This window comes from Leptonychotes weddellii, chromosome 5 (assembly GCF_054177405.1).
Source record: "Leptonychotes weddellii isolate Sample4059 chromosome 5, ASM5417740v2, whole genome shotgun sequence".
Taxonomy (NCBI): domain Eukaryota; kingdom Metazoa; phylum Chordata; class Mammalia; order Carnivora; family Phocidae; genus Leptonychotes; species Leptonychotes weddellii.
The window spans coordinates 136853084-136910628 of record NC_138373.1 but is presented as its reverse complement, the minus strand read 5'-3'; the positions used below and the strand labels follow the sequence as shown (position 1 = coordinate 136910628).

At 40.5% G+C, this 57545-nt stretch overlaps 1 protein-coding gene across 1 annotated transcript; it reads left to right on the top strand.

The window, feature by feature from the left end:
- The first annotated feature begins 10163 nt into the window (after positions 1-10163).
- Positions 10164-39114, top strand: NDUFA12 (NADH:ubiquinone oxidoreductase subunit A12). Its single transcript, XM_006741855.3, has 4 exons — positions 10164-10329; positions 11230-11312; positions 13753-13840; positions 38832-39114. The coding sequence occupies exons 1-4, from the start codon at positions 10244-10246 to the stop codon at positions 39010-39012; spliced, it is 438 nt and encodes a 145-aa protein (XP_006741918.1). The 5' UTR covers positions 10164-10243; the 3' UTR covers positions 39013-39114.
- The last annotated feature ends 18431 nt before the right edge of the window (positions 39115-57545 follow it).

Sequence of the window (57545 nt, the reverse complement as noted above, 5' to 3'; positions counted from 1 at the left end):
AAACTGAGGGTTCTAGAGGGGAGGGGGGTGGGAGGATGGGTTAGCCTGGTGATGGGTATTAAAGAGGGCACGTTCTGCACGGAGCACTGGGTGTTATACGCAAATAATGAATCATGGAACACTACATCAAAAACTAATGATGTATGGTGATTAACATAATAAAGTCTCTTATGGTTTGTTTCCCTCTTTTTTTTTCCCCTCCCATATGTTCATATGAGTGAGATCATATGGTATTTATCTTTGACTGACTTACTTTGCTTTAGCATAATACATTAGCTCCATCCACGTCATTACAAATAGATTTCATTCTTTTTGATGATCTTCTTTATCCATTCATCAGTCGATGGACACTTGAACTCTTTCCATAGTTTGGCTATTGATAATGACACTATAAACATTGGGGTGCCTGTACCCCTTCTAATCTGTATTTTTGTATCCTTTGGGTAAATACCTAGTGGCGCAATTGCCAGGTTGTAGGGTAATTTACTTTTTAACTTTATAGGAAACTCCATACTGTTTTCCAGAGTGGCTGTACCAGTTTGCATTCCCACCAACAGTGCAAGAGGGTTTCCCTTTTTCCGCATCCTCGCCAACATCTGTTGTTTCCTGTGTTGTTTATTTTAGCCATTCTGACAGGTGTGAGGTCGTATCTCATCATGGTTTTGATTTGTATTTCCCTGATGATAAAGTAATGTTGAGCATCTTTTCATGTGTCTTAACCATCTGGATGTCTTCTTTGGGAAAATGTCTTTCATGTCTTCTGCCCATTTCTTAACTGGATTATTTGTTTTTAGGTGTTGAGTTTGATAAGTTCTTTATAAACTTTGAATACTAACCCTTCTCTTAGTCCATAGGCTACCTTTTAGTATTGTTGATTGTTTCCTTCGCTGTACAGAAACCTTTTATCTTGATGAAGGTCCAACATTTTTGCTTTTGTTTCTTGCCTCCAGCAACACGTCTAATAAGTTGCTTCAGCACTCTTCTAGGATTTTGATGGTTTCCTGCCTTACATGTAGGTCTTTCATTCATTTTGAATTTATTTTTGTGTATGGTGTAAGAAAGTGGTCAGTTTCATTTTTCTGCATGTTGCTGTTGTCCAGTTTTCCCAACACCATTTGTTGAAAAGAGACTCTTTTTTTCCATTGGATTTTCTTTCCTGCTTTGTCAAAGATTAGTTGACCTTATTGGGTGCTTTGAAAAGGGACATTTGGAGCAAGGAACTGTCCTTGGAAATTAAAAATGATAGCCAAAGCAATTCACTAGAAGGGTTGGAAGATAAAGTTGTTGAGGAACTCACCCTGAAAACATATAACCAAAAGATAAATAAAGAAGAAAAAATAAAATTAGAAAATCAAATCAGGAGGCCTAACATTTTAATAGCTAGAGTTTAAGAAAACAGAAAAGAGGGGCGCCTGGGTGGCTCAGTTGTTAAGCGTCTGCCTTCAGCTCAGGTCATGGTCCAAGGGTCCTGGGATCGAGCCCCACATCGGGCTCCCTGATTAGAGGGAAGCCTGCTCCTCACTCTCCTGCTCCCCCTGCTTGTGCCCTCTCTTGCTCTCTGTCAAAAAAATAAAATATTTAAAAAAAAAAATAGACTTGAGGTAAGGAAATTATTAAATAATACAAGAAAAGTTACATAAAAGGACATGTGTCTGTCTCTAGGTTGAAAGGATCCACCCCTTTTTAAAAATATTTTTTTATTTATTTGAGAGAGAGCTTGCCTAGAGTGGTGGAAGGGGCAGAGGGAGAGAAAGAATCTCAAGCAGACTCCCCGCTGAGTGTGGAGCCCTAATCAGGGCTGGATCCCAGGACTCTAAGACCAAGACCAGAGCTGAAATCAATAGTCGGAGGCTTAACTAACTGAGCCACCCAGGCGCCCCAAGAATCCACCCTTTAAATGAAAAAGATCCATACTGTCTTAAAATCAGAACAGTATAGTCAAAGAGAATATATTATATAGCTGCTTCTAGCAATATAGTGGAATAGGTACTGTGAAGGCCTTTTTTTCTATTATTGGGCTCATAAGTTTGGCGTGAGTTCTCAAAGAAGGGTAAGTTTGGTGCAGGTCATGAGATCCCCCCCCATCTCTGGTCCTGGCAGAAGCAAATATACATCTTCTCTGGAGCAAATATCCATAATTTAGATAAGTTGGCACACACTTTTGTAAAGGGCAGAAAGTAAATACTTTTTACTTTGTGGGCCATCCACGGTCTGTAGCAACTACTCAAATCTGCTATTGTAGTGCAAAGGAGTTACAGACAGTACCTAATGAACGGGCCTGGCTGTGGTCTGGTAGAACATTTACAAAAGCAGGTAATGGACCCAACTGCCCTTGGGGCATAGGTTGCTGGCCCCTGATTTAGAACCTCAAGGCTGTCCCAGATTAAGCTCACCCATATATGAGCTCACAAAATTATTAAATTCACAAGGAAACAAGCCACTTGAACGAGTCCAAAATAAGCAGCACATAAAGACTCCAAAAGACAATATGAGATACAGAAATTGCCACATCCAGATTATAAATGTATATGATAGGTTTTAAGGAAAAAAACGGAATCAAAAAGTAAGCAAGAAACAGGAACAGCAGAAAAGACCAAACTTTAAAAACAAGCCAAAACAACATTTAGAAATAAACTTAATGAATTTTTTTAAAGATTTTATTTTAAAGAGAGAGAAGACAAGCATGGGAAGGGGCAGAGGGAGAGGGGAAGCAGGCTCCCTGCTGAGTGCAGAGCCAAACATGCGACTTGATCCCCAGGACCCCAAGATCATGAGCTCATCTGACACTTAACCAACTGAGCCACCTAGGCACCCCAAAAAATTTACTGAAATTTTAAAAATCTATCCACGGTGGAAGATCATGCTGCTGACACATTTAATTCTAACTCCCTCCTTAAATGTCATTAAAACAGCCAAAGAATTTGTTTAAGGCATATCTCAAAGACAAAAATAATGGGAGAGAAATAAAGCCACAAAATTTTGAAAGTTGGAAAACACATTAGTGGTGGTCATCTTATTAGCAAACCTGAGAAAGTTGACTTAGCCTGCAGTGAGGAAAGCGGGGAAGCAGCCTGATTTGCCCGACAGATCCTCCAGAATGCTTTAGTATTACAACATCTACTTTGGAACAGAATATAAAGGGATTTATTAAAAGTCTATTAAGGAGGCAGATACACACTAGAATGATAATATCTGAAAGTCTGGGGATAAGTGTAGAGTACGTGGAACAGCAGGATGTGTGTTGAAGATGGGAGTGTCCATTGATACAAGCATCTCAAAAGTAATTTAACATTACATAGTAAAGTATAATGTGCACAAATCTGCTATTTCACCCTAGAAAAACTCTTTAACATGTGCCAGGAGGCATACAAAAGTGTTCATGTCAGCATTGTAAGAACAACAACAAAAAAAACCCTCCAAATACCCATTGACAGGAGAATGGATAGGTAAATTGCAGTGTAGTCACCCGATGGGGTATTATGTAACCCCAAAAAAGGAATAAAATACCAACATCAATGAATCCAGAAGTCATGTATGAAAAAGCAAGCCCAAAAGTATCATTTAACCTGTTTACTGAAAACAGGTAAATACAATATATTGTTGAGAGGTCCTTATGTATGTGGTGAAATTAACTTAAAAAGCAAGGAAGGGGTGCCTGGCTGGCTCCATCAGAAGAGCATGGGACTCCTGATCTCAGGGTCATGAGTTCAAGCCTCATGTCAAGTGTAGAGATCACTTAGGTAAAAAACTTTAAAAAAAAAAAAACAAGCAAGGGAATTATAAGTACTTAATACAGAATTCTAGTTACTTCTGGAAGAGTAAGAAGATACAAACAGGGAGGGACATACAAGGGGCTTTCAAAGTATTAATAGCACTCTATTTGTTACAAATTCTATTGCTTAGTAACAAACCACTCAGGCTTAGTGGTTTAAAATAACATTTGTTACTCTCATGAATCTACAGTGAGGACAGAGCTTGGCATAGACAGGTTTTCTGCACCAAGCAGCTCAAGGAGGGGTTGGAATTTTTGGAATCACACACATCTGGAGGTTGATAGCAGCTGTTTGCTGTGCCAAAGTAGCAAACATCTGGAAGAGCATGAAGACCAGAAATATGTCAGCCGTTCTTGGGAAAGGATATATCTCAGCAGCCTCCGGAGAATCTCAATGTAGACAAGAGCTTACCCTGACAAGATTTCCTGATGGGTCTTGGTCTAATGAAGTTGTTTATAAATTGACACAAGAAATTGTAAGAAGTTAAAACAATTGTAGCATTTTGGACTAAAAGATACACAACAGTGCAAAATAAAGAGACTTTTGGCCCTTCAAACTTATATGGGCTGAAAGAAGGCTAAGAAAACTACTCAGCTACAGACATGGGCTCCTTTTGTGAGAAATAAAGGGTAATTTCCATGTGGCTATTGGGATGAGTGTTGAGAGAGACAGACAGACAGAGACAGATAGAAGCCAGATAGTCTTCTAACCTAGCCTCAGTGTCTTTGTCCATTTGGGCTGCTATACAAAACACCACAGACTGGGTGTGAAACCGCTATAGAAACGTGAAGATGGATGGAAATTAAGATGAATACACTAATGCTTCAGCAAACCTTGGCTTAAAACTGAACAAATTTTTCTCTTCCTCCTTCTTGAAGCCTCCTCCTCCCCTTCGCTTATTTTTCTGTAGAATCCTTTGTTCCGAGAACTCAGTATCTATACTGATATCTTTGCTGACCTCAGTGTATACTCAGTAATGAGACTCAGATGGCCAGCACGGGTGCTGGTCATGAGACCACCTTGAAGACATGACTAAACGTGTTTGGCAGCATGTACCAGATTCCTCTGAAAACCGCCCGGGGGGCGCCTGGGCCGCTCAGTTGATCAAGCATCTGCTTTCTGCTCAGGTCTTGATCCCAGAGTCGGGCCTGTTTCTCCCTCTGCCTCTCTCCCCTGCTTGTGCTCTCTCACTCTCTGTCAAATAAATAAAATCTTTAAAAACAAAACCAAAAAACCACCCAGATCCTGTATTTTCCTATAAAACCCCTCAGCCTTTTACCCCGGGCGGGTCTGCAATTTTGAAGGCGATAGCCTGCTGCAGCCTCCTTTGCCCGGCAAAGTAATAAAACTAACGTTCCTCTTCGTCTCCAAATTCTGTCTTTGTGTTGTTCTGGCTCTGGAGCACAGAGGTTGGTTTTTGACAACAGGTCGCTTATAAGGAACATTTATTTCTCACCATTCTGGAGGCTGAAAAGTCAAAGATCAGGGTGCCAGTATGGTCAAGTTCAGGTGACTTCTTGACCGTGGGTTGCAGGCTGCTGACTTCTGCAGTGTCCTCACATGATGGAAAGAGCTAAGGATCTCTCTGGAGCCTCTTTTAGAGGCACTAATCCCACTCATGAGGGTTCCACCCTCATGACTTAAACACCTCCGGAAGCCCCCACCTACTATCACCTTTGAGGGTTAGGATTTCAACATGAATTTGGGGGAGGGAGCACATGTTCAGAGAATAGCACTAAGAAACCAAGCATCATTGGGGCACCTGGGGCCAGTCGGTTAAGCATCCGTCTCTTGATTTCAGCTCAGGTCATGATCTCAGGGTCCTGGGATTGAGCCCTGCATCAGGCTCTGCGCTGCGCTCACTGAGGAGTCTGCTTGAGATTCTCTCTCTCCTTCTCTCATTGTCCATCCCCCCCACTCACATGTGTGCTCTCTCTCTCTCTCAAATTAAGCTTAAAAAAAAAAAAAGCATCATTGCTTCTTCATTGAGACAGACACAAAGGCCTCTCAAATTCAGAGGAAGATAAAGTATACTTATTTTTAAGATTTATTTATTTGAGAGAGAGAGCACATGCGTGTAAGTGGAGGGCAGGGCAGAGGGAGGGAATCTTCAAGCAGACTCCTGGCGGAACACAGAACCCAATTTGGGGCTCAGTCCCCCAACCCATGAGATCATGACCTGAGTGGAAACCAAGAGCCAGAGGCTTCACCCACCCAGCCACCCAGGTGCCCCTAAACTGTACTTCTTGATGGGAGAGTGGCAAAATTCTGGAACAGTGTAGCGAACCAGAATTTTTTTGTGGCCATTTTTGGAAAACAATCTGTCACAGATAGTATTCGCTTAGGCTCAGTTGTAGACTCTTAAGATTAAATACATATATATATTTCACAATATTTGATATAAAATGATCCTTAAATAGAAAAAATTAGGTGGTCTTAGACCCTCAGAATGCCACAATTTCCTGTATCTAGAAGAAGGGGATAAGTTCTTCAGAGGTTGTAAGCACAAATTGGCCTTTAAATAGATATGTACCAAAAAATTCAGTGAACTTGTATTAGGAGAATGGAACATGAATGTGTGTGTGTGTGTGTTGTCAAAGAGCGAAATCCTCATCTTCTAGGTTGGGAAGTCAGATAATACCTAAAATTTTAAAAATCTAGAAATAAGAATGTAATCTAGCATTATGTTAGTGAATACCAAAATAAGTAGTTAAAGGGTTGAAACAATTCATACTGATCTTGGGAGTTGGAAATCGGATCAGGAAGCAGACCTATATTTCTTTCGACCAGGTCTGTATACTAAATGTATTAAATTTTTAAAAAGAAAAAAATGGAAGAGCTAAACAGCAAATTAGATTGCAAAAGACAGAATTAAGATTTCTGGCAATATTTTTGTTCACATGAGGACAGTATTATCTGGATTCTGCGTGTGCCTTTAGGTTTCTTTGGCTCTGTAATAATAATACTAATATCAAGTTAATGACAAAAATCAGAACCGGGTACTATGACAAAAGAGCAACCAGGGATCAAGAAATCAAATAGAATAATGTTGAAGTTGAAAAAAAATCTATCAAGACTGTATGGACCATACCTACATAAGGAACAAATGAGTGAACTGGTACATAAAGGTGAAGAAGTGGCTCAGAATGCAAAATGCAAAGGTAGAAAAGGAAAATATGCAGGTAAAATTAAAAAATACAGAAGATGAATCCAGAAGGACAAATGTTCACCTAATATCCAGATTTCAGAAATGGAGAGGGGGAAATTATCAAAAGAACAGTTTCTACAACTAACAACGACACATCTCCAAATTTAAAGATGGTGTTGAATTCCAACAAGGATCAATCAGAAAAAGCCCAAGATAAGTCCACATGAAATTTCAGAACTTTAAAAACAAACAGAAAAATCTGAGAAACAAGTTTCTTGCAAAGGAATAAATCTAGTTGACCCTTGAGCAACACAGGTTTGAACTACATGGGTCCATTTAAATGCCGATTTTTTTTTTTAAAGATTTTATTTATTTATTTGAGAGAGCACATGAGAAGGGGGAGGGTCAGAGGGAGGAGCAGACTCCCCGCCGAGCAGGAAGCCCGATGCGGGACTCGATCCCGGAACTCCAGGATCATGACCTGAGCCGAAGGCAGTCGCTTAACCAACTGAGCCACCCAGGCGCCCCTTAAATGCCAATTTTTTACAATACAGTACTGTAAATTTATTTTCCTTAAGATTTTCTTAACATTCTTTTCTCTAGCCTACTTCATTGTAAGAATAAAGTATATAATACTTGTAACATACAAAACTTGTGTTAACTGGCTGTTTATGTTATCAGTAAGGCTTCTGGTCAACAGGTTATTAGTAGTTAAGTTTTGGGGGAGTCAAAATTTATACATGGATTTTCAACTGTGTGGGGGTTGGTCAGTGCCTCTAATCCCTGTGTTGGTCAAGGGTCAACTGCATTAGATTGGCAGAAAGATTTCTACCAATGATATTAGATATTAGAGGGTAATGGAGCAATATTTTCAAAGTTATATGAGAATTCCATGCCCTAGAATTCGTTTTGAGCCTAGAATTCTATGTCCCTGCAAATGATCAGTCAAGAGGGAAGTTAAAAAAAAAAAAAAGGAAATTTTATTTCCTACACACATTAAAAAAAAAAAAAGGTACCTACCAAAACAAACACAAACAAAACAGAAACAAGCAAACAAATGACAGAATTCTAAGAAAGAAAAATATGCAGGATCCAAGACTCATTCATATAGAAGCATGAATAATAATAGCTGTTCATCAGGCCTAAAGACAATTGATCAAAATTGGAACAGGAAATCAAAGTAGTCTGAAAAATTTATTCAAGAAGACATATGCCTCTTCTATTATTAAGAAGTAATTTATCCAACTCATGTTTGTTGTGTACTTATAATAATAACCAGGCAGTGGGTTAAGGATTTTATGTACCTTTTCTTATTTAATCCTCACAATGTCCCATAATGTAGGTAATATTATTTTTTTTAAAAGATTTATTTATTTATTTATTTGAGAGAGCGAGAATGAGAGAGAAAGAGAGTACATGAGAGGGGGGAGGGTTAGAGGGAGAAGCAGGCTCCTCGCCGAGCAGGGAGCCCGATGCGGGACTCGATCCAGGGACTCCAGGATCATTGACCTGAGCCAAAGGCAGTCGCTTAACCAACTGAGCCACCCAGGCGCCCTAGGTAATATCATTAACCCCATTTTACAAATGAGTAAAATGAGGCTAAGCACCTTGCCAAGTATAGCTAGTAAGTGACAGAGCTGAGATTTGAACAGACAAAAAATCCTAGGGAAGGGATCCTTAGAGAAATAGCTGCTGATAGCATGTCTAGAGCAGAACACAGAAGATATGCTGGGGATCCATCCAAAAGATTGGAAAACAGAATCTGGAAGAGATATTCGTACTCCCCTGTTTATTGCAGCATTATTTACATTAGCCAAGAGGTAGAAGCAACCTAAAATGTCCAATATGTCCATCAAAAGATGAATGGAGGAAGAAAATGTGACATATACATGCAATAGAATATTATTCAGCCTTTAAAAAGAAGGAAATCTTGTCATAGCTACAACCTGGATGAAACTTAAGGACATCTTGCTAAGTAAAATAAGCTAGTTGCAAAAAGACAAGTACTGCATGGTTCCACTTATAGCAACTATCTGAAGTGAAATGTTATGGTGGTTCAGTGCATATAGGGTTTCAGTTTTGCAAGATGAAAAGGCTCTAGAGATCTGGTGTACAACAATGTGCATATAGTTAACACTACTATACACTTAAGAATGGTTAGAATAGTACATTTTATGTTGTGTTTTTTGCCACAAAAGAAAAAAAAAGATGCTAGGGAACCAACTTGTAATTTTGAATACTTAAATAAAAGAGAGAATCAAGCACCCATCCTGCCTTTTCTATATGAACTGTGTATCAGGAACCAGATAGTTGAAAGGAAGTGTCTCTTTAACAATTGTGACTAATGAAGAAGAAAATGAAATTATTTAGGCAATGCTCACCAATGTCTGCTAAAAATCACAAAAAGTGAAACACACCATGTATGCTTCCTGATGGAAAGATATCATCACCTATAAAATATACCTAAAACATAAAAAAAAAAACACAAATCTGGGCAAGCACCTAGGTGTAATTACAAATACACAGGAAATACAGGGGATAGAGGAACACAGGAACATGATCAACAAAATCCAGACTGTGGAACACTCTACTGGAGAAACTGCCAGTTTTTTCGTCAAATAAATTGGAAGGACACACACACACAAACAAAACGAAACAAAAACACGCATACTACGTAAAATAAAATAGACACTGGAAAATTGAAATATTCATTTAATATCCTTTATTATTTAAAAATTTTAAGTAACACGCACGATTTAGTTTTCTAATAAATTTTTAAGCTTTTAAATTTTGAATTTTAACTTTGCAACTAAATCTTTGAGAGCAGATATTAAACTTATACTTTTCTATACATCCTCCTCGCTCTCCTACTTACACTAGTATATGTACTCATATCGAATGTATTCAATATCGAATTTGTTAACGGTATCTTGTTTCTAGGACAAGAAAGGATTTTTTGAAGTAGTCTGAGCCAATCATTTTAGAGGAGGACACTGAGGTCCCTCGAGGAGGAACCTCCACCTACGGAAGCCTAGTCTGGGTGAATTCTCTACCACATGCCCCGCACTTTAAACAGAGCCTCTAAAAACTTAGTAATTACCGTGCCTTCGCTTCCCAGGGAAACTAGCGGAGCATTTGCCGGCAAACCGTAAAGTGGTCGCGCAGAGAAGCTCTAGCTCCGCGCATGCGTAGAGCCATCCCCGCCTTTCTTGCGCGCGTGCGCGAGCGGGAACTTTTCGTGGTGGGTACCGTCCTGCCGAGTGTTCGCTTCCTCCGGTGTGTTTTGAGCGTCGTACCCGGGAGGCTGGGCCTACGGGACAAGATGGAGCTCTTGCAGGTCCTGAAACGCGGGCTGCAGCAGGTCAGCGGCCACGGCGGCCTCCGTGGCTATCTACGGGTTTTCTTCAGGTAGGCGGCCAGAGCCATGCTCTTGGCCTCTGGGATTATACTTGAGTTAGCTGGTTTCTTGGAAGGAGTCCCGGGCTTGGATCCCCTTGGCGAATTCGCAGCTCTTGTCAAGGACAATCTGCCCAATCTCTGCCCTGCGTCCCCAGGCCGAAGTGTGTGTCCAGGAGTCTCCTTGAGACAGGATCAGAGCCAGCTGTAGAGACAGTAAGAGTCGAGGGCGTGTGGGCTGCACCCCTGCCCGGCTTTCTGGAGAGTAGTGAGCTTTGCCCTACGCTCTGACCTTGGGAAAGTTTTTACCTTCACTGGCCTTCAGTTTCCTCCTCTGTACTAGTAAGGCATTGGCGGAGATGATCATAACGGCCCCTACTAGTCCTGACATTGGTTCATTTGGAGGCGCAGCATCGTCCGCGGGAACCGAATCGGAGACCCAGAATCAAATGAGAGCCTTGGAGACATTCGAATCATTTTAAGATGAAATACTTTGGCTTTCAGATTTCCTGAGGTTTTTTGCTAACTGCAGTGCTTCATGGCCTTGGAGTAATAGATAAAAGTAGTCTTGTAATTTGAAGATATTGCATCTATATATTTAGTGTAATTTTAAGCATATCCGCTGAGTCGATCTGTCTTTTCTGTGTGTCTACATGGTACTGGGGGCGACTTGAGCAGGGATTCTAGAGTTCTTACCTGAAGCTGATTCTTCAGCAGTGGCTGGCTTGATCCTGAAGATGGAGGCTAGAAGTGTACAACTAGTGACCATCCCCACATCTCATTTTACTAGTCGATGCAGCAGACTTTGTTTCTGAAAGTTGTTATACTCACTGTATTTTGTGCTTTGAACAAAGAATCATTGTAAAATGTTTCTCTCTCTCTCTCTCTTTTTTTTTTTTTGGATATTCACAGGGCAAATGATGTGAGGGTTGGTACCTTAGTGGGGGAAGACAAATATGGAAACAAATACTATGAAGACAACAAGCAGTTTTTTGGTGAGTACAGTATTTTTTGGTATAAATAATGAGAGTGAGATTGAGACTTGATTTTTTTTTTTAAGATTTTTTATTTTATTTATTTGAGAGAGAGAGAGCAGGGGCTGGGGGAAGGAGCAGAGGGAGAGAGAGACGCAGATTCCCCATCTGGGGGCTTGGGATCCTGACCTAAGCGGAAGGCAGATGCTTAACCGACTGAGCCACCCAGGCGCCCTGAGACTTGATTTGACTCTGTTTTCCATAATGTACAAAGAGCTTCTTTATGACTGTATAAACAACATACCTTTTTTTTTTAATTTCATGGGATTATGTTATGTATGTTGTTTGTAAATGGAAATATTTTTACTTAAAACTATGGGCCATTTTTCCATAGTGGTAAGTTGGATGTATCTATAGCATTCTTCTTTGTTTGAATTTTTGTTTGTGTTTTTTTTTATTAAAAAAATTAGCATTATTTTTAATAGCAACACAATATTCCACTGTATGAAAGAATCATTCTTTCAAGCACTGATATTTAGATTGCCTTCAACCTTATGCTGTTAGAAACAATGCTGCAGTGACTCGCTTGTAACTACATCCACATTCATTTGTTTAAGTATTGTAAGAATAAATTCCTGGAAGTAGAATTGCTGAGTCTAAGTATGTACATTTAAAATTTTGATATATGTATATTGTGAGATTGTTAAGGCCCATCTCTATCATCATGGCCTAATAATTCTGTGAAACCTTTTCCACGGTTTTTTCATCTGCCTTCACATTCCCCTGCCTAATTGGATTGTAGTTTACTTTTAGTTACTTATTCTCAAGATTGATGTCTCTAACAGAAGGAGCAAATCTTGAATTTTTTTTTTTCCCCTGCAAAAAGCTTTATTGTTTCCATTTGGTCTAGGGCTTGGGAGAAGGCTTCAGGATGGTTAAGAAGCTGCCTAGGGCTGTAGGGAGAGGCCCAGGCAGATGCCTTAGCACCAGGAGGATGCCAGAGGGGCCCCTTAAAGGCACCTGGGCTCCAGAGAATCTTAGATGTGCTTGAAAAATCTGTATTTCCTTTAATACATAAGGTCGTATTTAAATAGCATTTGTTGATATTTGTTGATTATGTATTTACTTAGGAAAACTCTATAAAGGGCTCCTGGGTGGCTCAGTCGGTTAAGCATCTGCCTTCAGCTCAGGTCATGATCCTGGGGTCTTGGGATTGAGCCCTGCATCTAGCTCCCTGCTCCGTGGGGAGCCTACTTCTCCCTCTCCCTCTGCCCCGCCACTCCCCCTGCTTGTGCTCTCTCATGTACATGCACGCTCTCTCTCTGTCAAATAAATAAATAAAATCTTAAAAAAAAAAAGAAAACTCTATAAGGTAAATGCAGATTACTTTTTGTTTATTGGCTTAAAATACATTACAGGGATGAATTCAGTATTTTCTGTTTGGGGGATAGGGGCATTAAGGAAGAGGTGGAAGGAATTAACATTTATTATGCACTTTTTTGCCCAGTGCTAAACTAGATGTATGTGTGTGATATTTAATTTTCATAGCGACCTGAAGATGTAGGTATAATCATCCACTTTTTTTTTAAGATTTTATTTTTAAGTAATCTTTATACCCAGCATGGGGCTTGAACTTACAACCCTGATATCAAGAGTCTCATGCTCTACCGACTGAGCCAGCCAGCGCCCCTATATTCATCCACTTTTAATAGAGAAACTGAGGCTCATAAAACTTATCTAAAATCCATTGATAATAAGTGACAAAGTCTTGATTAGAATCCAGGTCTCTGCTCAACTTAGTAGAATAGAAACCTTCCTGTAAATTGTAATTAGGCCCCCAACTATTCCACAGAAATTTGTTAAATAAAGAATGCTGCCATACTCTTTTGATGACATGAGCTGTCTTACTTATCTGACCATTGTTTATAATGTTTGCTTATTATGTATGATCACCAATTTCCAAAAGGATCTCTGTGGTCATTTTAAAATATTTATATGGAAACATATGAGTATGACTGCTGTGAATGCATTTCTCCTGCCCCAGTCTCAGAAGAGCACTTTCTCTCCTGAATACCCTGAACAGCTGGGAACACATTCCCCTACTCTCCTCTACTCCCTTGGCAGAAGGACAGGGGAGAAGCAAGAGTTCTCCACTGTGGGAAATGCCTGAGCCCCAGCCACAGAGTGGGTCTCAGTCTCAGTGTAGGGATTTTGCTCTTGTAGCTGCCAGGCTATTGATAAAAGCTTGCCATATACTTCCCGAGGCATGCCTCCACTAATATACCCAGGGTGCTATTCCTCTAACTTTTCTCTTACGTAAGAGCACATAAAAGTCTTTTATTAATAAAAAATAGTTGTCTTCTTTGATATTATACAATTATGCTTATTTTTGTTTGTTTTTGTTTTGTTAAGGTTGTCTTTATTTCCTCACATCTTTATAAATGTTGATCTTTCCACCCAGGCCGTCACCGATGGGTTATATATACTACTGAAATGAATGGCAAAAACACATTTTGGGATGTGGATGGAAGCATGGTGCCCCCTGAATGGTAAACTAAGTCAACATTTTATTTTATTTGGCTTGGCAGTATTTGTTTCATTACACAAATATTTGTTGAATATCTATTTATAAAACAGTGGTATTCTGAAAACATCTGTCCCAGGTATGGTGACTGTGTAATAAAGAGCCCTAAAGCTTTGTGTCTTAAAACAACAAGTATTTATCTCTCATAGTTTTTATGGGTCAGGAGTTCAGGCAAGACACAGTCAGCATAGCTTATCTCTGCTCCACAGTGTCAGGTAGAAGACTCAAAGGCTGGATGCCAGAATCATCTGAAGACTTGTTCATTCAGTATCTGGCAGTTGGTGCTGGCTGTCAGCTAGGGGCATAGCTGGAGCATTGGGTTGGAACACCCTCAGGTAGCCTGGGCTTCCTCAGGCAGGTGCTCTAGAGAGAACACTTGGCAAAAGCCCTATTGCCTTAACTGACTTAGTCTTGGAAATCATCCAGTATCATTTCTGCATTCCGTTGGTTGAGGCAATTAGAAAACTGTGCCCAGGCTTAATGAAGGAGAACAAAGACCCTACCTCTTAACGGAGGCATGTCAACATCACATTATATGTTGGCATATATAATGGTGTGCCTGTCTTTGGGAAAAAACAGTATGCCACATTATCACCTGCTGTGAGTAAAGGAAAAAGTATAAAGAATTCTGACTCTGAATATTTGGCAATTTGACTTTAAGCAAGTTCCTTAATCTTTCTGGGGCTTAGTTTTCTCATCTGTAAAATGAGAGCCCTCAAATTCCTTAGGTCTCTAAAAACTAATTTTATAATATACCAAGAGATTTTATTTATTCATTTGAGAGAGAGCAAGAGAGCACAAGCAAGGGGAGCGGCAGAGGGAGGGGAGCCTGATGCGGGGCTTGATCCCAGGACCCCGGGATCACAACCTGAGCTATGCCACCCAGGCACCCCTATAATATCCCTATTTTGACAATGAATTCTAAATGCTCTTACTTGAATTATCAAATTTTATATAAAATATTTCAAAGCAAAGTACTCCTATCTATTTCATAGATTGCTAAAATAATGCCATTTGTTTGATACACAGTTATTAAACTCTGGATAATCTGTTACAGTCAGTCTAGAAAATTTCACCAAAAACTAGAAATAAGGTATGTTAGGTAACTGTGATGTTTTGTTTTAGTTGAACTTGAGCATCAGAAACAGTTTCGGGCTCTATTGAGTAGAAACTGGAATAATCTCAGAATATTCACTTCTATTCTGAAGACTGAATTAGAAATCCAGGCATGTAACATGAGTGAGTGAAGTACAGTGTGAGACAATAGGGAGTAGTGGGGACTCTAGACTGAAAAGCACACACTGCGTCAAAGAGGACAGCAGTGCTATTCATCACTTCCAGTTCCATCAGCTGAGAATTCAGCCAGTGGTTTCTAGATAGAAAGTGGAAATGTGTATTTCATTGGAAGGTTTCTTGTTTTGTTGTTGTTGTTGTTTTTTAAGATTTTTTATTTTGTACGAGAGAGAGCGCACGCGCCCGCCAATGAGCATGAGCAGGGGAAGGGGCAGAAGGAGAGGGAGAAGCAGACTCCCCGCTGAGCAGGGAGCCTGATGCAGGACTCGATCCCAGAACCCTGGGATCATGACCTGAGCTGAAGGCAGACGCCTAACCAACTAAGCCACCCAGGCACCCAAACTTCTTGTTTTTTAAATGTTAATTTAAAATATTTGTCAGCTTAAATACAGCAGTATCCAATAGAACTTTTTCTGATGATAGAAATGTTCTTTGTCTGTGCTGTGTTCTAAGGTAGCCCAGGGCACTGTGAAATGTGACTAATGTGACTAAGGAAGTGAATTTTTTATTTTATTTTATTTAAATAGGCTACTTGATTGGACAGAATGGAAATTGTGAACTAAGTAAAACACATTTGTCAGATTTCACCTACAATCAGTTTTCAACCTCTCGTGTGCTATTTGTACTAATTAGGAGCGTTGACCCTTGTCAGTGATGTTGTTTGAAGAACATGATATAGGCATACCTAGTTTCATTATGCTTTGCTTTATTGTGCTGTCCATATCAGATAATAAGTTTTTTACACATTGAAGGTTTGTGGCAACCCTGCCTTGAGCAAGTCTGTTGGTGCCATTTTTCTAACACCATTTGCTCACTTTATGTCTCTGTTTGGTAATTCTTGGCAGTATTTCATTTTATTTTTATTGGGGTGGCAGTGGGGGTGGAGGGAGAGGGAGAGAGAGAATCTTAAGCAGCCTCCACACCCAGCATGGAGCCTGACACAGGGCTTGATCTCACAACCCTGAGATCATGACCTGAGCCAAAATCAAGGGTTGGATGCTTAACTGACTGAGCCACCCACACACCCCAATTCTCACAAGATTCAAGTTTTTTCATTGTTACTATATTTGTTATGGTGACCCATAATCAAGTGATCTTTGATATTACTATTGTGATCGTTTTGTGGTGCCATGCACTGCACCCATATAAGACGGTAAACTTAATAAATGTTGCGTATGTTCTGACTGCTCCACCAACTGGCCACTCCCCTGTCTTCCTGTCCTCAGGCCTCCCTATTCCCTGAGACACAATATTGAAATTAAGCCAATTAATAACCCACCAAAGGCCTCTGAGTGTTCAAGTGAAAGGAAGAGTTGCACGTCTATCACTTTAAATCAGGAGCTGAAAATGATAAAGCTTGGTGAGGAAGGCATGTCGAAAGCCAAGATAAGCTGAAAGCTAGGCCTCTTGCATCAGTTAGCTAGGCTGTGAATACAAAGGAAAAGTTCTTTTCTTTTTTTTTTTTTTAAGATTTTATCCATCCATTAGAGAGAGAGAGAGAGCACAAGCAGTGGGAACGGCAGGCAGAGGGAGAAGGAGGAAAGCAGACTCCCTGCTGAGCAAGGAGTCTGATGCAGGGCTGGATCCCAGGACCGTGGGATCATGACCTGAGCTGAAGGCAGACGCTTAACCGACTGAGCCACCCAGGTGCCCTGCAAAGGAAAAGTTCTTGAAGGAAATTAAAAGTGCTACTCCAGTGAACATAAGAATTTTAAGAAAGTGAAATAGCCTTATTGCTGATATGGAGAAAGTTTTAGTGTTCTGGAACCACAACATTGCCTAAGCCAGAGCTTAAACCAGAGCAAAGCCCTAACTCTCTCCAGTTCTATGAAGGCTGAGAGAGGTGAGGAAGCTGCCCAAAAAAAGTGAAGCTAGCAGAGTTTGGTTCATTAAATTTAAGTAAAGAAACCGTCTCCATAACATAAAAGTGCAAAGTGAAGCAGCAAGTTCTCCAGAAGATCTAGCTAAGGTAATTAGTGAAGGTGGCTACACTAAACAACAGATTTTCAGTGTACACGGAACAGCCTTCTATTGGGAGAAGATGTCATTGAGGACTTTCATAGCTAGAGAGAAGTTAATGCCTGGCTTTGAAGCTTCAAAGGATAGGCTGGCTCTTTTATTAGGGGCTAATGCAGCTGGTGATTTTCAGCTGAAGCCTGTATTTATTCACTGTTCAGAAAATCCCATGGCCCTTAAGAATTAAGATAAATCTACCTGTGCTCTATCAGTAGAAGAACAAAGCCTGGATGACAGCACATATGTTTGCAACATGGTTTACTAAATATTTTAAGCCCACTTTTGAGACCTACCGCTCAGAAAAAAAGATTCCTTTCAAAATATTGCTGCTTACTGACAATGTGCCTGGTCACCCAGGAGGTCTGGTGGAGATGGACAATGAGATTCATGTTGTTTCATGCCTGCTAACACAGCATCTATTCTCTAGCCCACAGATCAAGGAGTGATTTTGATTTTCAGGTTTCTTTTAAGAAATACATTGCATAAGGCTAGAGCTGCCATAGGTAGTGATTCCTCTGATGGATCTGGGCAAAGTAGATTGAAAACCTTCTAAGGGGCGCCTAGGGTGGCTCAGTCATTAAGAGTCTGACTTTGGCTTGGCTCGTGATCCCAGCGTCCTGGGATTGAGCCCTGCATCAGGCTCCCTGCTCGGCGGGAAGCCTGCTTCTCCCTCTCCCACTCCCCCTGCTTGTGTTCCCTCTCTCGCTGTGTCTCTCTTTGTCAAATAAATAAAATCTTTAAAGAGAAAAAAGAAAACCTCGAAAGGATTCACCATTCTAGATGCCATTAAAAACATTTGTTTTTTCATGGGAAGAGTTCAAAATATCAACAGGAGTTTGGAAGAAGTTGATTCCAACTTATTGATCATGGATGGTTTTGAGGGTTCAAGACTTGAGTGGATAAAGTAACTATGGACGTAAATGTAGAAATAGCAACAGAACTAGAATTAGAAGCTGAGCCTAAAGATGTGACTGAATTACTGCAATCTCATGATTAAACTTGAACAGATGAGTTCCTTTTTTCTTTTTTCCAGATGAATTATTTATAAGTTTTAAAATCAATTTATTAAGGCATAAATTACAAACAATAAATGAACTAATTTCAAATGTGCCTTTAATGACTTCTGACAATAAACATTCCTGTGTAATCACTGCCCAAATGAAGATACAGGATATTTCTGTCATCCCAAACACTTCTTCTTATGCCTCTTTCCTCCTGTGCTTCTTATGGATGAGCAAATAAAGTAGTTTCTTGATATGGAATTTACTCCTGGTGGAGATGCTGTGAAGATTGTTGAAATGACAACAAAGGATTTAGAATATCACATAAACTTAGTTGATAAAGCGGTGGCAGGTTTGAGAGGATTGACTCCACAATTTTGAAAGAAGTTTTACTCTGGGTAAGTGCTGTCAAACAGCATTGCATGTTACAGAGAAATTGTTCATGAAAAGAAGAGTCAATCAGTGTGACAGACTTCATTGCAATTTTAAGAAATTACCACAGCCACCCTACCACCCTGGTCATTTAGCAGCCGTCAACCTCAAGGCAAGACCCTCCACAGCAAAAAGATTAAAACTCCCTAAAAGCTTAAAAAAAAAAAACAACCCTCCCTAAAAGCTCAGATGATGGTTAGTATTTTTAGCAATAAAGTATTTTTAAATCAAGGCATGTTGGGTTTTTTTTTTTTTTTAGACATACTGCTATTGCACACGTAAAAGACTATAGTGTAGTATAAACATAACTTGCATGTACTGGAAAGCCAAAAAAACTCATTTGACTTGCTTTATTGCAATATTTGCTTTATTGTATTAGTCTGGAACCAAACCTGCGATTTCTCCGAGGTATGCCTGTATTGGATTATGTCTTTATAATAAAACTCAGGGGCTCTTAACATGAGAAAGCAGCAGTGATGTTACATTTGAGGCTGCATTTTGTGCTCTTTTTATGTGTTTTTTAAGATTTATTTATTTAGGGATGCCTCGGTGGCTCAGTCGGTTAAGTGTCTGCCTTCGGCTTAGGTCTTGATCCCAGGGTTCTGGGATTGAGTCCCTCATCAGGCTCCTTGCTCAGCAGGGAGACTACTTCTCCCTCTGCTGCTTCCCCTGCTTGTGCTCTCTCTCTCTCTCTTACAAGTAAATAAATAAAATCTTTAAAATATATATATATATACTCTCCCTGGATTGGAAGCAAATAAAAAAAAAGATTTATTTATTTTAGAGAGAGAGAAAAAAACAAACATGCACACATGAGTGGGGGGGAGGGGCAGAGGGAGAAGGAGAGAGGCTCAAGCAGACTCCATGCTGAGCGTGGAGCTCATTGTGGGGCTCTGTACCATGACTGAGATCATGACCTGAGCCAAAGTTAAGAGTCGGACACTTAACCAAGCGAGCCACCCAGGCACCCCTGTGCTCTTTTTAATGGGCAGTAATAGCCTATGGTTCTTTTAAGGTCTGAGGGACTGTGATTTTAGGTTAAGAGCTATCTCCTTTCTCTCAAGGGACATTTTATATGTCAGAGGCACTATTGGAGTCCCAGGTCTCAAAGTGGAATTTGGTTTTAGGAGGCAAGGTGTCCTAGTTATTTGTTTATTAGTTGATTGTTTTGGGGGCGGGGTTAGTCCTGGGAGGATGCAGAAGGCCTGTGGGCTGTCTTGTTCAGATCTCAGGTGGATTGAAATCTGTCTCCTTCAAAGCACTCATCTTTACATCAGTGCTCATGGTCTGTATTTTGGGAGACTGTGCGGTGGGGGCAAGGGGGAACTGATTTAAATTATGTGATGAAACACATTTAAAATGATAAAGTAAAAAATATGAAAAGATAAAAGTACTAAAATCAGCCAAGCAAGTTCTTTTTTTTTTTTTTTTTTAAGATTTTATTTATTCATTTGAGAGAGAATGAGATAGAGCATGAGAGGGGGGAGGGTCAGAGGGAGAAGCAGACTCCCTGCCGAGCAGGGAGCCCGATGCAGGACTCGATCCTGGGACTCCAGGATCATGACCTGAGCCGAAGGCAGTCGCTTAACCGACTGTGCCACCCAGGCGCCCAAGCAAGTTCTTTTATATGATCTGAGATCACACGAAAAAGGAGGTTCAAAGCTGTAGAAAAAACATCACTCCAGCAGGAGCCTGAGGGCAGTTGAGGATATAAAGCTGAATCTCTTTGTGGAGAGGATCCTCCTAAGGGCTGAGTACCTTTGATGACCCTTGTTTGTAAGGGAAGCTTAAAGTCTTATGATGTAGGGAGAAGTACTGTTGGACAAGTTTAGCTGTTTGTTTCTCAGACCCCCCTTTGCTGAGTGTAATACACTGTGGAATTCTAAATTTGTGGATTCTTACCTTTGATCCATGAAAAAATTTGAAGTTGGGTTGATCATCTTTAATTAGAGTCTGGTATTATCTTACATTTAAATTAGTGAATAACACAATTTATCATCGTTACTCATTCAAATAACTATTTATTGCATGCCTACCAGGTGCCAAGAACTGTTGTAGGCACTGGGAATACGACAGTAATACAACAAAGTTCTTGCTCTCATTGCGGGGAAGGCAGAAAAACAAATGTGTTCTATGTTTTAGGCAATGATAAATGCAAGGAAGATAACATGAAGCTGGCATTCATAAAGAGATAAAGAGTAATGGGAAGGTCCGGTGGCTGTTTTATTTGGAGGTTAGGGAAGACGTCTTTAAGGAACTAACATTTGAAGAGGGGAGGGAGCAAGCCAGAGAAAGGGGGGGAAGAGGTCCAGGCAGTAGGAGCCACAGGGCAAAAGCCTGTGTGTTGAGATTTATTTGCTTGTATTCAAAGAGCAGCAATATGGCCAGTTTGGCTGGAGTGGAATGAGTGAAAGGAAGATTTTAGGTAATGAAGTAGGAGAAATAACTAGAGCCTAGATCATGTAGATGTGGTGAGCCATGGTTTTTTGGCCTTTTTTCTAAGTTTCTTTGAAAGTCACTGGAAGGTAAAGTAGGATGTGATCTGTTTTACAATTTTTTAAAATTGGGAACAGTCCTAAACTTTCTGAGAAGTTACAAGTATCTGAATCATTTCAAAGTAGGTTGCCAAAGGGATGACCTGAATACTCAAGTGTGTGATTCCTACAAACAAGGATATTCTATGTAACCACAGTTTACCCATCAAAGGCAGAAAATTAACAGTGGTATACCACTACGGTCTAATCTGCAGACCCCATTCCATTTTCATCACTTTGCCAACAAGGTCTTTTATAGCCAGAGGATATAATTGTGCATTTCATATGGATCTCATTTCTCTCTAGTCTCACTCTAGATTTGTTCCTTAGCTTTTCCTTGATTTTCATGATCTTTGTGCTTTTGAAGATTACAGGCCGGTTATGTTGTAGAAAGTCCTTCGGTATGGGTCCGTCAGTCTAGTCTCATGACTAAATTCAGGCTTTGTGTCCTGAGCAGGACTATCACAGAAGCCGTATCATGTTCTTGTTGCATTCTATTAGGTGGCACCCTATTTTGATTTGTCCCATTAGTGATAAGTTCTCTCACTTGAATAATTCAGGGTAGTTTTTCCTTTCTAAAGTTTTGGTGGCTCTGCCAGGTTTTTCCTTTCTAAAGTTTTCCCTTTGCAATTAATTAGCATTTTGTGTAGATGTACTTTGAAGTTATATGAGTTATATATATTACTCATCAGACTTACAGTCTGCTCATTTATTTATGTCATTATGAACTCCGCTTTTAATAATGGATTATAATTCATTACTATACTTGTTTTATTTATTTATTTACCCACTCCACCTATTTTGCTTATCACCCTGTCTCCCTCTCCTCTGGCAACCATCAATTTGTTTTCTGTATTTATGGGTCTGTTTCTGCTTTTTATTTTTTTGTTTTGTTTTTTATATGTTTTGTATGTTTGTTATGCGTGAAATCATACGGTATTTGTTGTCTCAGTCTGACTGACTTTGCTTAGCACAATACCCTCTAGTCCATCCATGTTGTCACAGATGGTAAGATCACATTCTTTTTTATGGCTACTACTCCACTGTATATGTATACCACATCTTCTTTATCCATTCATCTATGGGTGGGCACTTAAGTTGCTTCCATGTCTTGTCTATTTTAAATAATGCTACAATTAACATAGGGGTGCATTTATTTTTTTGAATTAGTGTTTTCATTTTCCTTGGGTAAATACCCAGTAGTGGAATTACTGGATCATATGGTAATTCTATTTTTAATTTTTTGAGGAACCTCCATACTGTTTTTTGCTGTAGTTGCACCAATTTCATTCCCACCAACAGTGCACAAGCATTCCTTTTTCTCCACATCCTCACCAACACTTGTTATTTCTCATCTTTTTGTTGCTATTCTGACAGCTATAAGGTGATATCTCATTGTGGTTTTGATTTGCATTTCCCTGATGATTAGTGATGTTGGGCATCTTTTCATGTATTTGTTTACCATCTCTATGTCTTTGGAAAAATATCAGTTCAGGTCCTCTGCCCATTTTTTTTTGAAGACTTATTTATTTGTGAGAAAGAGAGAGATCACAATCCGGGGGGAGGGGCAGGGGGAGAAGCAGACGCCCCGATGAGCAGGGAGCCTGATGCGGGGCTCAATCCCAGGACCCTGGGATCATGACCTGAGCTGAAGGCAGACGCTTTACCGATTGAGCCACCTAGGCGCCCTCTCTGCCCTTTTTTTTTTTTTTTTTTTTTAAGATTTTATTTATTTGAGAGAAAGAGAGCATGAGCAGGGGAAGAGGGAGAAGCAGACTCCCTGCCAAACCGGGAGCCCAACATGGGGCTCAATCCCAGGACTCTGAGATAGGTCCTAAGCCAAAGGCAGTCACTTAACTGACTGAGCCACCCAGGTGCCCCTGCCCATTTTAAAATCAGATCATTTGGGGTCTTTCGGTGTTGAGCTCTATAATAAATTTTTTATATATTTTGGATATTAATCCCTTATTGGATATATCATTTGCAAATATATTCTCCCATTTTCTAGGTTGCCTTTTTGTTTTCTTGATGGTTTCATTTGCTGTGCAAAAGCTTTTCATTTTGGTGTAGTCCCAGTAGTTTAGTTTTGCTTTCGTTTCGCTTGTCTGAAGGGACATGTCCATAAATATGTTGCTAAGGGCGATGTCCAAGAGATTACTGCCTATGATTTACATTTTTAAAGCATCTCTGTCATTGCTGTGAAGAATGAGGAAAGGGGCAGTATGGAAACAGACTAATCACTTAGGAAGCTGTTGTATGTAGTTGTCTGGGCAGGAGATGTTGGAGGCTGGACTAAGGTGCTAGTAATGTAGGTTGTGAGTTTTTGGGGTATTAGTTATCCATTACTATATAACAGATTATCCCAAATTTAGCTTAAAACAATAAACAGTATCTCACAATTTCTGTGGGTAAGGAATTGAGTGCAACTTAGCTAGATGCCTCTGGTTTAGGACCTTTCAGACTACACTCAAGATACCATTTGGGGCTGCAATCACCTCACGGTTTGATTTGGGAAGGATCCATGGCCAAATTCATTCACAGGCTGTAGGCAGACCTCCAAGATTTGCTTCTGCGATCACTCCTGTGGGCCCCTCCACAAGGCCATCTCTGGATATGGCTTCCTGAGAGCAAGTAAAGAGATCACCTGAGATGGAAGCCACAGCCTTCTGTGTGTGAGTAGTTTTCTTTTCTTTTCGATTTATTTATTTTAGAGAGAGAACAGAGGGAGGGGCAGAGGAAGAGGGAGAGAATCCTCAAGCAGACTCCCTACTGAACGCAGAGCCCCATGCAGAACTTGATCCCAGGACCCTGAGGTCATGACCTGAGCTGAAACCAAGAACTAGATGCTCAACTGACTGAGCTACCCAGGTGCTCCTCTCTCTCTTTTTTTTTTTTAATTGAAATGTAGTTAACACAGTATACATTAGGCCATAGCCTTTCTAAAACCTAATCTCAGAAGTGACATTCTACACTTAACTTGTATTTTAGTTATTAGAAGTGAGTCAGTAAATGCAGCTTGTACTCATGGAGAGAGGATGAAAGGGGAAAAAAAACTTCAGTCTTTTCTTTCCTTAGTAAGGTAAAATCCCGTTCTTCCCTACTGTGTGTTTCTCTTGTGAGTCTTCTTTACTACTTGCACAAAACTCTTCACTTCTGACACTTCTGGTCACCAAATGTGTAGAGATTTTTACCCCACAGCAAGTAAGTCTCTGACACCAGCTGGGTGTCCTACGGTTTAACCCATTTTTGACGCTGTCAACCCTGGAGGTAGGTAGCTAGCATCAGATCCCACAGGTAAGGTTCACTTCGCACAAGACTGCGTTCCTCTGCCTCTTGTTCAGATGCCCCTCACAAGCCCTGGTTATCACCTGTGCATCTGACCAGTCAGCTATAGCTCGGTCAGGAAGTTAGGGGGTGAGGCCGAAAATTCCAAGCTTTTGATCATGGCTTGGTCGTTCTGGTGACAAACCTCATCCAGGACCATCCAGGAGTCTACCCAGAGTCACCTTGTTAGAGCAAGAGACGCTCTTACTACTTAGGAATTTATAGGGTTTTAGGAGCTCTGTGTCAGGATCAGAGTCAAAGACAAATATTAAAACTGTAGGTGCTCCTAGTGTTACCACTAGGAAATTATGAGAGTTTTAGGAGCTTTGTGCCAGGAGCTGGGTGCAGAGACCAGTATATACATTTTCTATTATCTCACAGAGGTTACACAAGGATGTGCATACCAAGAGTCTATGATCATGGAAGCCATCTTAGAGGCTGCCTACCGCAGGGATAGATTTTGAAGTAAGACAGAGGATTTGCTGATGGATTAAATTTTGAAAGAGAAGAGAGTCAAGGGTAACTTCAAAATTTTTGACCTGAACTACTATTGGTATATTTATTGAGATGAGGAAGACAGGGTAGGATGGGGAAAGCAGAACTGGAAGACATAATCAAGAATTCTACTTTGTCTGTGTAGGTATGAGGTGCCTGTTAGACAACCAACTACGGATGGTGGGTAGACAGATAAACACTGGTCTTTAGGTCAAGATGGAATGTTTATGATGGAGATAGGACTTCATTGTAATTTTACCTAGTGTACTATACAATTCAACTTCGTGAATTGTGGATAAAGGATTAAGTGAATCTGATCTTTGGTTAAATGCCTAGCTTTGTTACCCTAGAAACCAGCTTAGATTGTATCAACTACAGTTGTCCCTTCTTATCCACAGTTTTGCTTTCCATGGTTTCAGTCACCCTGGTCAACCATGGTTTGGAAGCACATGATCCTCCTGATGTGTAGTCAGAAGGTTGATAGTAGCCCAACACTGCATCACAGTGCCTGTGTCATTCATCTCATCATGTAGGCATTTTATCATCTCACCTCATTGAGAACAGTACAATAGTATTTCGAGAGACGGGGCAGGGGGACTACAATCACACAACTTATTATAACGTATTCTAATTGTTCTATATTACTATTAGTTATTGTTAGTCTCTTACCATGCCTAATTTATAAATTAACCTTTATCACAGGCATGTATGTATAGGAAAAAACATAGTATATGTAAGGTTTAATACTATCTACAGTTTCAGCCATGCACTGGGGGTCTTAAAACTGCAGATGAGCGGGAACTACTGTATGTTGCTAATACAATTGATCCTTGATTGGTAAATTGCATCTGATGAGAGGAATTAGAAATGCCTGGTGAGTTAGCTATGTTTGGGCTTCCCTGAGACTGCTGCTCTCAGAACTGGTATGTCCTTTGTGAGAATGGGAATCCAGAAGCTGTGCTGTGGAGTTGTCACTGGAGATGTTAGCTTTTGTGGAGCATGAAGCCTTTACGTCAGGGTAGCTCCTGCACCTGATACGGCTCTCATCTTCTTTGAGCCTGTGCTTTGTCACCTAGGGAGCCAAAAAAATAAGAAGAATCGGTCCTGGATGGCTGGGTGAGCAGCTGCCGCCTTCAAGAACTACTGCGAAGTCTCCCAGTGAGAGGGACGCCGGATATTGCCCAGCTGGCAAGCTGTGCTCTGTCCTCTTGTCTCTCTGAGTCGCCCGGTGCCAGGGATGCCCTGTGCTAGTGTATGAATCCGTTCAGTAGCTGCATAATCTCACCTAGAGAAGGATTCCCTTCTGAAGTGTCAAGTGTTGGGACGCCTGGTGGCTCCGTGGGTTAAATGTCCAACTCTCGATTTCAGCTCGGGTCATGATCTCAGGGCTGTGAGACTGAGCTCCACATCGGGCTCCATGCTGGGCATGGAGCCTGCGATTCTCTCTGTCTCTCCCTCTCCCTCTGCCCTTCCCCACCCCTCTCTCACTCTTAAAAAAAGTGTTAAGTGTTTTTCATAGAATCAGGGAATTTCTTTAATAAACTTCTGTAGTTCACATAACGTTCCCTAATCTTGTGGGAACATTAGAAATCTTCTGAGGGGGGAAAAAAGAAATCTTGTGGGAAAATGAGTTCATTTTATTTATCTCATTGCAAGGCCTTCATTTCTTTGACTGTCAGAAGCCAGGAAGGCTGCTAGGGCTACCAGTAGATACAAGGGGTGTGTGCTGGTGCGAATGTCCGAATGGGCAGTAGAGCTACATGCACCCTGAAAATAAAAAACAGTGCCTAGAACCTAGCACAGTACTCAGCTTACAAATCATTTCTTCAAAAAATCTTTATTAATAAAGTGTCAGGCACTGATGGATTTATACATTCACAGTGATAAGCAAAATATATGATCCTTGCTATCTTGGAGTTTATAGTAACTCAATGAATACTAGCTGGTAGACTAATACTGTACTCTAACTTAGTGTCTGTTATCTTCCTTTTTACAGTACCTTCATTCTCTTAGCGAAGTTCTATTCTCTTATAGAATCAGCAGTGAGATTTTAATTTCTTTTTCAGTTTATATTAGCTTAACTTGACTGAACAGAATACTCAAAGTATTTCAGTAGATTACAAATACTGTTTTATACCACTTCTGATTGTCCTTAATTTTATCTTTGTTTTAAATGAGCTAATTGCTGCCATCTACATAGTAATGCATAAAAGTCTTTATTTTCATTTTTATGGAAGTTAGCTTTTGCATAGAATTAGTGACCAATAAACCAATTAAGTAACTAGTATCTACATGAAATTTGACAAGACAAAAGGTTGAGAGTAAATTGGTGGAAAGTTTGGGCTCTTTTATGCATAATATAAAATTACCGTTTCTACTTATATCAGGAGAAACAAAGATGCTTTTTTGTGGTTTGAAGTGTTATACCCTGAAATCCTTTAAATCAGGTTAAAACCAACAAATAGGGCTTGCCTAGATTTTGCTCTACCGTGTATATACTTTTTTCCCACTTGGTGGCACCTTATGTTCATTTCTACACTAAGTAACGTCTTTTCTCCCTCAGTATAGTACAGCCGGTATCTCCTTGTATGTTGTTTTTCTTACTAAAATTAATGGTTAAATTACTGAACTAATACATAAATCCATTCTTTTAAAAATAATAGCATATGTTGAAAATCTCCCTTTTTTAACGGAAAATAATTTTGGTCTTGAAGATTTTTTCCAGGGCCATGGTGAAATTAAATGTTTTGCTCTTGTGAGAATTCCTTTTCCTTGTGGTCAGCTTTTTTTTCAGTTAGCATCTGATGTTGTAGATGCCTTTGTAGAAAAGCAGGTTGCGAGTTGGGATTGCTCGGGGGTGGTAGGAATCAAGGATGCTTCAGAGGTTTTGAGCTTGAGAGGTTGGGTAGATGGTAGTACCATTCATTGAGATGGGAATACTGGGAGAAGGGTAGGATGGGGAGTGGAGGATTGCAATCGGAAGCCTTTTTTGGATGTAGTAGGAAGTTGAGATACCTGTCAGAGAGTAAATATGTCAAGTGAACAGCCAGTATATAAACCTGGAGTTTAGGACAGAGGTCAAGCTAGCAAAGACGAATGAGAAGTAGCTAGCAACGTAGGAAGGCGAGAGAATAGCATTTCAACAAAACAGGCTAGCCGTATCGATTGTTGCTGAGAGATTACATAGGATTAGGATAGAGAAGTGTCATTTGACTTGGCAATATGAACTTCATTGAATCTAAATGGAATTTGTTCTTAAGAATATGAGAGATCATGGGGCACCTGGGTGGGTCAGTTGGTTGAGCGTCTGACTCTTAATTTTGGCTCAGGTCATGGTCTCAGGGTGTGGGATGGAGCCCCTGGCTCCACACAGGTCTGCTTGAGGATTATCTCCCTCTCCATCTGCCCCTCCCACTGCCTGCATGCGCCTCTCTCTCTCTCTCTCTCTCTCTCTCGTCTCGCAAATTAATTAATTAATTTTTAAAAAAGGATGTGAGAGATCAGGGACGCCTGATCTGGGTTGCTCAGTTGGTTGAGCGTCTGACTCTTGATCTCCACTTGGGTCTTGATCTTAGGGTTGTGGGTTCAAGCCCCGTGTTGGGCTCCACACTGGGCATGGAACCTACTTAAAAAAATGTGAGAGGGACGCCTGGGTGGCTCAGTCAGTTAAACATCTGCCTTCGGCTCAGGTCATGATCCCAGGAGCCCCACACTGGGCTCCCTGCTCAGCGGGGAGTCTGCTTCTCCCTCTGCCTTTGCTGTTCCCCCTGCTTGTGCTCTCTCCCTCTCTCTCTCTCAAATAAATAAATTTTAAAAAAATCTTATAAAAAAATGTGAGAGATCAGAAAAGTTGAAAGAATCTGGCAGGGAGCAGGGATAATCTATATAGCCCCCTAAGAGATAACCACTGTCAACATTTGGCTTATTTCCTTTAGTCCTTTTAAATAATTTTTTATGTAGTAGTTCATAATCATACAAGGTTTTTTTTTACCTCTTAGTATTATAAGCAATTTTCCATGTTATTAAAACAGTACAATCACTGTTCATTTTTTTCTAATTATAAAAATGTACAATTGTTATAGAAAACCTGGAAAATTCAGAAATATATGAGGTAGAAACAAAAATTCTAATTCCTTGGGCGCTTATGTGGCTTAGTTGGTTAAGTGTCTGCCTTCAACTCAGGTCATGATCCCAGGATCGTGGGATTGACATTGGGCTCCCTCCTTAGCGGGGAGTCTGCTTCTTTTCCCTCCACCCTTCCCCCCCCTGCTCGTGCTCTCTCTCTCTCTCAAATAAATAAATAAAATCTTAAAAAAAAACCAAAACTAATTCCTTGGCCCAGAAACAAGCACTGTAAATATTTCATTCATTCATTGAATGAATATTTGAGGGTCTACTTTTGAATAGGGAAGGAATATTTTGAGAGGATCACAGTGTGGAGAACAGATTGTAATTTATTAATCATACCCTCTTTAGAAGAAGGTTTGTGATTATAAATAACTATACATAGATATGTGTATGTTATATATGTCTTTATTACATATAATATTTTGTTTGATATCCCCCTCTTCTCACTTAATAAGTCACAGACTTTCCCCCATTTCACTAAATATTCTACTTGTCAGTTTGAGGTTTTTAGTGTCTGAGAGGCTTTTGGTGTATAAAGGATTAATGGAAATTTGAGTTTAATATTAATATGCTGTTTAGTACAGCTGCAATTTTTATATCACAATTCTTTTTTACTTTTTGTTTTAGTTCCAGTTGGTTAACATGCAGTGTTATATTAGTTTCAGGTGTATAATATAGTGCTTCAACACTGCATACATCACCTGGTGCTCATCACAAGTGCACTCCTTAATCCCCATCACCTGTTGTGCCCATCCCCCCCCCCACCTCCCTCTGGGGGAGAACAATCATCAGATTGTTCTCTATTAAGAGTTAACAGCTGCAGGAACCAGGCTCAGTCGGTTAAATGTCTGCCTTTGGATCAGATCATGATCCCAGAGTCCTGGGATCGAGTCCTGAATCGGGCTTCTTCCTCAGCGGGGAGATTGCTTCCCCTCTGCCTGCTTCTCCCCCTGTTTGTGTGTGTGCTCTCTCTCTCTCCCTCGCTAACAAATACATAAATAAAATCTAAAAAAAAGAATTACAGCTGCAATTTTTAAAACCTAGTTGTTCTTAAGCCTTGAGGTCCAGTTTATAAATAGGATAACAAGATTAGTAGATTGAACATTTTTGCATAAAAATAAAGAATAACTATTTTCTCTTGTTTGATGAATGTCTGATAAATTCTAATGGAAAGGATTAAAATCTCCTGAACAATTGTCTCCATTTGCAAGTTTAGTTAATTACATTCCTTTCAACATTTTAGGTCACATTTATAAATGTAGTATTTTTTTTTTCAATATCTTCAAATGTCCAATGTAGATAGATGAACAGACCTATCAAGCAGAATGTTTCTAAGCTCTTGGATGACTCATGTTTAGCCAAGCCAGAAACTTAAGGGTCATCCTCACAAGTCTTCATGATGTCCGGTCTATCAGCAGGTTCTTTGTGCTTAATTTCCGAGTAGGTCCCACATCTGATCATGACCTCTATCACTATTACTGTGGTCCAAGTCACAGTTCTCTTTCCTGAAACAACTTCTTTTTTTTTTTTAACTATTTGTTTGTTTGTTTGTATATTGAGAGAAAGAATATATGCCCTGAGATCATGACCTGAGCCAAAACCTTATCCTTTAATCTTGTTTGCAGAGTTTTAAGACAGACATTTCAGTTTCTGTGTAATAGAATTACACCTTTTTTTTTTCTTTATGGCTCTTTGCTTTTAATGTTAATCTTAGAAATAGTGCTTCACATTTTATAAATATCACTATATCTTATGAATGTATTCACTCACATTTTATCTGAGCATTATTAATCTGTCTGGAATCTATTTTGATATATGGTTTAGGAAATCTGTTTTTTTTCCCAACAAAATTAATCATCCTAGCATAATTTGTTGAGAAATATTTAGTTTCCCCAATAATTTGATATGCCAGGCTTATCTTATATATATTTTAGTCTGTTTGGGGAATTTTTTTCTAGTATTATTGTACTTTTTTTTTTTTAACTAGTTTTTATACCAGTCTAATGTTTGGGACTTTAAGGTCTGGTAATGTCAGCCTTTCCTGATTGTTGTGAGTTTTCAAAATTTTCTTGGGTAGACTTTCAGCTGATCCTTAGAATTATAATTGTCAAACCCTGTTAGGACTTTGATTCATGTTGCATTTAATTAAAAATAACAGTTACTGAGCCAGCGAGATTTGAATTGTCTTTTTTTGTTGTTGTTGTTGTTTTAATCAGAGAGAGAGAACACAAGCAGGGGGAGCAGCAGGCAGAGGGAGAAGCAGGCTCCCCGATGAGCAAGGAGCCCGATGAGGAACTCGATCCCAGGACCTTAGTATCATGACCTGAGCTGAAGGCAGCTGTCCAACCCCAACCGACTGAGCCACCCAGGCGTCCCTGAGTTGATTGTCTTGTAATGAACTCTTTTTTTAAGATTTTATTTATTTATTTGACAGAGAGAGACACAGCTAGAGAGGGAACACAAGCAGGGGGAGTGGGAGAGGGAGAAGCAGGCTTCCCGCGGAGCAGGGAGCCCGATGCGGGGTCCGATCCCAGGACCTCGGGACCACGACCCGAGCCGAAGGCAGATGCCCAATGACTGAGCCACCCAGGCGCCCCTATAATTTAAGTTTCTTGACCAAAAGGTTCTTTTCATTCATTGGGAAGTTGTGTCCAAGCCTTAGCTTTGTAGCATATGTGCTGTGGTATCTTGGGAAAGTCATTTCAATTCTGTTTGCTCAGTTTTAAAATAGGAAGTACCTACGCTAGTATTAAATAAGTGACTGAATGTTGTATGTGAGTATGTTTCATAAACTAAAGTCGGAAAGAGTAATCATTTTAGTGTGGTTCATATTTTTACCTCAAAAAACAATCACATTTTTCTTTAGTCTTTCATATACTTTTTAAAAATAATTTTTATTTATTTTTTAAGTAACCTCTCCACCCAACATGGGGCTTGAGCTGACAACCCCGAGATAAAGAGTTGTATGCTCCACCGACTAAGTCAGCCACATGCCCCTCATATCCATTTTTTGAAAAACTGAAAAAAAATCTTTGGAATTTCTATGCCTAGTGATGTTAAGTGAAAACATCTGAGGGGCGCCTGGGTGACTCAGTCGGTTAAGCGTCTGCCTTTGGCTCAGGTCATGATCCCAGGGGCCTGGGATCAAGCCCCACATCAGGCTCCCTGCTCAGCAGAGAGTCTGCTTCTGCCTTTCTCTCTCCCCCTGCTCATGCTCACTCTCTCTCTCTCAAATAAATAAATAAAATCTTAAAAAAAAAAAGAAAGAAAGAAAACATCTGAAACATGAACATTATGGTCAGAAGCCAGCCTTGATTCCCAAAATTAATAATGTATATTATCCAAGGAGAAGAAAGATTCAAAACTGCCTAGATTTTTGTTACTGTTATTTGCTGTTATTTAGTAAGATTTTATTTCTGGGAATTTTCTGAAAGGGAAAATTAAACTTTCTTTGTTATTAATAACATTTTTTTAATTAAGTGAATCTTGATTTGAAAAATACTAGTTTAAAATTATAATGCTCTTTCTATTTGAAATAGGAGCAATTGTAGCTCTAATTAAATAACAGTAGCTAAACCAAAAAGAGATAAATCAAAAATCACTTTAAAGAAGGGGCGCCTGGGTGGCTCAGTCGTTAAGCGTCTGCCTTCGGCTCAGGTCATGATCCCAGGGTCCTGGGATCGAGCCCCGCATCGGGCTCCCTGCTCTGCGGGAAGCCTGCTTCTCCCTCTCCCTCCCCCCCCTGCTTGTGTTCCCTCTCTCGCTGTGTCTCTCTCTGTCAAATAAATAAATAAAATCTTTAAAAAAAAAAAAATCACTTTAAAGAAGAAAACACGTACAGATGTGCCATGGTTGTAGGTGTTCAGGACCTGGCTGCTGTGAGCTGAGACAGACCTGCAGGTGACTCCAGATCGTGGGCCTCAGAGCATGACCCTCCTTCCTGGAAGGACTGATGGTCCAAGGGATCCCCTGACACTTCTGGGCCTCTGTGGGCTGCAGGTGGAGCAACAAGAGTAAAAGGACCACTTGGGGAAGGGTGGAAGTTGGACTTCACGCTAGCCAACTGTTGGCCTGTTGTGATCATTTTCTTTTCTTAGCTTCTTGAGTTTTCTGTCCATCAATACAACTGCCATACAGCTTTCTTGGGCTCTTTTCTCATGGAAGAGGATCTCCTTTCTATAGTAGGAAATGTTTTTCTCCAGTTCTTTGCCCATGCGTTCCACCATCTTCTTGTAGAGGTTGTGAATCTGATATGTGGAGTTCATGTTTCTACACATGTTGGGAAGTTTCTTCTTTATTTCTAAGCAGTGTATTTCCTCCTCAGATAATTTTCCCTGAAGTTGCATGACATGTTCTTAATGTAATTTGGAGCTTCAGCTGCTGAATCTCACTTTCAAGCTGTGAATTTTCAACTGCAAAGATGCTTCCTCAGTTTGGAGCCTTGTTTGTCCTGTAAGCTCTTCATTAGTTTGCTTTTCTTCCCAAAATTTTCTGGTTATTTCTGGATTTTCCTCTTCAGAACTTTGAAAGGATCCATTGAAATCAGCATCATCAGTGATACGTTTCAGATCAACTTCTGTTCGATAGACAAGGTCATTGCCATTTTCCGCTTCACTCTTGTGCTCAGTTTCCCAGTTCACGTGATCCAAGTGTGATCTCTAAGGAGATAAGGCAAGGGGATGGTCCTTAGCAGGTTTTCAGCCATTGATACTAATTGGCTGACTTTATCTTTCGATTCCTGTTCCATTCATGCATTCAGCTGCTCCAGCCCTTTCTTCTTCTCCTTTTCCTGGACTGTGCTTCTATCTAACAGTTTCTTGTGTAATAGAATTACACAGTTTCTTGGTGGAGTAGTTCTGGACTTTCTGGGAAATGAGTATTTTCATTCAAATCATCCATTATTTTCTTCTGAAGCTGTTCTCCATCCGCTGGTGCCTTTTTAAAAAGATCTTATTTATTTGACAGAGCAAGCATGAGCAGAGGGAGAAGCAGAAAGGGAGGGAGTAGGAGAGGGAAAGAATCTCAAGCAGACTCTGCTAAGTGCTGAGCCCAGCATGGGGCTTGATCCCAGGACCCTGAGATCATAACCTAAGCCAAAGGCAGACACTTAACCAACTGGGCCACCCAGGTGCCCCAAAGATTTTTATTTTTATTTATTTTTAATTGAAGCATAGCTGACATATAATATTACATTAGTTTCAGGTGTGCAACATAGTGACTTGACATTATATACATTATGAAATGCTCAGCACACCCATGTGATCATACAAGGTTATTACATTCTTATTGATTATATTCCCTATGCTGTATTTTACATCCCTGTGACTTATTTTATAACTAGAAGTGTGTACCTCTTAATCCCTTTCACCTGTTTCACCCATTTTCCCCACTCCCTCCCCATTGGCAACCACAAGTTTGTTCTCTGTATGTATATATAAGTCTTGTTTCTGTTTTGTTTTTTTTGTTGTTGTTTTTGGATTCCACACATAAGTGAAATTATATGGTACTTGTCTTTCTCTGACTTATTTCCCTTAGCATAATACATTCTAGATTCATCCATGTTGTTACAAATGGCAAGATGTCATTCCTTTTTTTATGGTTGAGTAATATTCCATTGTTTATTGTTTATATATAGCATGTCTTTATCCATTCATTTATTGATGGATGCTTAGGTTCCTTCCATATCTTGGCTATTGTAAGTAATGTGGCAAGGCACATAATTGTATATGTCTTTTTGATTAGTGTTTTTGTTTTCATTGGGCAAATACCCAGAAGTGGTATTAATGGATGATATGGTATTTTTTTTTTTAAGATTTTATTTATTTATTTGAGAGAGAGCACCAGCACCAGGGGTGGGGGGAGAGAACACAGGGAGAGGGAGAAGCAAGCTCCCTGCTGAGCAGGGAGCCCAATGCAGGGCTCAATCCCAGGACCCCAAAATCAGGACCTGAGTCGAAGGCAGACACTTAACTGACTGAGCCACCCAGGTGCCCCTGATATGGTATTTCTGTTTTTAATTTTTCAAGGAACCTCCATAGTGTTTTCTGTAGTGACTTCACAAATTTACATTCCCACCAACAGTTGCAACAAGAGTTCTCTTTTCTCCACATCCTTGCCAACACTTATTATTTCTTGTCTTTTTGATACTAGCCATTCTAACAGATGTGAGATGATACTTCATTGTGGTTTTGATTTGCATTTCCTTGGTGATTAATGATGTTGAGCACCTTTTCATGTGTCTGCTGACCATCTATATATGTCTTTGATGAAATGTGTATTCAGGCCTTCTTCCTGTTTTTTAATCAGATTGTTGTGTGTTGAGTTGTATGAATTCTTTGTACATCTGGGATTTTTTTTTTTTAATTTTATTATGTTATGTTAGTCACCATACAATACATCATTAGTTTTTGATGTAGTGATCCACGATCCATTGTTTTTGTATAACCCCCAGTGCTCCATGTAGTACGTGCCCTCCTTAATACCCATCACCGGGCCAACCAATCCCCCGTCCCATACATCTGGGATATTAATACCAATCTTAAAAACTTTTCATTTGCAGTGATTTTTTTTTTAAGATTTTATTTATCTATTTGTCAGAGAGAGAACACAAGCAGGGGGAGCAACAGGCCAAGGGAAAAGCAGGCTCCCGCTGAGCAAGGAGCTCGATGCGGGACTCGATCCCAGAACCCTGGGATCATGACCTGAGCCAAAGGCAAATGCCCAACCTACTGAGCCACCTAGGCATCCATCTCATTTGTAGTGATTTTTAAAAATTCATTTTATATGGCATATGTTTTAATTTTTTTAAGATTTTATTTATTTATTTGTCAGAGAGCAAGAACAAGCAGGGGGAGCAGCAGGCAGAGGGAGAAGCAGGCTCCCCGCTGAGCAAGGAGCCCGATGTGGGGCTCAATCCCAGGACCTTGGGATCATGACCTGAGCTGAAGGCAGACATTTAACCGACTGAGCCTCCCAGGCATCCCATATATTTTAATTTCTTAAATTTCCTTTTAGGCTATTTTATTCTTCACAAATAAATCCCTCCATTTTGCACTTTGAATGGCAGACAACCTCACACTGAGAGACTATTAAAGTGAAGTATATTTTCAAAGAAGGGGAGTGTCTTCCTTCCCTATTCCTTGGCATACTCTTCCTCTTAAACAACTGAAAATAGGATCAACCACTGATGGGATTTATGTCCATTTGAGTTATGTTGTAATTGTGATTTAATATCTTTGTTTTCAGTTATTTTGACACACTTCAATGTATTTGAATACTGGGTTTTTTTCTAAAATGTAATATATTTTCATTATTTCCTAAAATGTAATATATTTTCTTTATAAATATTGATCTCTTTTGAATTTATAACATTTTCCCTTTCTGTCAGTTTTCTTACTTGTATTCTCACTGACTTTACCATCAAGTGTAAGCAGTTTTATATTTTGTCCTTTAGGATAATAATGGTGGTATAAAATTGAAGTGGGTTTAGGGCCAGCTACAACATAGTTTTCTAGACAAGGCCATTAGGCCATTGGCGTCTTTAATTTAGTGGAATAAAAATGACCCCGCTGAGTGTGCTTGGCTGGCCCATTTGGTGGAGCATGGGACTCTTGATCTCGGGTTGTAAGTTTGAGCCCCACCTTGGGTGTAGAGAGTACTTAAAAGATAAAAAAATTAAAAAAAAATTTTTATGACCCAGCTGAAAATCTGTTTTGCCAAAGCTCTTTGGTGTGGAAACCTAGAAGGTATGATATACTTAGCCTTTATTTAATAACAACAACAGAGGGTTACATCAGCCTACCAGATTATAAACATTTTCTTGTTTCTTATAGCTCTTCATACTGCCATCATGAGAATAAATTATTGCTTATTCATTCCTTACTCTTGCCTGTGGCCTTGCTGGATAAACATTTTCAGATTTTATGTATTATGGTAAAAAATATTTTTAGTTTTTTTTTTTTTTTTTAAGATTTTATTTATTTATTTGACAGAGAGAGAGAACAAGTAGGCAGAGAGGCAGGCAGAGGGAGAGGGAGAAGCAGGCTCCCCGCCGAGCAGGGAGCCCGATGCGGGGCTCGATCCCAGGACCCTGGGAGCATGACCTGAGCCGAAGGCAGCCGCTTAACCGACTGAACCACCCAGGTGCCCTATTTTTAGTTTTCTTGAGCATTTTCTGTTTCTCCATGAGATCTTCAGTCCCTCACTTAAGTAACTGAACAGGCGTATATAAGATTTAGACTCTGATTCCTTAAATATCATTTTAACCTTCAAGAGTCTTTACAGCAATTATTCAAATAATTTTTCTATTATTTTATTCAAATAAATTAGTTGCTTAAGCTGCCTCAACAGGGTAAAAGTTAAATGTTTCTACTGTGCCTTAAGCTTACATAAAGCCCCTTGAGAAGTATCAGCCTTGGTTTTGACAACTAATCCCTCCTTTGAGTGGCTAGTGGAGCCTGTCTCACCGCCATCATCTTGGAGGTTCAGAGTTCCTGTTCATAGTCGCTGTTTATTGGTCCAGGTCACTTTCACTAATCCCATTTCCTCTGGAGGATATGAGACGCCAGCCCAGTGTGTACAGATGTCTTCATTCTTTATTATGGTAGCAGGTCATGATACATCTTTAGACAAAATATAGCAAGTAATAATAATTTATCATCTCTCTTCTTGGTTTTGTCCAATTACCTAGCTATATCTATCAATTACTGCTCGTAAATATTCTTAAACTTAAATGGCATCATAAACTTCTCATTAGCTGTAGTCTTAGTTATTTTACTGAAACCTCCTCCATTTGCCCTTTTCTCTATAGCTGGGAAGTCCCCCCCCCCTTTTTTTTCTTGGAGCCACATTTCTCTGCTTGTTCCCTCCCCCCACGCCCTTTTCCCATGACATCATCCTGTCTTGTGAGCGAGCTCCCAGCCTTGGGGGATCTGGAATGAATGCTCTCTCCTTCCTGTCCCATGTAAACTCAGCGTGGCTTCCTGCTCAGTTCTCCTCTTTGTCCAGTGGACTTTATGCCTTCTTTCTCTGCCATGAGCAGCAGCATCATTGGCCTCTTCCCTTTCTTCTCCATGTACCCAGCTTCCTTTAAAATTGTTTTTTTTATAAAACACTCAAAACTGAAATACTTGTGAACTTTAGGCTGTGATTTAATGTTCTTAATATAACAAATTGTATGTTCTTTAACATTCGGTCATGAGCTTGAATTTAAGATGCTAGCAGAGACCTCTTTTTTAGCAGGAGCCTTGTTGAGTTTTAAGCTAGAGCTTCATCACCAGAGCTGCCTGAGCATACTGAGACTCCAGAGCAGCCTCTCGCATCTGTCAGCAATACTGTATGCATCAGTTCTGAAATATCTTCTTACATCTACAAGTAGGATATATATTTTAATCAATAGTAGCATGAGTTAATTGGCAGCAGTTTTGTTGTAGAGACACATAAAATAATGTATATCTTAAAATTGCTAGTGTCCTCAAGATACAGTAACAATAAAAGCAATAGCTAACATTGTTGAGTACCTAGTGTGCACAGGAATTTTTCTAGGTGCACTTAATCCTTATGCCATCCTTCAGAAGTCAGGATGCTCAGATGAAAAAGCCAAGGCATAGCAGTTGAGCTTGTAAGTGAGGGAGATTTGAGCTCAAGCCACAGAATAGCCCCAGAGCTGCCCACTTAGCCCTCCTCCCACCACACTACGCTGCCTCTTGTAACTGTCTTTCTTTTCCTCTTTAAGGCATCGTTGGCTTCACTGTATGACCGATGATCCTCCAACAACAAAACCACCTACTGCTCGTAAATTCATCTGGATAAATCATAAGTTCAATGTGAGTGGCACTCCAGAACAATATGTACCTTATTCTACCACTAGAAAGAAGATTCAAGAGTGGGTCCCACCTTCAACACCTTACAAGTAAAGATACTGGAAAACAGTTTGAACATGTGAAATATGGGGCTCTTCATGCAATTGCACTTTCACTGCTTACTATTCACTTGATTAAAATTGTTTGATTAAGCAATGTCTTTTGTGCCTTTTTGCCCTACCTTTATCGTTCATGAACTGCAAAATAGAAGCTGACAAACATGGGTCATCGAAGTAGACTTCTATTGGGGTGGTGCCTGGTTTACAGCTCCCCCCCTTGCCGCTGTGGTCACGTCTATGCTTCCTGACCTGCCCTCACACAGTTGATCAAGAGGGGAAGACCTAAAGCTGAACTGAGCCAACAGATTTTCTCATGGGAATCTGCAGCACAACTGGAGGGACACAGAGGCTAAGAGTTACCAGAGCTGGACAGCTTTCATGGTAGCTGTCTAAGGAGGAGGTTATCAGACATTTCCTATTTCCTGAATTTCGGCTCTTTCCGTTTATTTGTACCCATGAACTATCCCAGGACCCATTCCAATATATTCTTATTTCCTTAAGCTAATTAGGGTCATTGATTTTCTGTTGTTGTTGTGTTGTTGTTGTTGCTTGCAAACAAAAGAACTTTAATATCCAGATTGGTTCCAGAGAATGGATTGTAGGCAAAAGACCTTCAGGGAAATGTGGGATCTCTGGAACTGGTTGTATCTGGGTGGGATGAAAGGTAATGCAACACGCCTCTGTATTCCGGATGGAAAGCTAGCAGCTTCAGTGATCAGACAGCTTATCAGGCTACATTGCCTTTAGTCACCAGTTTCCATGAGCTCCTGAGAAGGCGGCCTTTGGATACTGGTTAGCAGCCACCATAGGACAATTTAACAGTGTTAGGGAAAAAAATGCTGGGATTATGGAACCAGACGGTTGCTTTCAAGAGCACTGGATAACTTACAGGAGAAAATGAACTTCAATTCCCAAATCTCAACTCAAGACATTGAGTAAAACAGGGCATTTATATGACTTTGCTAACCTCAGGTTTCTTATATGAAAATTAAGAGATAGAACTGACTGTTGGTTTAAGGGACATCTGGAAGAAGCTAGAATATCATTGACTACACATTAGGGTTACCTGGGGTGTTTTGTTTGTTTGTTTTTAATAAAGAGGTCCAAGTTACTAAATCAGCATCTCTGAGAGTAGGCTCCCAGCACCAGTATTTTTTAAAGCTCCCCACTCTGTTCCCCACCGATGAATTCATTTGCAGCCAAGGTTATGAACTATTGAGCTAAAGAAATCAATACACCAAACATTCTTCTGAAACATTCTCAGATCGTAAGACACAAAAGTTTGCTCACAGCCTCACTGCTGAGTCTCCCTTACTTAGCTGGATCGAGTTAAATTCGGTGCCCTCAGGAGATACTGTATGCATTGTGCTATGTTGGGACAGTTTGCTGATTGATTAATGAAGAGCAGAACCAAGCACTAAAAGCTGGCCTGTGCTCTGTCCATCTGCCACTTCACTAACTTTTCTGGCAGGGCCCCAAAATTGCTTTCTAATGCCATTAGGAATAGACCAGACTTGTGAGCAATTAGAAGTTCTGTCCAGGTTGCGATACTTTCTGGGTCAGATATGCTGGAGGTTCACCTGTTAAAAGAAAATGTGTGTCATCCTTATGGGGAGGGAGAAGTTCGAAATACACTTGCAGCTGCTAGTGAGTATTGTTCAACATCTATAAGCAGGCTTATGGTTCAGCATTCTCAGTTAATTAGCCAACAACTCTCCACAAGAGCGAAGGGACAGATTGGTAGCAGCATGGTATGGGAAGAGGGTGGCTTAAAGGCACAGAGTGGGGGAAAATCTGCTCCCACAAACTAGAAGTGCCTTCATGGCAAGCTCTCCTACCATCTAAGAAGTGATACAGTTCTACTGGAAATGGTCAACTTTGAGTAGGTGGATCAGATCATACATGGTGTCCCATTGTCTCCAACGTACAGAGCAAATGGAAGTTGTTTCTCAAAGGGAAAACAGTAATCTTTCTGAAGGGTATCATGGCCTTGCTCCAAAATCCTGTGGGCTTCCATTGTGACTCTTGTGGAGAGACTTGTTTCTGACTTCAGTAAGTCTCCCGATCATCCAGATACCGTGAGAGCTGAACAGCTCTGCTGTTCGTAATGAAGTAAACCAGTACTGATCAGATTTCATAATGTTGCAGCAGGTGAGATAGGAACTGAAATTGAATAGCAGTGGCCCTGAACAGCAAATTCTGAAGTTTCAGAAAGCAAAAGCCTTCGTGGGGAATAACACCAAAGCATGCAAATAGTTATGAATAGGAAACTGAAAAAGGTTCATTGAGCAATTTTTAAGAGAGAAAAGAAAAAATACACTAGTCGCCATGATGTTGTGCTGCGTGTCCAAAAAGACCAGTTATTGTTTGAAGGGTTTGTAGTCACGTGTGTGATCAGCTTGCAAAGACCTTGAGGCCTGCTTCACTGCTTTAAATCATGCTCCTCCACATGGAGAAACCCCATCTATAATATCCTCCTCGAAACCAAGTTAATTCATACTCTGGTGCCAAGTGTCCCTGAGTATGAAATGTGGTTGCATCGTGAGTGCACAGTAATCCAGCCACATTTGTCAGCTCTGGCTCGAGGAAGGTGACGTGTGAGACTTAAGCAGATAATGGAATTACACAAGTGGACTTGTCATGGTAGATTGTTTAACAAACCCACCGGGATAGAACTGGCCTCTGAAAAGTTGTTTCCCAGGCTGACGTCTGGGGTTGATCCAGCCTCCCTGTCCCAGAGCGAGGGGGATACCCAAGTGCCGCTGTGCTGCGCATTTCATCTACGTGCATACAGCGTAAACGGTGTCCCCTGCGTTGCACAATACGTTAGTTCTGGGTTACTCACCAGGATGTGTCAGAGAGAGGATCCAGTTCCTGGAAAGCATATGTCTAGACATCTGCTGTTTGTGCTTGCCCAGCATTGCTTTTCCTTTCTTCTGTCAGAGAATCCCAATTTCTCTCGGGGACCATCCTTCCCCTTCTTTTAGTCTATATGGGTCAGTGGACTTTTCACCACTCTCTAATTCTCAGAATATTATATCCCACTGGCTTTGGTGATTGATTCCAGAAAGAATAAGTGACCCAAGACATGCCAATGAAACTCAAGTACAGGACATGAGTTGGAAATACTGGAAAATAGAATTCTTCATTCGGTAAGAGCTGAAGCTTGGAGGATACATGTCCAGTGTGGGAGGTGCTCCACTAAGGAAGGCAGCCTGACAGTAAAGTCAGTGTAAAGGACAGTGAAGCCGAGACAGGGAACAAGACAGATTTCTGATGACGGTGTGGAGCACCTGGCTCCAGAGGTGCCTGAAGCTAGAACTCACACAGACTTTTCAGTTCTGGGAACCAATACATTTCCCTAATGTTTTTTCCTGAAGCTAGATTGACTTAGGGTTCTTTCCCTTGCAACTGAATGTCCTCACTGATCTAACATCCTTATGACTTGATTGTTTCTCTATAGTAATGAAATTTGTTATTGGTATGCACTATCTTTCTTATTAGATATGGCCCTGATTGGGATGCTTGGGTGGCTCAGTCGGTTAAGCATCTGCCTTCGGCTCAGGTCATGATCCCAGGGTCCTGGAATTGAGTCCCACATCGGGCTCTCTGCTCCCTGGGAAGCCTGCTTCTCCCGCTCCCTTTGCTTGTGCACTCTCTCTCTGTCAAATAAATAAAATCTTAAAAAAAAAGATATATATAGCCCTGATTATGAATTTTCTGATTCATAAATGTGGGCATATGATGGACCAGTGGTGTCAGGATTTATTACCATCAACTAATAAATAGCTATATTTAAAATTTTTTAAGTTTGTGCTGAGGTGGATACATACATTCTATGAAGCCTCTGCATATGCATTTGAGGATATGTCCAGGTCTCTAAAATTCCTGCAAGTGATGGATGATTCCAGTTGGAGAGGCCTGTGGATTTGCAGATTCAGTGGCATGTTGCCTGGTATTGGAACTTTGAGCTGCAATAAAATTGCTAAAAAATGGTCAATCATTATTATATCACTAAATAAGGCTAAGCATCCACCCCACAGTTTTAGGTGATTTATAATACTCTTTTCAAAGCAATAGGAGGATGAAAAATTACATGCCAGAAAAAATCTGCATCCTAATTTGAAATTTAAATTAAGTTTCCACAAAAATTATTTTCTCATGTATGAAAAGCTATCTGTTTCAGGTAGGATTAATTTGTAATGTTAATGTTCAAAAATTACTCATAGAAGAAGCAGGTGGCTATAGAAAGGCCATCCACACACAATATATATATATCACAAGTATCATCCAATCAAATAGAGCAATATTCAATGAAGGCTAAGAGAGGATGCCCATGGGGTGGGTGTTGGTCATTAGAATTCGGAAGGCATCTGTATTTTGAAAGAGAATATACAATATTAAAACAATTTGCATTGGTAAAATGAATGAAACAATCCATCGTATTATTTTCATGATACAAACTGTAAGTAACAACTCAGCAAAACTCTTGGCTGTTCGGACATGTGAGTTAAAGAAAAAAGTATTGAGAATTGGGATTGACTGCTAATAGCGGTTTCTTTCTGAGGTGATGGAAATGTTCTAGAATCAGATCGTGATGATGGTTGCACAACACTGAATATACTAAGAACTACTAACTTAAACACTACAGAATGGTGTCTTCTGTGCCACGTGATTTTTATCTCAATTTTTAGAAAGGGTTTAAGAAACTTAGTTTTAATAGATTATTGACAGTAATCCTGTATCTTCAGCACATAAAAAAGTGACATTTACCCTACTATCGATCTTCTTAAAGTCTACTCTGTCTCTTGGGCAAGCACCATATGATTATTCCATCTTTTGGCAATTAGGCATAACATAGTTTGAGTTGAGTCTTCTGCAAATTCCATTATCTGAAAGCAAGTGCAATGTGGCTTTGAGGGCAGATAAAGTATGGAGTAAAGGTCTGGGAGGAGAGCGGAAAGGAAGGGAGGGAGGAGAAGGTAGGTGAGGATGTCAAATTCCTAAGCATTCTAAGACCACACAGAAGTTAGACAGCTGTTAGGGAGGGCTGGATTCTGATCTTACTAGGATGTCCTGATACTAGATTTTGATACCTCTGGCTCACAGAGAATCTCAGGAAGCTTTGGCCAAAGAGAAAACCAATCTAAAAGTGCCATCAATAAGACATTTAATAATACACATATTAAAGAATCTGTAGTTAGACTTCAGTAAATAGTAGTTTCTAAGTTCAGTGGCTCAATACCATTATCAAGGACTCTGGTTTTTCCCATCTCTCCACTCTCCCATCCTCAATATGGTGATTTATTCTCTTAATTTGGCTCCTTCCATAGTCCTAAAATGGTTACCACAGTTCTAGGCATCACATGCAGATCACAACATCCAGAGCCAGGAATAGGGGGATGCCCGGGTCTTATATCCTTTCCGAGAGGACAAAAATCCTACCAGAAACTTCCAGAAGTCCCTTGGCCAGAACTGCATCTCTTGCCCATGTCAAAACCAGTCATTTGACAAGGATCATAAGATGACCAAGTCTGATTTATTTATCAACAGTCATCTCCAGAGGGCCAGACAAGGACTCAGTCTTGTTGAAAGACACAAAAGGCAAAGTTAAGGTTCTGTTAGCAAAGGCTGGAGGAAAACTCGACTAGCATTAATGATATCTGTCATGGAGAATCCTAATCTGAGCTTGGTGATGCCAACTGATTCTAGTGGTGTCATGATCAATATTCCCCAGTGGAGAAAAGTGGCCTTGTCTGCTGGAAAAAATACAATCCTACTGAGACTTTGTCCAAAAATGTAAAGCTCTTTTGATAAACCTCTTTGTATTTTGATATGTACTTATATGCGACCTCAGATGAGCTCCTTCACTTAGGTAGGCTTTACCAGAGAATCTCAAAAAAGGCTGTTGCATTTGGAGACAGCTTGCCCTGCAGGTTGACCTGGATTTTTCGGTTGGAGAATTGAGATGGCCATTAATATTTGTCATATAACTATGTTTGCTTCAGCTCCCTTGTTGTCCTCACACTGTAAATTAAAACCCTTAACTTATTTTCCATTGTTGAAGAGAGCTACGATCTTCTCATATTTTCCCTCATTGTCCCTCAGAGCATACTTTCTCCCTGACTTTTGACTGAGCAATGGCTGCCTTGCTTTCATTTCTTGTTAGTGTGTTTGCTCATTGAGTTTGATGTCGAGATTTCTTTTAGGGTCCAGAATTAGCCACTCATTTTGCACACTGCAAGTGTGTCTACTCTGGTTTTGGAGAACATTTTGGAATCTAAGAAAGTAACTTCTTTGACCGACTTTATAGCATATTCATACAATTTATGAGTCAATGATTATTTCAGAACATTCGATTGTTGGATTCCTATTTTATTAACAAACGCCCTGCGCAATTTTGTTCTTCTCTCCAGCAATGCTTAGTCAGGGAAGCAATGTGACAGATTGGAAAGGTAATTGTTTCTAGAGTGGACCTAAGGCCACCCTATAGGTTATTGGCCATGTAGCTTGGAACAAACTTCTAGGAACTCAGTTTCCTCATCTAGAGCATATTGATAATAAAACCCTCCTCACAGAGTTGTCAGGCAAAACATCTGATATATGGTAGTCATTACTATTATTATCATACCTTAATTTTTTGGTAATTTTCATTTTATTTGTTTTTAAACCGCTTTATTGAGGTATGATTGACGTGTAAAAAGCTGTACATATTTATTGTATACAACTCGATGAACTTGGCAATAAGTATACACCCAAGAAACCATCATCATCTTCAAGGCCAAAAACATATCCATCACTTCCCAACTCTTTATTATTATTAAATTTTTTGAGATAATAATGCTTAATATAAGATCTACTTTCATAACAAATGTTAAGTATGCAATATAACATTGTTAGCTGTAGGCTCTGTGCTGTATACTGGATCTCCAGAGGACATACCTTAATTATTTTTATAGGCTCATAGGCAAAAGATCCCAAAACCTAACAAAAATTTTAGAATATGGGCACCTGGGTGGCTCAGTCTGTTAAGCGTTTGCCTTCAGCTCAGGTCATGATCCCGGAGTCCCGGGATCAAGTCCCACATCGGACTCTCTGCTCAATGGGGAGTCTGCTTCTCCCTCTGCCCCTCACCCCTCTCTCATGTCTCTCTCACTCTCTCTTTCTCTCAAATAAATAAATAAAATCTTTTTAAAAAATTTTAGAATAATGATAATTTAGTTTACTGATTTATAGTTTTTTTTTAAGATTTTATTTATTTATTTGAGAGAGAGAGTAAGAGAGAGAGAGAGCACAAGAGGGAGGAGCGGGAGAGGGAGAAGCAGACTCCCCGCCGAGCAGGGAGCCCGATGCGGGACTCGATCCCGGGACTCCAGGATCATGACCTGAGCCGAAGGCAGTCGCTTAACCAACTGAGCCACCCAGGCGCCCTGATTTATAGTTCTTAAAAGCATGATCAATTTTAGGCCTTTTTACCATTATTTATTGTAAATAAATAGAATCAAATAAATACTAGTTCAACTAAACCTTATAATAGGTGTCAATATAGGTCACTATATAGTACACTTACTATGATGAACACTAAGTAATGTATAGAATTATTGATTCACTATATTGTCTCCTGAAATTAATATCACACTATGTTAACTATGCCGGAATTAAAATTAAAAACTTAATAAAAAACATAGGTCACTATACAAGAATGACTTAGAGATATTTTTAAAAGTTATTTTATGGGGCACCTGGGTGGCTCAGTCGGTTAAGCATCTGACTCTTGATTTTGGCTCAGGTGATGATCTCAGGGCCATGAGATCAAGCCCAGTGTTGGGCTCTAAGCTCAGCATGGAGTCTGCTTGAGATGCTCTCTCCCTCTGCCTCTGCCCCTCCCCACACACCCGCCCACTCCCCACCCCTGCTTGCGCGCACATGCATGTACATACACCCTCCCTCTCTGTCTCAAAATAAATTTTAAAAATCTTTAAAAAATAAAGTTATTTTATGCAATATTTCCTTAAGTTTTAATAAAAACTTAATTTTGAATTATTATTATTATTTTTAAAAGATTTTATTTATTTGAGAGAGTACGTGGGTGGGGGGAGGAGCAGAGGGAGAGAGAGATGCAGATCCCCCACCGAATGCAGAGCCCCACATGGGGCTCAATCCCAGGACCCTGGGGTCATGACCTCAGTTGAAGTCAGACACTTAACCAACTGAGCTGCCCAGGCGCCCCTTGAATTATTATTTTACTGATTAAAAAATCCTTAATAAATGTAACATATTTGGAAACAAAGCTAAAAATATTAACTATGATATTAGATTTTATCTTTATAGTACCTTCCTTTAATTTATGGGAAATTTATTTTATGTTTTCAGTAATGTACAGCTAATGTCCCCCCTCCTATGAGAGCTAATTAAATGATTGAGGAAGATCAAACCAAATCCAAGTACCTTCCAGACAGCTGAGATTCTGTAATGTTTTGCCTTTGCCAAGACAACTTAGGCCAGCTACGGAGAGTAGCAGCTTATGAAAATGACTTTCATCGCTATTTCAATAAATGTGGGGGACATTTGTTCTTTGTCTGCTCAGCACCAGTTTTTTCTCTTTGGAAATAGCATCCCCTTCCTTCAAGGAACGTCTCCTTCCCATCCCAGTCCTGCTAACTAGAGTACCCCACCTCCTATCCTCATACCAAGAGTAAGCATGTGACTGAAGCCTGGCCAATCCTAGGACCATCCTCCTGGCCCCAACTGGTGGCCCACAGATAGACGTGTGACCCACACCAGGCTAACCAAATCCTTCTCTAGGGTTTTTTCTAAGTAAAACTGTAGAGAAAGTGCTCTGTCCGACCAGGGCCACAAAACTACATAGAGCTCTAGGGTTGTAGGTGGCCATGTTTTTAGCCTCAAGAAGAAAGCCATAGGAAAGGTAACACCCATAGAAAAGCAGAGAGAAATATATATACTGTGTATATAATAGAATATTACTCAGCCATAAAAAAGAATGAAATCTTGCCATTTGCAACAACATGGATGGACTGAGAGGGTATTTTGCCAAGTGAAATAAGTCAGACAGAGGAAGACAAGTATCATATGATTTTACTTAATGTGGAATCTAGAAAACAAACAAACACACAAAATAAAACAGAAAGAGACTCATAGATATAAGAAACAAACTGTTGGTTCCTAAAGGGGGAGGGGTTGGGGGCTGGCAAAATAGGTGAAGGGGATCAAGAGGTACAAACTTTCGTTTATAAAATAAATAAGTCATGGGGATGTGATGTATAGCCTAAGGAATATAGTCAACAATTCATAATAACTTTGTATGGTGACAGGTGGTAATGACTCATGGTGGGGAATCATTTCATGATGTATAAAAATACTGAATCGAGGGGCACCTAGTCGGCTGAGCATCAGTTTCGGCTCCAGTCATGATATCACCGTTTGTGGGATTGAGCCTCCAGTCGGGCTCCGTGCTCAGCGGAGAGTCTGTTTGGGATTCTCTCTCCCTCTCCCTCTGCCCCGTACTCACTAGCTCTCTCTCTTTCTCTAAAATAAATAAATAAATCTTAAAAAAAAATACTGGATCCCTGATATACACCAGAAGTGTACAGGATATTGTATGTCAGTTATACTTCAATATTTTTTTATACTTCCATTTTTAAAAATTAATTTATAAAAAGAGGGGCACCTGGATGGCTCAGTTGGTTAAGCGTCTGCCTTTGGCTCAGGTCATGATCCCAGGGTCCTGGGATTGAGCCCCACGTAGGGTTCCCTGCTCGGTGGGGAGTCGGCTTCTCCCCAATTCCCCCTGCTCATGCGCGCTCTCTCTCTCTCTGTGCTCTCTCTTTCTCAAATAAATAAAATCTTTAAAAAAAAAAGAGAAAGAGAAAGAGTCCCGCATGTGTGAGGTCCATGGTGCCTAGTCCTGGAGAGCCCTGGAGAGCTGCCTGATTCCCAGATGTCTTTCCTTTGATTCTATGACTTCCTCCTTCCCACAAGTCCCCTTTGTGCTCAAGCGAAGTTCAAGGTGAATTTCTTTTATTGGCAGTAAAAACAGCCCTGACAAATGCAATAGGACATTAGTAGTCTTCTGTGGCACTTGGCTAACAATCGGTGCTTTCCAAACTTACAAAGAGGGTTATGGAAGAGAGTAATTTTTACTCTTGTGAGATATGATCATTAGTGTCTTATTTAATACTATGTGGCTTTAAAGGAATAAATGTCATTTGTAATTAGATTAAAGGGATTTATTTGACAACCTTCACTGACCTTCAGTTTTCTACAGATGAAATGGCTTTCTCTGGCTAAGATTGTCACTCCAAATCTGGACTTTGTTTGAACATTGTTATTTTGGGTCATTTTTATGAGGCCTCCATTAGCCTAACCCAGCCTTTTGCTCTTGCTTTATCTGTGCAGCATCCTAACGAAAGGTCAGCTTACAACTGCATGGTTGGGTCTGACAGTCATTACCTAGGCCATGTTACTTCTGACTGTGTTTCAGCGGATCTTTGGCTTCTACTCATGGAGACTCCGGCACTTGACGTTGATTTCTTTTCAGCCGTTGCTAGGATACGCCATCAGCATCCATTCATCCTTTAGAATTACAGGCAACTCCAGCTTTTCCTGACTTCTCAGTGTTGCAAAAGCAGAGGCAATGTCGAAAGATTCCCATTCTGGTTTTGTGGAGGGTCATGTGGAATGTTGCTGGGGCCTCGGGGAGGGTAGGTGCTAGCTACACGACTCAAATATTGGGTAGGGTCTTCCTGCGCCTTTAGATTTAGATAAAATGGATTCAAACTCTCCCTGCTCCTTTCACATTTGAAGAAAGCCCAATAATCTAACCAAAGATTCAGGGAAGGGTACAGTTTATGTGCTTACAGATTAAGCTCTGGCTCTGGATTCCCATTTCTGCTGAACTAATATATTCAGAATTAGTCCATTCAATAGAATATATGCTCTCCATTGCTATTCTGCATCAACACAAATATGGAACTTAGCCCCTTCTCATACTTAACATCAAAAATTACAATAGATATTTTTGTGCCAGGCAGACTTTAAAAAGAGGATTTGGGGTGACCAATGTTCTTATTTTTGAAAAAGATTATCAATCTCAAAATTAATATCGGGTATTTGTAAATGTCCTCCTCCACTCCGCTGTGTTGCTTTGCTTCTCCTCTCTTCCCTCTCTTTCCTGTTATTTCCTGCTCTGTAAAAAAAAAAAAAAAAGGAAAAGGAGTTCTCACTTACATAATACAGGGCAATTCAGTTTTCATCTATCCTATGTCCAATACTCTTTGCATATCTCAGGATTTTGCTTTGTCCTAACTGTGTAAGGGCCCAGGTTATCAAAGAGTGTGTTTGGGTTCCTTCTGTCTCACACCAGCATTCTGGGGGTTGCTGTGCTAAGTGCTCTGTAAAGCTCTGTGCTGAGTGCTTTCCATGTATATCTCATTCAATTCTCAAAACCCCACTGTGAGGCAGGTGCTGTTCGTGTCCACCTCACAAATGACGGGACAGAGTTATAGAAAGGGAAATGGCTGTGCCCAGGGACTCTCAGCTAGTGGATTTTGAATTTAAGTTCCAGTGTAGTCTAGCAACCACTAGAAAGAACCCCAAGCCAGGTGATTTGGACATGATGGCCTCCTGGAGCTGCCCATAGCCCTGGACTGCCCACCTTTGAACTACTTGCAGGTTCTCAGCAAAAGTGAGTATCAAGTCTCTATCTTAAGCTATATTATTTCTCATCTCTTTTACTAGCAGCTGAACAGAATTCCTAACCTATCCCTAATGAGGAATCCCTAACAGAATTCCTAACCTATACTGGGGTTAAAAAAATAAACCAGTTGTCAATATTTAAAAATTGGGGGATTATACATAATAATCTAGATTTCTGCTTTCTCTTGAAAAATAAACCTTTCAACACGGGACCTATATTACCCTTGGCAACAATCCACTACAACTTGACAACTAGTGGATAACTCATTTATATTACTTAATAGGCTTTGCCACTTTGTGTCCCCCAGTCCAGTAGGTTGGTGAGCAGAAAGGAGAGGTACTAGGGGACTGAGACAGAAGGTTGATGCGTCCATCTCCTTCCCTACTTGGGAAAAGCCCTATGATGGGATATTTGCATTTCTAGACCCTGGAGTCTGTTGAGAGGGAGTTTCTTTGTCTCTTTGCTCAGAACCGGAGAAGAGGGGAGTGATCTCTAACGTATCTGGAGCATGGTGGCTGCAACAAAGGTGGCCACTAATGAGGGCTATATAGGGGGGCCAGTGCTGGAGAAGGTGGTTGAAGCAGTGGACAGCACCTGAAACCCTGGCATGAGTGGTCAAGGAGCCCCTGAGGTCCAGCAGTGACAGCATTCCCTCCAATACCAAATGCACCCCACCTAGCGGGGACTGGAAGGATCTAGGGATCATGAGATGAAAAATTCCACAAGGGTTTGAAGGGGAAGGTGACTGACCCCTTACTAGTGTATGAGAATCTAGACTCTTGAGACATCGCTCCTGGGAGCAAGAAAACTTCACCTCCGGACCTAGAAACACTAAAATGCCCCATGTGGCTGGGACTGGGACTATTCTCCTACAATGGAATCTCACTTAGATGTTAACTGAATCCAAGTAAGGGAACAGCCAGTCAGCCTTGGGATTCCCCAGAGTTTCCTTTGCTGCTCTAATTGGTGCTGTGTTTATTCATTCACTCATTTATACGTGCATGTATGCATTTCTTCCCCTACCTCATTCCACAGAGGATATGTGGCTGCTTACAAGAAGAATACCGAAATTTTTAAAGAATAAAATATAATTAGAGATCTACAGATGTAGTGGGTATAATTTTTTAATTAAAAATATCTCTGCTGTGTCTTTTTTTTTTTTTTTAAGATTTTATTTATTTATTTGACAGAGAGAGAGTGAGCACAAGTAGGCAGAGTGGTAGGCAGAGGTCGAGGAGAAGCAGGCTCCCCGCTGAGCAGGGAGCCCAATGCGGGGCTCAGTCCCAGGACCCTGGGATCATGACCTGAGCCGAAGGCAGACGCCTAACCGACTGAGCCACCCAGGCACCCCTGCTGTGTTTTTCTTATTACAAAAGTAATAAATGGGTATTGTAGAAAATTTAGACAATATAAACAAGAAGAAAAAGATTCAAAAAGAATATTCATAAAAAAATTTTAAAATTTTAAAAATTAAAAAAAAGAATATTCATTATTATCCCACCACCTGGAGAAAACCACTAGAAACACCTTATAGGATATCTTCTCATTCTTTCTGTGTGAAAATGTAAATATTTTAGTATTTTATAAAAGTGCAATTATAACCTCCAGATTATTTTGTAAATTGTTTTTTTTTACTCAACAATATATTGTGAGCATTATGCAAACATATTTTCATCTACAGCATCATTTTAAATGAATGAATAGAATTCCATTGTAGAGATATATCATAATTTATTTAAACAATTACCTGATTACCAGGCAAACTTTGAAATCTACTGCTATATTCTAACATACCAGTTGGAAACTTTTATTTCAGATAAATATATTGGCTCTCTCAGCCTGCCGCACCCCTGGCATGAATCAAGGACAAGTAGCTCAGGAGGTAAGAAAAAATTTATTGAATAATCATGCTACCAAAACTATTTTACTATTCTCTTCTAAGCACAAAAGAATGATTGTTCTCATTATTTTCTATCTTCCATGTTATGTGACTTGCTAGAGTTTTGAACTGGGCTACCCTAACATTATCAATTATATCTCTAACTTGGGAAATTCTTCAGGGAATGAACAGTGATCCATCTTCCTATGGCTTACCTGAACCAAAGTGACATGCAGAATGTTAATAGAGTGCTGCGTTTCAGGAAGCAACCATCCTTGATAATAAATAAAGCAAGAACTTAACAGAACATTAACTCACTCTTTAGGGTGTGCCCCATGAGTCCTTCCAAGAACACTGGGTAAAGTATAGGTATCAAGATCCATCTTCAGAGATTATTCATGTGAGTTGTTTTCCTGTGTCTCATTTCATTTGATGGAACAGCTGCTGACCAGCTGAGCATGGCCACAATCATACCATGGGAGCCTTCTTTCCAGTCATCCTTTCCCATGCACACTCTCTCTCTCTCTCTTTTTTTTTTTTTAAGCAAAAGCCACTTCCAAGAGAGAAACTTTCACTCTTTGCCTTTCTCTTTGATTTAGAATATACATTACGTACATTTCACCTTTCCCTGTACATCTGATACTCAGCGACCGATTGTTGGCTATCCAGCCATTATTCCCCTTCCTTCATAATGATAATGATATCCTATTTATCTTAGGAAACCATCACTCCCACCATTTTCAGCCATCAAGAGTTTATATGAGGGACTCCACAGCCACCTCAGATTAGAACCTGATTTCCCTTCCTCCAGACACAGTGATTGGTTCAAAGTTGGTCACAAGACCGAAGCTAGTCCAATCAGAAGTCCCTTGACAGGGCTTCTGGGACAGAGAGTCCTTTTTTTCCTATCTGATGGTACAGTAGTCCCCCCTCTTATCACTTTCTGAGGTTTCGGTTACCCAGACTGTGGTCTGGAAGCAGATGATCCTCCTTCTGATGGATTGTTAGAAGGTCAGGAGTAACCTCATGCTGTGTCCCAGCTGACGTCATTTCCCTCCCTTCATCTCATCATGTAGGCATTTTATCATCTCACATCATCCCAAGAAGAAGGGTGAGTACAGGACAGTAAGATATTTTGAGAGAGAGAGGGACCACACTCACATAGCTCTTATTAGAGTATATTGTTATAACTGTTCTATTTTATTGTTGATTATTTTTGTTAATCTCTTACGGTGCCTAATTTATAAGTCAGACTTTATCACAGGTGTGTATGTTTAGGGAAAAACATAGTATATATAGGGTTCAGTACTATCTGCAGTTTCAGGCATCCGCTGGCGTGTCTCCCCTCCAGATAAGAGGGGACTATGTAACGAGGAAGCATGCTCCCCGCCTGCCCCCCGTCCTAATGGTACCCATCTTGCAACAATGAGGAGAGCCAGCCTTAGGATGAAGAGAGTAGAAAGGGGCAGAAACTGAATCTTTTGAGTTGTTGGATCAGGTCTTGCCAGAGTCCATTTTACATTTGTCCCTTTCAAATTATGTGAGCCAATAAATTCTTTTTCTGTCTAAGCCAGTTTGGGAAAGGTTTTCTAATGCTTACGGCTGAAAGATCCCTAAACTAATTGATGCCATTTGTGAAGAAACTATAGCAGACTTCCCTCTCTTTCCTTTGACACCCTTCTTATTTACAAATTCCTTCTCCTCCGTAACCTATGGGTTTCCTGCCCATTAAGCCTCCACAGCTGCTTCTCATCACTGCCTTTCTGCACCTCTCCTCTTTTCCATAGGTCCCAAGCAACCAGCCAGCCTCCCTTTTTTTCCCAAGCCACCATCCCCTTCTCCCTGGGAGATCTTCTGTTTCCAGGAAGAACAAAGAAAAGGGACACGAGCCCCCCAGTTTCCTTCTTCTTTCCTTTCTTAGAAGGCAGGCACTCGGCATCTTTCTGACTTCAGGAGTTGTTGCTAACCACTGGGGGGAAACATTCAGGCAAACAAAATTGCAAACCTGGGGTGTTTCCGCGAGTTGCAGAAAGCACTTGCTGAAGGACCTAGTTCCTGGCTGGTTCCAGGGTTTCTCTCTCATATGACATTAGATAATTGTCCAAAACTGATTAGCTCAGGGTAATTCAAGCTCATGCCTTTGCTAGTTTTGGGGACATCTTAAATTGCAACCTAAACTTGCTTCCTTATTTTTGCGGCAGGTATGGATTTCTAGGTCTCCTAAGAGGAGGAAAGCCCTTCCTACCTCATCCCCACACATGATTACGTTGGTTGTCAGGCCACTCTGCACCTACTTTATAGATACCTCATCTGCCCTTCTAAGACAGCTCTCCAACTCTGACCCTTGGAAATCCTACCCTACTATAAATAACACCTACTGTTTATTCCTCAGCATTAAGTCTCTTCCTTCATGGTGAGAGTACCCCAGTTACCTTGCAGGAGCCACCTCCCCGCCGCATAGTCATGTAGTTTGCCCTTGGCTCCACAGGTGGGCTCTGATTAACTTGAACTAATCAGTAAAGCCCACACATCGGAGTACAGTGATTGGTTCAGGATGGGTGCGTGACCCCATTGAGGCCAAAGAGACATGAGGAAGTATTTGCTAAAGTTCTTTATCATGTCTTGCAGCTTCACGGATGCCCTCTTGGCTTCAGACCCTGGAAGTCCTCCCTTCTTTCCGTATCCAGATCTCTCTCTCCTCCTCAATGTGCCTCTCTAGTGCTCTCTCAAGATAGATATTAATGCGGATTGTACTCAAACTAAAGTTTGGTTCCTTTATCTCTTGTTCTAAACCAGGGATAGCAAATTGGTTTTTTGTTTTGTTTTGTTTTGTTTTGTTTTTAAAGATTTTATTTATTTACTTGACAGAGAGAGACACAGTGAGAGAGGGAACACAAGCAGGGGGAGTGGAAGAGGGAAAAGCAGGCTTCCTGCAGAGCAGGGAGCCCGATGCGGGACTCGATTCCAGGACCCTGGGATCATGACCTGAGCCAAAGGCAGACGCTTAACCGACTGAGCCACTCAGGCGCCCCTGTTTTGTTTTGTTTTGTTTCTGTTTTTTAAAAAAGATTTTATTTATTTATTTGTCAGAGAGAGAGAGAGAGAGCACAAGCAGGGGGAGTGGCAGGCAGAGGGAGAAGCAGGCTCCCCGCCAAGCAAGGAGCCCAATGCAGGACTTGATCCCAGGCCCCTGGGATCATGACCTGAGCCAAAGGCAGATGCTTAACCGACTGAGGCACCCAGGCGTCCTTGTGGGTCGACTCTGAGCCACCAGTATTCATTCTCTGGGATCTGTGCCGAGAAAGATTCTGAGGCTGCCTCTGGCTTCAGCAAGAAAGTGTATGATGATCACTTAGTGACGTCTGCCATGTTCAAGGAGTGGAGAGTGACCATGTACCTCATGTTTCTGATATCACTGTTCTAAGTCAAGGTCTGAGCCTAGCTCCTGTAGTAGTCACATGGCCTCCCAATGACTAAATGTGTCCTTTTCTGGTTCATGACTCTTACATGTACACCCAATAAGCTTTCCTTGTCTAAGGAACACATTGAGTTCTCAGTCCTTTTACAGACCTGAAGTGACTGACCTACTCCTAAGACAAATGATTTGCTCAGCACCCTTCCTGGCTTATATTATTTGCTCCTTCCATCTGCTCAAGTCTCTGATGGCTCATTCAAGTGTCCCAGTGGGGTTCCTCCCCCTTTTCCCCCAGCTACAGAGGTCATTTTAGAATGATAAATTTATAATATAAATCTAGCTAGGCACAAGTAGACATGATTTCTACCAAGAGAACATGTGGACTGTTGATCACACACCAATTCCCATCCATGACTAATGAAGTTTCATCCTTTTTATAGACCTATCCGAGCCAAACTTTATTCATGATTCTCTCCTCGAAACCACAGCACAGTCTTTTGCCACTGTAGAAATTCTGATCCCTAAACAAAATCCATTTGTATTGCTATTTGAGCCCTGCAAATGCCTTAGTATATTTATCCTGTCTTTAATGGGATAACTTTATGTCCTGTGATTATAAACTACTTCTTATATGGGTATCCAGTATAGTGTATGATCAGGGCCAAACTTCAGTTAATATCTCAGCTCAGGGACAGATTTGTCTGAGGGCCCACTCACCTCTGTCAACAAGTTCTTGCTAGTGATTGGAACAGTGATGTAGCATTTGCAGAGGGGTGTCTCGTCTGTGGGCTCCTTACCTCATGGTCTGTGCTGTGGAAGTACAAGAGGCCCAGAGTCTTCTGTGAGGATTAGAGAATCCCCATCTCAAGATCCTTAATTCAATCACAGCTGCAGAGTCCGTTTTACCATATATGGTAGTAGGTTCCAGGGCTTGAGACACAACATCTTTTGAGGGGGCCATTATTCAGACTATCGCAGACCTGTATCTATAGGGATCCTGCTGGGGCTCAAAAGTGACGAGCTTGGCATTACGTCACTTTCTTGTCCCACATTGTACCTGTTGGAAATACGATAATGCTGCATACAGCCCACGCTATTTAATGAAAATTTTGGAACATAAATCACGGCTCTCTCAGTAGTAGACCAGTAATGGTTTTGCCACTTGGGATCCGTGTCTCCCTCTCACTATGGCCAGACTGGGTCCGTCTCTAGCTCTGCCACTTACTAACTAGGTGACCTGGGGGAATGTCCTTAAACTCAGTGTCTCAGGTTTTTATAGGTAAAGTAAGGAGATACAGGTACCTCCAGCACATGATTGTTATGAGGATTAATTGAGATAGTGTGTATAAAGTGGTTTTGTTTGTTTGTTTGTTTTTTAAAGATTTTATTTATTTATTTATTTGAGAGAGAGGTTGTTTTTTTTTTTTTTTAAAGATTTTATTTATTTATTTATTTGAGAGAGAGAGAGAGAAACAGCATGAGAGGGGAGAGGGTCAGAGGGAGAAGCAGGCTCCCCGC

What these genes read in the sequence shown, in the direction of transcription:
- NDUFA12 (XM_006741855.3), top strand. Translation starts at nt 10,244, where the DNA reads ATGGAGCTCTTGCAGGTCCTGAAACGCGGGCTGCAGCAGGTCAGCGGC. An exon ending in TATCTACGGGTTTTCTTCAG is followed by an intron (nt 10,330 to 11,229) that starts GTAGGCGGCCAG and finishes GGATATTCACAG; the next exon opens with GGCAAATGATGTGAGGGTTG. An exon ending in AGACAACAAGCAGTTTTTTG is followed by an intron (nt 11,313 to 13,752) that starts GTGAGTACAGTA and finishes CTTTCCACCCAG; the next exon opens with GCCGTCACCGATGGGTTATA.